This window comes from Argentina anserina, chromosome 5 (genome assembly GCF_933775445.1).
Source record: "Argentina anserina chromosome 5, drPotAnse1.1, whole genome shotgun sequence".
In the NCBI taxonomy this organism is placed as follows: Eukaryota; Viridiplantae; Streptophyta; class Magnoliopsida; order Rosales; family Rosaceae; genus Argentina; species Argentina anserina.
In genome coordinates, this window is record NC_065876.1 from 9,846,522 (window position 1) to 9,918,610 (window position 72,089).

General features: G+C 39.9%; 5 protein-coding genes across 8 annotated transcripts; 3 read left to right on the forward strand and 2 right to left on the reverse strand.

The window, feature by feature from the left end:
• The first annotated feature begins 14,916 nt into the window (after positions 1-14,916).
• LOC126794048 (oxysterol-binding protein-related protein 2A) lies at positions 14,917-22,549 on the forward strand. 3 transcript variants are annotated; one of them, XM_050520691.1, is made up of 11 exons: positions 14,917-15,416; positions 16,353-16,709; positions 17,852-17,948; positions 18,642-19,084; positions 19,423-19,578; positions 19,904-20,071; positions 20,179-20,319; positions 20,659-20,874; positions 20,988-21,101; positions 21,391-21,577; positions 22,261-22,549. In XM_050520691.1, the coding sequence occupies exons 1-10, from the start codon at positions 15,006-15,008 to the stop codon at positions 21,562-21,564; spliced, it is 2,277 nt and encodes a 758-aa protein (XP_050376648.1). In that variant the 5' UTR covers positions 14,917-15,005; the 3' UTR covers positions 21,565-21,577; positions 22,261-22,549. The 3 variants fall into 3 exon arrangements, 2 of the variants coding, with proteins under 2 accessions (XP_050376648.1, XP_050376649.1); XM_050520692.1 differs by lacking the exon at positions 14,917-15,416 and adding an exon at positions 15,961-16,191; XR_007672115.1 differs by lacking the exon at positions 22,261-22,549 and having other exon boundaries at positions 20,952-21,101; positions 21,391-21,426.
• A 1,682-nt stretch (positions 22,550-24,231) lies between these two features.
• Positions 24,232-28,823, reverse strand: LOC126794051 (protein NRT1/ PTR FAMILY 6.3). The gene is made up of 5 exons (XM_050520696.1): positions 28,599-28,823; positions 28,327-28,504; positions 28,166-28,205; positions 27,198-27,769; positions 24,232-25,341 (listed from the first exon to the last, which is right to left on the reverse strand). The coding sequence occupies exons 1-5, from the start codon at positions 28,711-28,713 to the stop codon at positions 24,471-24,473; spliced, it is 1,776 nt and encodes a 591-aa protein (XP_050376653.1). The 5' UTR covers positions 28,714-28,823; the 3' UTR covers positions 24,232-24,470.
• A 14,552-nt stretch (positions 28,824-43,375) lies between these two features.
• Positions 43,376-44,239, forward strand: LOC126794063 (uncharacterized). 2 transcript variants are annotated; one of them, XM_050520710.1, is made up of 2 exons: positions 43,376-44,012; positions 44,114-44,239. In XM_050520710.1, exons 1-2 carry the CDS (start codon positions 43,454-43,456, stop codon positions 44,194-44,196), a joined length of 642 nt encoding a protein of 213 aa, XP_050376667.1. In that variant the 5' UTR covers positions 43,376-43,453; the 3' UTR covers positions 44,197-44,239. The 2 variants fall into 2 exon arrangements, with proteins under 2 accessions (XP_050376667.1, XP_050376666.1); XM_050520709.1 differs by having other exon boundaries at positions 43,376-44,015; positions 44,114-44,221.
• Positions 44,240-47,044: 2,805 nt separating this feature from the next.
• Positions 47,045-51,134, forward strand: LOC126795465 (uncharacterized). Its single transcript, XM_050522301.1, has 2 exons — positions 47,045-50,984; positions 51,082-51,134. The coding sequence occupies exons 1-2, from the start codon at positions 47,045-47,047 to the stop codon at positions 51,132-51,134; spliced, it is 3,993 nt and encodes a 1,330-aa protein (XP_050378258.1).
• An 80-nt stretch (positions 51,135-51,214) lies between these two features.
• On the reverse strand, positions 51,215-54,112 carry LOC126795466 (uncharacterized). Its single transcript, XM_050522302.1, has one exon. It carries the CDS (start codon positions 54,110-54,112, stop codon positions 51,215-51,217), a length of 2,898 nt encoding a protein of 965 aa, XP_050378259.1.
• Positions 54,113-72,089: the final 17,977 nt, after the last annotated feature.

Below are 72,089 nucleotides of genomic sequence, written 5' to 3' on the forward strand. Positions count from 1 at the left end.
GAGAAAGCGAATGCTTCCAAAGGAACATATGTTCATGGGAGAAATAGGCAAGTATCAGCGTTGTACCCAGCTTTGTGCAATCTAAACAACAGAACTCCTACAAGGAAGATGAGTGCAACACTAACGTAGCTGCTCTTGAGTTAAGGGGATAGAATGTCAAGGCCAAGGCGCCAAAACTAGCACGAGAACCTTTCAAGCTTACTACTATGGCTTTCACCAAACCGGAGTTCGATAAGAACACATATAATGCTAACATGGCCGCTGAGATTCTAGATGAGTTGATTGCTTTCAGGGAAAGTTACCACAAACTTTGGTCCATACCCTATGCCAGATAAGCTGAAGGGGAAGAAGTATTGCAAATTCCACAACATGTGGACTCACAACACATTTGAATGCTTGAAGCTTAAGCAGATTCAATAGTGGCTTAATAGTTTAAAAATTGTAGAAGGGAACGAAAGCAAAGTAGCTTTGTGGACGAGAATCCATTTCCTCAGATCAATTTCATTAAGCTAGCTTATGAACCTCAACCTGGTGAGCAAGAATTTGGAGTTCCAGTAGAAGAAGGTTCAAGGCATGCATTTTACTCTTTCAAACCTGCATTGGTATTGGATTTTCTACAAGAGCTGATAGACCATGGAAGGATTAAGGCATCATTCGGTGAATTCCCACCACCAGGAGAAGAACGCGACCATGATTACTGCATGTGCCACAATGTCTGGGATAAACACCATACATCAGCTTATTTGGACCTCAAAGACTCAGTGCAGGATTGGATTTTGGAAGGAAAGCTGACATTCACACCATATCCTAACAAAGAATGTGATTCATCAAGTACCAATTCTAACGATCTCATCTCTATGGTCTATATAAAAAAGGGAAAACGACCTAGTATGAGGCCTACTTTGGAACTCCTTACCTCCAAAGGTGAGGAGGAACGAGACAGCCCACCTCGAAAGAAAGGTAAACAGGTGATGGATATAGTGCAAGTCGTACTCTATTCGCGGTGTCAGGAAGAATGCAGACTAAGACCAAGTTATGAAAATCTAGAGGAAAAGGTGCAGTGAATGGAAGAGATGCAAGCGAGATTGAAGAAAATTGGGCGACGGAGGAGAGCAACTGATGGAACAAGTACAACAAACATTAGCTAATTCTTCACCCTCGACTCCTTAACCAGATATTCTCCCCAAGCCATATATACCCCCTGCATCACGATCCATTATCAAGGAGAATTGTAGGCTAAAAAAGTAGGGATTAATGACTATCGAGTTAAAGCCCGCCAAAATCAGAAACATACAAAGAAAGTATGGCCGAGCAAAGCATAATTTACAAGCTCTAAGGGACGGTGTTATTAGCCCAAAACAATTGGCGAAAACACCGAAGGAGCTACAATATATCATAGAAGCCAACAATATAAGACTTATCATTGGTGGAAATAAGAAAGATTCCGTATGGGGAAGAAAATCGGTCTTCAGATGATTATACATGGATAATGTGCAGGAACATAGAGTCTCAGCTCTCGATTGTCTAGGATCTCCAAAACCAAAATCAATGGAAATAACAGTAGTTACCAACATTGTGGAGCTATCGAAGGAAGATTGGTGGCATAAGACAGATAAGAAGAGTCTATGGAAGAGATACCGTGTAGGTGATCCAACAGTCGGACATCTAAGTGATGAAGTGAAATTTCAGTTCCTGGTAGTGTATGGGGGACCATTGCATCAAGAGGAGTTGCCACTCTATCAGATCAAACCATCTGGATGGGATGTACCTTCTCCTACTACGCTTAATAGAGAAGGCATGAAGCGATATTGGAGTACTAAGAAAGGAAGATATGAATGGCGACCATAGAAATCTCAGGGAGCCACTAACAACAGGGATTTGTCCTAATGGTTCATCATCAAGCTCGCCCGCAAAATCTACATAACCGTTTGCCACCAAGTGAACAATAAAAAATAGCGTATGGGAACCAAAGACTCCTCAGTCCAAAAGAGAGACGATACAACTAGTGGCAACACCTATGAAAGAGGTCCAGGAAGGACATGCACCTACCTTGATGGAACACGAACGAAGCAATGGTGTTAGCACAGCCATGACGAAGGCACTAGAAGCTGCATTTCTTACCCCTAAAATACCAATTACCGGAAGAATAAGTAAAAGAGATGTCAAAGAACTGGAAAACAACCCTAAAGCTCTAGAAACATAGCTAATACTCCTTGGGAAGACACCAGAGGAAGAGTTAACACAAGCAGTTCCTACAACAAAATAAATACTGGGGGGCATGCCTTTCGAGGGCACCTCGGAGGAAGAATCTTTGGTAACATTATTGGCAGGCAGTTTGTGGAGAATGCTGAAGATGACAATCTCTTAGATGAACTAGGGATGGACTTGGAGAATGAACTATTAAACTTGGAAGGCTTGGATTGTAACATGGTGTTCGTTCTGCCAGTAAAATACGCGATGTGAACACCAATGCAGGCTTGCCCAATGATTGAGATCAATGGACATGATGAACATGAGCTAGATTTCAAAAGAGAAGAGGTGGAGGACCCTAGAAAATCAGTTGAGTCGTCATTGGCAAAGATGTTCATGCTCTTCAATAAACCAACGTTGTTTATGACATAATATATGAGACCTTTATACATCACTGCTAAAGTTAGAGGGGTCAACGTCAGCAAAATATTGGTGGATTATGGTGCCGCAATGAATATATTAACCATGAGGACAATTTCTTTAATTGGACTCAACAAAGTGGCCATCCAACCAGCATCCCTTACTGTCAAGAATTTTGCAGGAGCTACCACTCGCACTCTAGGGTTGTTTTTCCCAAAAATCAAGGTAAGACCAACGAACGCCATACATACATTATTTGTCGTAGAATGCACGGTGCCATACATTGGCGTTATTGGCAGGGATTGGACCCATTGAAGTTTGTGTGTCCCATCTTCATTACACCAGGAAATGGTCATGTGGAACCCGAACATAGAGGAACTAGAATTGATCAAGGCCAATCCAAGGCCTTTCTCTGTTTCAGCGAATGCCATAAACGCAAGCTATTACAACGGGAACATGTGCACACTCAAAGTTTGTAGCATTGATAAAAACTGTAGACCTTGTGGGGTTACCGCATCTGAGTTGACACAATGGGAATCCTCCAGGCACAAGAAGACAATGCTCGACCTTTCCACGTTATGCCAGCTTCTAAAAAGAGTCGATGTTAGTACAACCTCCCATCGCGAAGGTGGAGGCTTGCTACTCGCTTCATCAGCGAATGCAGACGTATATGAAAGAAAGGCGAGCCTATGAACTATAGCAACTGTGGAATGTATCAATGAAGATATCTTAGAACACTAGGAAGAAGAGGAACCTACACCTAAGGTTCTTCTTGCTTCAGCATCATTGGATGACACTCCACCAAAGGTCAAATACCTAATTAAGAAGATCAATATGGGTACTGAGGATGAGCCAATGCATGTGGCCATCAGGATTTATTTAGATACAGAATCAAGGGAATAACTTATTAATCTCTCGCATGAATATAAGGATTGCTTTGCAGAGAAATATGAAGACATGCGAGGTTACCCACAGACTTGGTTTGCCACTGTTTGCCCACAATCCCCTAGATGAAGCATGTTCAGCAAACACTGCGGCAACTGCACCCCTCTATTGTGGAGAAGGTTCATGAGGAAGTGAAGAATATGCTGGCATCTGGAGTCATCAAAGTGGCGAAATACACGAAATGGTGCATGAATGTGGTCCCAGTCAGGAAGAAGAATGGCAAGATAAGGGTATGTGTCAATTATGCAGACCTAAACAAGGATATGCCTAAATATGTTGACCCCATGCATATTGCAAACATGCTAATAGATGCAGTGGCTAGGCACGAGGCTCTCTCATTCATGGATGTCACGAATAGTTATCATCAGATTCCAGTTGCAAGGGAAGACATGCATAAGACTGTTTTTCGCACCGATGCATTTGAATATGTAATGATGCCATTTGGGCTCAAGAATGCAAGGGCTACCTATCAGAGAGCAATGAACTTAATCTTCCATGATATTTTAGGGAAAACACTAGAAGTGTATATCGACGATGTCGTAGTCAAGACTAAGAACAAATTTAATTACATCAAGGACCTACAAAAGGTCTTTGCGCGTATGAGAGTCCATAAACTACGAATGAATTCTGCCAAGTAGGTGTTTGGAGTACGTGCATGAGATTTTCTAGGCTTCATGGTACATGAACATGAGATAGAAATACCGAGCGACAAAATGAAGGCAGTGATCGAGGCACCACTTCTACGCAACAAAACTGAGCTACAATGCTTGTTGGGAAATATCAACTTTCTACAAAGGTTTATATCCAACTCAGCAAGAAAATTAGCTTTATTTTCGCCATTACTCACGCTGCAAGGAGCAATAGAGTTTGTGTGGGAACTAGTTCATCAGGAAGCATTTGATAATATCAAAGAGTACTTGGCTAGCCCGCTTATGCTTGTTCCACTTAAGCCGGAGATGTCGCTAAAGCTCTATATCTCTACCTCATATACATCTATGGCAAGTCTTTTAGCTTAGGACGAGATCAAACCGGATAATACAGTGGTAGAGCACGCAGTATTTTACCTCACCAAGATATTACAGCATGTGGAAACAAGGTATTCGCCTATTAAAAGTCTTTGCCTATCTCTTTATTTTGTCGGTTGTAAGTTGCGACTATGTTGGCTTTTACTACAAAGGTCATGGCTTAGACGGATATAATCAAATACATGCTTACATGACCTAATCTTAGAGGACGTATAGGCAAATGGATTTTGGGCCTCTTCGAGTTTTCGTTGCAATATGTTTCACTACGTGCGCAGATTTCCCTAGCTATTATTTAACCTCGATAAATTAATATTCGATAAATTAATATTTTTGATTAAATAATAATTTTCTCCAGTCCCGAGTCGGGACAAGTGAATATACTAGGAACCTCTAAATGTATGAGATAATAATTTTTTTGGATTTGCTTTAAGTCCTAACTATGGTACCTGATGTTTGGCTACTTGGACAATTTGGTACCTGATGTATGAAAGCGGACAATTTAGTACCTAAAGTTCTCAAATTTAGGTCATTTTGGTACTTATGTCAATTTTGACCATATTTTCAGGGTTATTTCCGTCATCTTATCTCAACTTTACTTCATTTTTTTATAATACCTCCAAATTGCCTCTAAGTTATCACTAAAAATTTGATAACTCATCCACTTAGTATCTGTGATGATTTACGTATATAAGTTTTCATAATGTAGCTATCAATCTAAATTAATTTTAATTATAAGTAATTAAAAAAAATTTTGATAAAAATTACAATTGCATAAAGGCAATTTATTTCCTTTGCAGAAAATAATTAGGATACAATAAGTATATTAAGAAAAAATTTTATTTTCGATATATGCGAAGTAGATGCTAAGTGGAGTAGATATATCAATTTAATTATCTCCAAATAGAGGCAATTATAGGAAGAAATGAAGAAAAATGTGAATTTAATAAGTTTAGGACTAGAATGACGGAAATAACCCTGAAAATATGGTCAAAATTGATGGAGGTACCAAAATGGCCTAAATTTGAGAACTTTAGGTACCAAATTGTCCGCTTTCATACATCAGGTACCAAATTGTCTAAGTAGCCAAACATCAGGTACCATAGGAGGAATTTACCCTATATAAAATAATAACTACTTAATTAATACTAAAAAATATCACTAATTAACAATGATTAATAATCGATCAAATACAAAAAATAAATAGTAGATAAAATTCATATTACAAATTAAGAAAAGTAATTATTTAAAGTTTGTTCCGGGAGAATGACTATTCTACCTTATGTGTGTCTTAGTCTTATTAGGTTTTCTGTTAGAGAAAGATTCGCATCTATGTAATAGATTAAGACTCCGAATCCTACGTGATTGTGGTTATGTAATGGCTATATATAGGCCATATTATCAATCAATAAACGATTATGTTCTGTTCCATTACGTTGTTATTATTCTCGTTTCGTTCCTCCTCAAACATGTTATCATGCACTTTGTTCTAAAGTGTCTGAGCGACAAGGCTACCATAAGAAATAATCCCTATCCCTGAAAATCCTATGTCCCGAAAACAGAGATCGACAAGTAGTTGTCAGCAAAGAAAAAAAACCCAAAATCGAACCTGTTCAGGGCACCCTGATATTTGCTCTGGGCACCCAAGCTCTTTCTTCCCCGATGGAATTGCTGGTTTTCATGGCCGCCGGCTCCGACTTGGTTGCATGTCGCTGCCCTCGACCTGCCAGCCCTGCACACCGCCTCTAGTCGTCATACAGTGCTACTCCTGACCTAACTTGCCCTGACGAAGAGGCGTCGCCGCCGCCACGTAGTTTTTGCCTGCCTCCATCACATCTGTGGACATCGACCCATGTTCGGAGTGCTTAACCCGACAACCCGGCATCACTACTCGTCCTCAGCGCCACGCAACTTAGTAGAAAATATTTTGAGGTCAAGGTTGACCGCTTCCAACCCGGTCAATCAAGTTCAGCGTCGGACACACGCTTCCTGGTGTCATCCAGCCGTGCCCCACTTCTGCAGATCCAGAATCCGACCCGGTTCTCTCAACGCTGCCTCAGCAACGGCGCGCGTCCTCCACCTAGCTCCAGCGCTGCTCGGCCCCGACTTTTATTTTGCGCCTCTCAGTTCGGCGACCCGTGGAGGTCTCCTCCATCAATGAGGATCGCGATGCCCGGCTCTGACGACTTGGAACTGTAGGACCTGACCTGCATTCACTAAACTGACCCAACTCCGCTTTGGGCCTCCTACTAGCCCAATAACCCCTTTGGGCCTTCTACTAGCCGAACAACCCTTTTGGGCCTCAGACTGTTTCGTGCCCAATGGCCTATTGGCCCTATAACTCTATTTCCTTTTCTTTTCCTATTCAATTTTAATCATTTATTTGCATGTTTTAGTTTTCTAACTACGTTTCACGTGCTCATATAGGAAAAATGATCAATTGTCGTACCACTGTGATGACATCCATGCCTGAGACGGACGTTACTCACACGCAATTTATGACATCAGTACAATGATTGAAAAAGAATTCATCAAGCATTTTCCTGCATGACGATCAATTTGCAGAGAAATTGAATTATATGCGGTCTATTTGGTAGACCAACAAGTATGTTTTTCTTAAAGTTACTGCTTTTGAACATATATATATATATAAATTATCGGGTGCTATTAGCCTTCTTCATGTCTCTATTCCGGCCTTTCTTATAACGCCGACGAGACCAAAGTGAGATATGATTCCCCCTTGGTCGACGTTTTTCGTGTGACGATCCTGGGAGAGTCATGTTATTATTTAAAGGGAAGAAATTTATTTCGTGTGGTCGCATGAGTGCACCGCTGTTTTTGGTGTGATCATGAGAATCGCCGATATGCATCGATTATTTTGTGACCATATACATCACAACCCTTCTAATTCCGGTTACATACTTAAATAGTTTATTCGAAACCTATACAACCCTCGTTTCTTATGGATGCGTCGCTATCGCGACTGTTATTTGAATGTTTGAGTTTTCTTAAATTCATGTCTATAAACGATAATCCCAAGGTTTACGTACTCAATTATTTGAGTTGAAATTCCTTACTCTGATGCAGACTATTTGCTGACAATAAGATCCCAAAAATAAATAAAAAATTATGGGACACACACACTTAAAGTGATTCAATAAACGTCATAGACGCTGTATTACCAGAGTTAACCTTGATGCATGTTCAACATCCAAGAAACACATGCCATTTTTGGCACCTGTATCTATTTCTTGAGGGAATTTTGGAGATGGAAACGTAACATTCTTCCATTCTCAAGTAAGCAAATTTTTAAGCATCAGGCTAAGGCTCTGCCCGATCCGATATGCGAGTTTTTGTTGCTACGGACTTTTGATTAATCAATCTAATTTGACTATGTTTTCTGCTTACTATTTTTCAAGTAGGATGTTGGCATTGCCATGTTTCTTGCTCGACTTTAGCTTAAGTCGTTAGAATTGGAAGCTTGGTTGTGTTGTATTAAATATTGGCATATTCAATAAAATTTCTCGTATTCCTTGTTTACAAAATGATCTCGTGAGAATTTTATTTGCCTTAAACCTAGCGTGAATAGTCAATGTTTGCAACTCACGTTGTTTTTAAATTGGCCGCTTTCGGGTTACATGGGACTCCAATAGTACTAAATTGTGAATTTGGAACTTAAAATTTAGAAAACGGACCTCGGAATGTCAAAATTGACGTCGCTTTTCCCGGTAATTGTTCCGACGTTTCTGTACCGTTTTCCGGCATTTTGGCCGCCTTCCAGCCACTTGCCGGCGTTTCCAGCGCCACCACCCGGTTCCTTCTGGTGTCCCATGTCGGACATGCAGCTCTGGCCTCCTTGCCGGCCAAATCCGGCTACCGCTGTTTAGTTTTCCGGCAATCGGCGCCGCCGGTTTCCGGCGATTTTTTCATCATTTCTCGTCATGTTTCCGACATATTTTCAGCAGTTTTTACTGCCATGTTTTCCCAGTCCAAATTTCACCTGGTTTTGAGTTATTTTGACATGGTTTTCCGGTTAATTTTCATGTTTTTCTCCAAGTCATTTCATAGCTTAAACTATTTTATTATTATTGGTGACCACCCGCACCAATTGGATGGTTTTTACCACCCTAATTGTTTGGTATTCAACTGCTCCAATATCATATTTTTTCCAACTCATAAGTTGAAAAATGTAGTTCTATTGTCATGTGATTCATTCGATGAGATTGTACTTTGTTTCAATCCACCCTCTTACAATATTTTACTGTGTATTGTCTAGAGAAGTTCACTGCGTCGTTGAATCTCTTAATTTTATTTTGAGAATGTTCCCCCGTGAAATCGAGTGTCTTGCTAATTGCATAACCACTCACACTGTTCTACGGCGCATGTAGTTGTTTTACGGATCTCGTGCGGAGATTGTGTTTTATATCTTCATGTGTTGCTAAGTTTTCTAATGCCTCCCTTGTTTTCTAATGCCTCCATGACAATCTCTGATGCCCATCTCTCATTTTGCAAAGCTTTTCTCTTGATAGATTTCAAGGAAGTCCTTCATTTGCTAAGGCTCTAACTGAGAACATTCTATTCTTACAAAGTATTTGAGTTGACCCTATCCAACCGAATGCGGACATTTTTCAGTGTTTTATGGTATAGGTTAAGAGCATTGATGCGTTGGTCACACGTCGCTTTGCTTTCCACACTGAACGCTGCATTTGTTAAGTTTTTATAGCTATGATCATCATCCTAAGGGCTCCCCACCCTTCACATCCTCTCAAATCTATTCGATTGGATACCGTTGGAGAGTTCACCTTCAAGACCTTTGATGATTTCGTTTTGCATATCTATTGGGATCGTCGTTGAACATATTATTCCTCATGTTCATTCACTGCACGATCTAGCAGAGCTCAGATTTGGTTATGGGTACTAACCTACCGATTTTTGCATAGGGATATGTAATGATGTTGCATGCAGTGACACTTATTTATTTCAAACCCACAACTTGCCAAGTGTTTAGTGCATACCAGATGGTCACTGGATACGGTCCCAACGTTCTTTTCACTAACGCCTATTTGGTTAAGTTTTTTATGTGCCTCTATTGTAGTAATCTCAATGGGTCTACTTGAAACGATTAAGTATTTTGGTTGGTTATGATTTATGAATCACCAAGACTTATCCGCTATTTCCAATCTACAACCGTGAATCTCTATCCTGCGATTTTAGCAGACGGTCACTTTGTTGAGACATACTTTCCGTCGTTAGGGGGAGATATGGAATGCTCTCATTCCGGTTTTAACGCTAGGAATTGACGTGGTGTGGCACTATGTCTCATTAAGATCCCGCACTACTCAAAGTTAGCAAAAGTGCAACACATTATCAACCTCCAGAAAGTCAAATATTCAATGCTCAATGACTTTACCGATATTGCAAAAGTGACGAAATCGCACATAAATGTTGTGATGTGCCGGTAAGGTTTGAACTCTCATAATATGGGACAATTTCATAAGACCTGGTCCTAGGACCGTTAGCACCATCCCTGATAGTGGGAAGGAAGCCGACGATGGCACCATCGTACGCTGTGGTGTTGTCGGCGCCCGTGGTATGCACCACAAAACAAGGGCGGCAAATGCAAAGAAGGACTGGTAAGGGTCATAGCTTCGGTCTTAGCTCCTGCCTAGATGAGGGGGAGACCATTATTCTATGGAATCAAAACCAGAAAGAAGCGAAGTGCGTAGGCACAAGTATTTCGCCCATCATCAAGAGATATTATCTAAACATGTGTATCAACTAAGTTTCTGTGGGACGCTACAGACTCCTTTTGTTAGAGAAGAATAGAAAACTCACGAATTCATCGTATACAATGCGCGCATGTTTAATGGATTGATCTCCCATGATTGATGATGTATTCGCTTATACTCTTATTCCGTTGTAAAGCATCAACGATGAGCAACTTGACCGAAGTGGAAAGAATCAATACAGGCTGAACTAGACTTGTTATGTTGGTCGTTGTTCGTAAGTGTAATGAGAAAGATGAAGTCATGCAATATTTGCAGAACTTATGGCGCAAAGATTGTCTCATTATCCTAGTATTGACTACGATGAGTTATATTCGCTCGTTATGGACATAATTGCTTTTCGCTACTTGATCAGTAGTAGTGTCCATGAAAACTGATTTGCAGCATATGATAGTGGTCATAGAATATCTATAAAGGGATCTTGACGCAGATAGGAGAGTGCCCGAGGGACTTTAAATGCCTCCAGACCACGGGGAGTTTATGTAATCAGATTGCGACGTTCGAGAGAACGTAGTATAATCGGTTCAAGAACTTATACCCATATGTGTTCATATGAAAGCTAATTCTTGATTCTCTATTCCGTCTAAGTAAAGAGGATGAAAAGATTCAATGAGCTATAGATTCATATATGTAAGTGTTGTTGGGACACTATTGATTTCATTATGACGTGATTAACTATACGCCTATGCATCGTCATTGGACTTGCATTGCTCATTTGACATGAGTTCTACACTTAGTGAACCAACACAAATCCTATCCACACCAACGCCGCCAGCAGCTCCAGCAACATCAACGTACGCCTTGGTGTAGCAGTCGACACTGGTAGCGTAGAGGATGTGTACGGTTCTGTCTCAGACCAAAATCAGTCATTCATTGGTCCATTACCCCCATTCCTTTGTGAAAGACACATTGAATGTGACAAATCAGAATTTGTCCAGTTTCGTAGGTCAACTTCAACGAGATCTACAAGACAGCTCGCTCGATGAAATATGGTGAAATTGGTACCACTGGAAAGTTTTATGTGTCTACTTTACAGGGACACCAACCATTTATTCATAGCTATCATATTGAGTGAGTTATGGTCGTTTTAGCAAAGTATGACAGTTCTATCTGAAAATTTGTAAGTCAGTCAAGTTCGACATAACACTGTGAACTGCTTCGGTCGAATTAGGTTTTGAACTTTATGTCATTGGAAAGCCACGTGTATTTTTAGAACATTTTATAGTTTGCTGATACCTATTTTGACGAAGAGGTTATGGCCGTTTTACCGAGGCAACGATGTGTGCACCATGCAACCTAGGCATGCAACACAAGGGAGAGTGTTCCGGGAGAATTATTTTTCTACTCTTGTGTGTGTCTTAGCCTTATTAGGTTTCATGTTAGAGATATATTCGTATCTTTGTAATAGATTAGGACTCCGAGTCATGCGGGATTCAGGTAATGTAATACCTATATATATAGGCCCCCATATCATTCAATAATACACAATTTTCATCCTGCAACAACTATGTCATTGTAAAAATTCATGTTGAATGATTTAGGTTAACATATCTAACTCTTATTGGTATATATAAAGATATAGAATCGCTCAAAAGTTAATCAGTTAATTTGTCATACGACAAACCATTATTTAGATCAGGTTTTTAACCACACAATTGTCTAGAGCACCAATACTAGCTAGATAAGTGTGCTAACATGTGAGAAATGTCATTTGCCTCAACTGTGTCACAATAGGAAATAGGAATAAAGGAGAATAAGTTTTTTTATTTTACTCTTTTTTTGAAGGAAACCACTTGATTTATAAAAAATAATATCAATGTTAGAATAGCCAGTATATATCATTTCACTACCATTTCTGGATATACAAGAAGTTTGTAAGCATACTCATAATAATATATAGTATATGACTACTCATTCTATGGAATTAAGTAGGACTTATTCTTCCTACAACTACCACATCAAAATTGTAGGACAAAGCTAAGCTACTAAAAGAAATTAAAGAAAAAACCAAAGCTGGGTATAGACCTAGGCCTAAAAGCCCAGGCTCATACCCGGCCTTAAGAGTCTCCCCACAACATAACAGCTTCTGCCACACTGCACCTCCTCCGTTGTCCATCATGGCCACAATGCGCCAAACATACCTGCCTCATTGGTATCACCGCTCCCACATGCCTTAAGGTTGGACGCTTAGCCACCCCAGAACCCCTATGGGCTTGAACCTTTGCTACCTTGTAGGCCTAGATTCAACCACCATTAAAACCACCACATGATTACCACAAGGAAGGTCCTGCGGCGCCGCCAAAAGACCAATACAGACGCCACCCTTGAAGGAAGAGTCCCCGCCATGAAACACGATCAACCCGAAGATAACTCCAAAATGCCACCAATCGGACTTGATGGTAGCCTCCACCACCATCCAAAATCTTTCCCTTCGCAAGAAATAGAGGAAAACCCTCTCTTTTTGCCCGGAGATCTGATTCAGCATGGACCGGGCAAAAAAGATCGCCACCGCCACCACTCAAAATCATGATAAGTTTCTCTCTAGGGGAAACCCTACCAAAGAGAAACACCACCATCTGTCTAGTTGAGATCTGTTACTGATTTTTTTATTTTACTCGTTGAGTCACTTTCTAAAATTTATAGTAATTTTGTGTAGTGAAAGTTATTTCATGGTACATTCAATCGTCACTCTCGTGTCTCTTTTCTTATTGTGTAACAAATGAAGTCAACTTTCCAAAGTGGAGGGGTTTGTGAACATGAAATTCGGGAAAATATTATTGATCACTTCATCTATCCTGCTTTGGCATGGGATGTCCTGATGGTGTCCTGATCATGATCATTTGTGATTTGTTTTTTGAAATGGATCATTTGTGATCTTAGTCCGGTTGTAATGCTAGTCTAAAAGAAGGGAACCTAGTTCTTTCTACTTCAATAGTTTTCATTGCTTTCAAACTAGCTATGTGGTCCTATGATACGTTAGACAATCGATGAAATCTTCAATGTTGATTACTTGATTAATTAGCACGCTGTTGTCAATTTGGTGATCCATAATACTCCATCATAGTTAGTTAGAAACTCTGTGATCAATTGAATATGAATTGATAGATTGATGTGTTTTTACTACCATGCAAAGAACATCTACGGTTATACAGCATCACTGTCTTTAGATGATTAGAGGCAAGATTAGAAAAACTCTACAACCAATATCAAAAATTAAAAAATTTCTCATGAGCAAGTAAAAATGAGGGATCTAAAACAATTTCATCGGCATATTCTAATCTCCCCTCTAATCTTTATGGCCCTTTGGCTGCCGGATTGTGTTCCATATGAATATTTTCTTGGCCGAAAATATGTTGAATAAGACGTTGTGCCTCCAAGAGAGGTGAATAGTTATAATTTATCAGTATTCAGTAGATACGAGATGCTAATAAGACCACTAAATGTACTTACGATCCCACATTTACGCAGTACATATTATTAAAGTGATGTGCACATCATATAGTATGATGTGTTTTGCTATGAATGACGATATATAACTAAAGGATCTTTAGGTGTTCCATAGTATTTTGGTTGAATGTCGGTGGTCTCATTGCCTCGACGTTCCGTACCATTCATGTAGTCTAATCACCATCATCGTCGGAGTGGTGATGATGATTGTAGCTTCTCCTCGCCCCGGCGCGCGGTTCCAATGGACTGCCGGAAGCGGTTAAGGGTTGGAACCATCTTTTGCTAAAGTGTAAAATGAGATTGTCATTCCAGCGGATGGAAATGATTAGGTTATTTACTGTCGTCACCAATAAAGAAGAGAAACCTGATTATTTACTGCATTGAATGGTATTAATATCACCCCTCAGTTGCCACTGCATTTCTGCTCCCGACTTCTCTCATCAATATCCCTTCCTCCTCCTCCACCGATCCAAACCAAACCCGGCGATAACTCATTCGCTCCGGCCATCTCGCGAGAACTACTTCGCTCTCTGCCCCATATATCTTCAGTCTTCTCAGCATCAGCTAGCAGAGAGGCCAGGACAGAGGAGGAAGACGAAGTCCCTCTCTAGCTGTAGTTGTAGTAGTAGTACTCCCAGCTTGGAAATCTGTTTCCATTTTCAATGCCGCGACTTAAATACCCTTCTGCCACCCTCACTGCTATAAACCTACACCCAAATGTAGACTACTCCAATTATTTCTACAAATAAATATTTATACTTTGCCGTCAATCCAAGCAAATATATAAACAAACAATGAATTGAAATTTAAACCAAGAACAGCAAGCCCCCTCCATTATAATAATCATCTTCATCCTCTCTACTTTCTCTCCCAACCCACCCACCCACCCCTACTCCCTTCCCCTCTCTCTCTTTCTCAGTTTCAGAGCTCCTCTCAGGTAATTCGCCTTCTCCTTCTCTCTCACTCACAGTTCCCGAGACCCTAGTTTCTGGTGGCGACTTGTGCATGCCAGCTGCATTTCGGTTTCATTGCATTTAGTTTCGTTTCGATTGCGATTGCGATTGCGATTGATGTATAACATTGCTTGTTCTGTGTTGCAGTTACTTCTTCTCCAAATGGAAAACTAGAAATCCCATCAGCCCAATCGCTCCCCTCGTTTAAATTCGGCGTTCAGTTTTCCGACGACCAGCGCAAAATGCGGGTGAAGGAGATGCACCCGCTGTGCTGCATAACGCTGGAGAGCGGCATCGGCGGCCAGTCACCGGAGGCGTCGTCGCTCTCTCGGACGCGGAGCTTGCCGGCAAGCCTGGCGACAGTGTCGGTCGGATCGGACGGCAATGCAGGACGGCCGGCGGGATCTGAAGCCACCGTCGCCGGAGTTCTCCACAAATGGACTAATTACGGCAAGGGATGGAGATCAAGGTGGTTCCTTCTCCGTAACGGCGTCCTCTCCTACGCCAAGATTCGGCTGCCGGAGAATCTCAACCTCCTCAATAAACCAAACGACGGCGTTCGCGTCATCGGCGAGATCTCGTCTCACCGACTCTCGAGAATCGATATCGGTCGCCGGAAGCAACATAAAACAGTTGGAGTCATCCACCTCAAGGTACAGCTTTTGCCCTGAACCAAGTTTTTTTTTTTTTACCGACCGCTGGTCTATGGCGTTGTTGGGTCGCGTTCTGGGATTTGGGGAATTCAACTCGAGACTGGATTTTTTTTTACAGTTTAACTGGCTGTTAGTGTCCAAGTGGGTCACATCAGCAGGTGGTTAAAGGGTGGTATACAACACGGTGTAGAACTAGGTTATTATCCTATGGTTCTTCCTTTCAAATCATTTTCTTCCTCCTAAAGACGTGATCGTACGGCGCGGAACGCGCCACGGTTGCTTTGAGACTGGGATTTTGAGTTATTAGGGGTTGCTTTCAAGGGTTTATTTATTTTTATTTTTTTATGCATTACTTGACGTTGGAGCAATGGGGTCTGATATTTTCGGTGATGTAAAAATAAGCTCCAGTTTTGAGACTATTAGGTGGATGTTTACTATTTTAAGATTTGAGTTTTTGAGCTGATAAGTACTGTTTATAAAACTAGGATAAGGATTATGTATATATTTTTTTTAATTCTGAGAATACTCTTGGTTGTTTTCTACGTCGGGGGTTTTTGATGTTGGTGGATATGACAAAGTCCAAGCTTGAGGAATCTGGGTAGAGTCTCTCATTGGGTTTGGATATCATCGTGGGGGTGCCATTTTGAGATTAAAGATTGTTTCTTTCTCATTCGGGTTTTTGCTCTAGTGGCTTGGAAGGTTGTTATAGTCGAGTTTGAGTTCTGAATTTCTCTTTCTGGGTATCCTCTAGTGTATCTTTTGATTTTGTTCCCCGGTAGAAGCCTTTAAATTTCGTTTTTGACCATATAATATGAGGAAATGTAGTTTTTTGCTATGATCTGTGATCTGAGGAACTGTTAAAGCACTATTTGATGTTTATTTTGCTATGATCTATGATCTGAGGATATTTTTTTTTCATTGAATATATGTTTGCAGATTTCATCTTTCAGAGAGAGCAAGTCGGATGATCGGAAGTTTTACATCTTTACTGCTACAAAGACTCTTCATTTAAGGACGAATTCGAAGAGTGATCGGGCGGCCTGGCTCCAAGCTTTGGCGTCAACCCGGAGTCTGTATCCGCTGAGATCGTTGAATGATCTCTCCCTTGTACAAACGGATTTATCTATATCTACTGAGAGGCTGAAGAGCCGCCTACTTGAAGCAGGAACCAGTGAGAACACTGTAAAGGACTGTGAGCAGATAATGCTCTCAGAATTCTCTCAATTACAAGGACAGCTTAAGGTTCTCTGTGAAGAACGGTCCAATTTGTTCGACACGTTACGACAGTTGGAGGTAACTATTTCTCATACACAATTGCAATCTAGTGAGGGCTACTTCATCTGTATACCAGAGTGTTCCACAGAAGATATCTAATAATGTAGGGCCACGATTCATGCTAACTGATAAACCATCTTTTCTTTTCAAACAGCTCCAAAATATCTTCTTGTTTGGTTTATGAATTTAGTTGTCACATTTTTCTTGCCTGCCTAATGTATTGTCCATATCCGAAAATTATTTTACCATTTTACATGACTATCATATAAGGTCATCCTCCTGCCATTCCTAATATCGCGTAGAATGGATGAATCTCATTGAATGTCCCTCATTGTTCTGTGTTGCTGTTTGTTTATTATAGCCCAGGTAATTGGAAACTGTCATTTGCTCAATTCGTGGTAGGAAGATAGCTACTGTTAGTTGTCCATAAGTTAGGTTGAAGTGGATCCCACAGTGTGGATCCACCAATTAAAGGAAGCATCTTCTTAGTAGATCAAAGACAAAGTGCTTTCTAACTTGAGAACTATACTTACTGGGAGTGCATGTTAATAGTTTCGTCTAATAATTTGCTACGTAAAAGGAAATTGCCAGATAAAATGATCAACTACCATCTGTCAGAACCTGTATTCTTAATTAACAATTGAGAGGACATTACTATATGTATAAAATGTTACATATCTGTGTTGCACATTTATATGCATTAATTTGAAAACTTACCAGGATTGAAGTTTCCTAACAAGCTTGTCTTGCCATGCTTTCTAAGTTGGCAACCATGTCATATAAATGCAAGCAAGCTAAGTTCAACTAATTTTTCATTCAAAAATAAACCACTTCTATCTTTGTCTGAACAATTGGCTTTATACAGCAGCTAATTTTGGTGTCGTATGGTTCCCAGTGTCTGTAACTTCCTGTAAAAGATAGAGTACATATACATTACGATAGTCATTGCTTTGCCAACTGTGGTCAATCAACAGTGTTAGATTATATTTTTGCTTTAAGTGTCAATTGTAAGTGACTTTGTTTATATCTCTGACGTTCTTTCTTTGGATGGCCTATATGGTTTGTTCTATTATGCTTCATTACTTTGTGACCTGCTATCTTTAATTTATAGTATTGATTGCTTTTTGTTATAGCTAAGCATGTTACTTCTGCCTGTGCAGGCAGCTAATTTTGAAGCTGAAGCCTCTGGAATTCAGGATGGTGAATACCAATTGACGAAACATGAGTTTTCCAGTTTGCGGCTGGGAAAATATAGTGGTACACAATTTATATTATCTCTGTCAACTTTCTAATAATTTCTTTCCTTCTTCATTATGCCAAAAATTATTTGATTGTATAATGAACTAAAAACAGTTGTTATTGTAGTGTATAAAATTAAAAAATGGGTAAAAAATAATCATGAAAGAATTCTGTGAATAGAACATGAAGAAGACAATTTGGTAGACTTTTTTTGTGTGTTCGACTAAAGGTCCATTCTTAGTTAAAGGTTGAAAAAATCTCCTCATCATGACAATGGAATCAATATGTTGCATTGTGTCATTAACATTTGTTCTACACTAACACACGCGATGCCATCTCAATTTCTAAAATGGTGATCAACCCTTATTACACCCGTAAGACATGCAAGATGTAATAAATACTGGTGATTACATTGTTAATCCGTGTTAGAGCAGTAAGCTCCTTCCTTTGAATCAATAGGGTTATGTTTGACCTATTCCAACAGTTAGCTTTGTGTTTGTGGTTTTTTAATATAGTGTTCCTATTAATTGAAAGATGGCTAATTTTATGATAAGAACTTGTAATATAGAAACTCATCAGCTTTCTGTTCTCATTTGTATTTCAAAGCTTAAGTGTTTCAAAATTACTCTATCCAAAGAGAAATTTTAGTAGCTTTTGTTTCTGCTCGTTTTTCCCGTTTTTTGCAATATTAACATCTATTTCGGTTTTTAGAATGCAGCACAACTGAATCATCTGATGATATTGAGAAACGAGAGCTCGAGGAAGTGTCAGATGATGATGAAATGTCGTTTTTTGACACAAGAGAGTATTTTACTGAACCCAACATAAGTTGTGGGTCTGTGCAAGTTGTAAATAATACAAATAAGATCAACAAACCTCAAAGTCAATTTAGTAATGTTGAGGAGATGCATACACTGAAGGAAAGTAATGAATTTAGATATCCACACGTTGAAAGGAGAAAAGAGCTTCCTGTTCCAGTTGAGAAGGAGAAAGGAGTCAGCCTTTGGTCTATGATTAAGGACAACGTGGGAAAGGATCTTACCCGAGTTTGTCTCCCTGTGTATTTTAATGAGCCAATATCATCTCTGCAGAAGTGTTGTGAGGACATGGAGTACTCCTATCTTCTGGATCGGGCATATGAGTATGGCAAAATGGTAAGAGCAAAGAGTGCTTCTTAACTAACAGTATGTTATCATGCAATTGCATGTTTACTGTGATATTTTGGTAATAATGTTTTAATGAGCACATTTAGGGTTTTATATTTACATTAAAGATAAAAATTAAAAATTATTTTCAAAATGTTAATGATTAGTAGGAAGTAGTACTGGGTTGATCAATCAAAGGTGTAATAACTGTTAATAGGTTTGCTGCATCTTTGATTTTGTTAAATTTAAGCTTTGCTTTGACTGGAATGAGAAGTGCAGGAGAATATCCTCAATGCATCAAAGACTAATCATTTTTCGAAGCTGACTGTCGTTCTTCTTGGGTCTAGGGAAACAGTCTGCAAAGGATTCTAAATGTTGCTGCATTTGCGGTTTCTGGTTATGCATCATCAGAAGGGCGGCACTGTAAGCCATTCAATCCTTTGTTAGGTGAAACTTATGAAGCAGACTATCCTGACAAAGGAATCCGCTTCTTCTCTGAAAAGGTATTTGAAGCCCAACAAATATAGTGCAAAAATCAAAATAACTAAAATGAATGAGCATTGGGAACTGTTACTAGAAATAAGGTATGATGATTGAAAACTGGTTTGGATACACATCAATTTTCAAAGAGATTAAAGAAAATTGGCCCCCTTGTTGAGACGGCCAACAATCTTATTTGAGCTTTTATTTTTCTTAGTAATTCTAAAAATATTTAAGAGTAAGTACTCAACATTAAAGTGTTGTTTGAGAACTTGATTTATATAAATTTCTGATTCCAAATATGATCCTACTCGATTCAACATGTTGAACAAGGTTTACTTTTAACAGGTCAGTCACCACCCAACACTCATTGCTTGCCACTGTGAAGGTAGAGGGTGGAAGTTCTGGGCAGACAGCAATCTCCGTTCAAAATTTTGGGGGCGATCAATTCAGCTCGACCCTGTTGGAGTTTTAAGCGTGGAGTTTGATGACGGCGAAATTTTCCAGTGGAGCAAGGTGGGATTACCGTGTGTTTCTGTGTCCCTCTATAGCAACTCCTCATTTGAACCTTTATTAGTATCTTTTTCCGGTCATGCCAAAATCGTTTGCATTCCATTTGACAGGTCACAACAAACATATATAATCTCATTCTCGGTAAACTTTATTGTGACCACCATGGTACAATGCACATACGGGGTAATCGTGAGTTTTCGTGCAAACTGAAATTCAAAGAGCAATCCATTCTTGACCGAAATCCTCACCAGGTTAGTGGGTAACTTTTTTTTGGGTACCTATTCTGACATTAATGTGCTATGTGGTAGAAAATGATGAACATGCTGACTGCTTTACTCATCTGTTGAATCTGAAAACCCCACACATTCTTTGGTCTTTATCATGCCCCACTCTTCATGTAAATTGCTGCAATAAATTCACGTATATATTACTTACATAGAATTATATGCCAAGACATAGAAAACTTTGAAACATGCTCAGTGCCGTACTCATCTGATGAGTCTGAAAAACTCACACATCTGTTGTCAATATTGTGCCACACACTTCATGATAATTATTGGATTAATTGCACGTATAAATTATCCACACAGGTCCATGGATTTGTTGAAGACGTCATGGGGAAAAAGGTTGCTACACTATTTGGGAAGTGGGATGACAGCATGTATTATTTTAATGGTGAAGTGGGTGGAAAGCCAAATTTATCAGATGCTTCCTTGTTGTGGAAAGGAAGTAAGCCTCCCAATATCACACGGTATAACTTAACGTCGTTCGCTATCACACTGAACGAGCTAACACCTGGGCTGCAGGTAGACATGATGTAGTACATCAATTGTTCATATGCATTTTCATTTTCCTCTTATGCATATCTAATTGTTTCTTATAGCTTTGTCTGATCCTGGGTATTTGATCACGGATTAAGGAGAAGCTTCCACCCACGGATTCCAGACTCAGGCCAGACCAGCGGCACCTGGAGAATGGAGAATATGAAATGGCGAATGCGGAGAAGCAGCGTTTGGAAAGAAGGCAAAGAATGGTACGTATGCCATATTTGGCACACGCACACACCAATCTAAATACCAGCTTTAGTTGTTTATTTTTTCTATTTGTCATCTAAATGCCAGCTTTACGGTCTTTTTCTTTCCATTTACCAGTACAATAATTAATGCGCCCATTAAATTTCAGTAGACAAATTTTAATGAACACTTATCAGTGTATCATATGCTTCATGAAATACATGTATTAACGGATGGCTTATGATCAGTTAACATGTATCATTAAATTGAACTAATGTTGGTTTGATCCGTTGAATTTTTGCTGGACAGTCGAGGAAATTACAAGAAAATGGGTGGAAACCCAAATGGTTTGAGAGAGATGGTGAAGAAGGACCTTTCCGCTATGTTGGGGGTTATTGGGAATCACGGAAGCAAGGAAAATGGGATGAATGCCCAAATATTTTTGGTGAATTTGATGAAGACCTTGATTCATTAGAAGTGTAATGATTGCATTCAGGTGCGTTCTAAATTCTGCAAAGCTGCTGATACATTCTCAACTTGGTAACATGCACATATTTTTCCAACATTCCATTAGATTTTTAGCGTCTTATACATATCATCTCTCCTGATCTGATACTCCCATCTTAAAGGTGATAGGATCTCAAAGATTTTCGTGTTTGGTCATTCAAGAGGACATGTCTCACAATTATCCTAATATTTGCTGCTTAGATATTTGAATACCATTGTATTGTGCCTACCACTTCTCATAATTTTTCATTATGGGAAGAGTGTAATGTGTTTGAGAGGTGGTGTGGCAGTAATGTTACATCAACTGTAATGTCACATTCCAAAGGCCTTGAAGCTTGAAACATAGTTCCCCACGTCGGTTTGTACACAAGCATGTTTTCTCATTATGTGCCATTCGTAGTTTGACCACTTATACCCCTCTTACTGTTTAGCCTAGAAGAAACTGGGGAAAATCGAAAATTAGAAAATGGTTATGTGACGTATACTCAAATTAATCCCTCAGTGTTGCTCTTTTTCCTTCATTAGGATATGTTTGTTCTCCTGATTGAACTGTGATGCTCATCACGTTGATATTGATTTGTCATGTACCTGTGTGCTACAATTGTGAAGTCTTCTTGAATCAGTACATGTGAATTCATTTTGTCTAATTTGTTTTTTTTTCTCATAATGCAGGAACACAAAACGCCTTAGGGAACATTTTTGGATCTGTTCTATCTGTGATGGAGCTGATCCTACCTGGGCACTCAAATGAAGAATTATATATCCTTTTAACCGTAAGATGGTTAGATTGTAGTTTTATATATCCTTGTAATTCTATCCTTGTCAGTATCCGAACAATCTAATCTCTCTGTGATATGTTGTAGCCTCTCCTCTCTTTGGGTGCTTAACCGTTGGTGCAGCACTTCTATAATTATTTGTACTTTCCTTTTTAGCAATAAAAAGAAAGATGTAATTTCATCCTCATTCAGTTGTAAAACACCTTAAGAAGAGGAGCAAACAACGTCATGTACATATGTGACATTAGCAGAGTATAAATGGTCGTTTAGTGATATCTACATTTAAGTTATTAAGAAAAAGAAAAGAGAAGAGAAGAGAAGAGAAGATTGAAATGAGATGTAAGAGGTAAATGAGGACGCTTGAACCTGTGTTCAACTTTGGGGTTCCTAACTGGTTGGATAGTCCCTTTCTCCCGTTTATAGAAAGGGCAACAAAGCTAATAATTAGGAAAGAATGCAGACGCAAAGTGGTGATCCTCTATTATTGGATTGTGGATATTGAGTGCATGTAAAATTTGAATGTTGGCTCGGCGCGAAGAGGTCGTCAATGAATTTATATAATTTACTGATCACACTAATAATGCATTATATCATTAAGATTCAACAATAATGTCATATGACATTTGCTACAAAACAAAGAGATTACTCAGTACTGCAGGTGATTCGATTATTGATATGATATTTACTACGATCCAAAGAGATTAATGTAATCATTTATTATTGGAGTTGTTGCATTATTGTGAGAGTGATCTTGGCCATTTGCACGAGCGATGGTTCCTTGTGTTGAATTCTCTCCACATGACAAGAATGCTTTCCAGTCTTGGTACAAGAATGCAAAACCATTGGAATATAACGTGAAGTTTCCACTTGACAGGTATGCTGCCCGGCCAGTCTTCATTATCTTTAGTCATATGTTTATGGAAACTGCACATATTTTTAGTTTTACTCAATACCATTGGTTATGGAAAATGTTATGTCCTAAAGCTTTTAACCCCACCAACCCCGGTTTAATTTATACTCATAATAGAAAGTAACACGAAACTAGTATTTCGATGCATAATTAAGTTCACAAGTTCTGTTAATTGACATTTGTTTTAGAAGATCCCCTTCTTTGTAATTCTAAATATTGATATGATTATGCAAATAAACCTATCCCATTCAATCACTGCAAAAGAAAGAATGTAGCCAATGTTTATGATCATCACTTCTTAAGTTCTTTGGTTTCTCAACCTCATATCTGATCTGAAGATTCTTATTCAACGTGACTTTAAAATTCTATGTATATTAATCTTTTGGATCCTAATCTTGGGAGCCCCTAATCTTTTTCGAATCAAATAGTATATGAGATACTCCTTTATTGAAGTGACATGATAACTCTATTAGTTTAAGCACTGATTAAGGAGTTGAGATTCTGTAATCTCATCTTTTCGGACTTTGTAATCTATTCGGTCCACACAAACAAATGTTATTTCAGCCTCGTTTGGTTCACGAAATTAGTACCCTGAGAAAAGACATTCAATTTTTTTATATTGTATTTGAGATGCAAAGGAAAATGAGATAATTCTATGAAGGGAGAAAAAATGTAGGAAACTTATCACTCTTATACCCCTTGAATGAATCACTTTCTCTTTCTTTCCATGTACAACTATGCGATAGATGTGGAACCCCAATGCACAGGTCGAATTCCGTCAACGCTGAGTGAAGTTAAATGATAATCTATTTTTAGTGACAAGGAGGAAGGAAATAATCTGACATGATCCCCGGTACCGAATTGCATGATTCCAACCCGTCTCAAAGTTATTCAGAATGAAAAGCGATCAAGCTAATGACTCTTCTTTTTTCTTTTTGTCCAAAAAAAGTTGCAGGCTTATGTGAGAATAGAAATTAATTATAAAAAAAAACGAACTAAACCAGATACACAAACAACTGGAAAACTATATAGTACAACTGATATTACATTAGTGATCCAACCTATCTTAAAGTTTCAGAATGAAAAGTGATCAAGCTAATGATTCTTCATTTCTTTCTTTTTGTACATAAAATCTTACATGCTTATGTGAGAAAACCAAACCAAACCAGATACACAAGCAACTGGAAAGTATTACATTAATGGGCACAAATCTCTACTTCCTCCAATTCGATCCCCTCCTCAGCAAGCCTCTTGTCCTTGTACACATACCATTTGGCACAAGCCAAATAAATCAGCAGATTCAGAGCACTCAAAATTGCCAAAAGCCAGTAAAAATCATAAAGCTTTCCCTGATTAAGATTATCTGCAAGCCATGGCTTCCTATCCCCAGTCACCTTATGCACTAAGGTCACCAAAAGTGAGCTGAAGAAAAATCCTAGTGAAAGGGTGCTCAAAAACAGTCCTGTGCTCATAGTCTTCATCCCCTTGGGACACTCCCTCAGAAAAAAGTCAAGTTGGCCAATGTAAGTGAAGGCCTCTCCTGATCCCACTAGGAAAAATTGTGGGACTAGCCAGAAGACGCTTAACGGGATCTCGGCTGCCGGATTATCCGTCAGCCCATTAGATCGTGCGGCACTCAAGCGCTTTAGCTCTGTGAGTGCTGCTGCCACCATGGCAAAGATTGAGAGCACTAGACCAACCCCAATTCTCTGCAATGGGGTTAGTCCTTGGGGGTTTTTAAGTACCTTTCTTGCCACTGGAACTATGATTTTATCATAAACTGGGACCGTCAAGAGAATGCTGCCTACAAAGAAAACAGTGAGAGAGGCAGGTGGGATTTGAAATGAACCAATTTTACGGTCCATGGAGGTTGCTTGTGAAACTGAGAACGTAGTCATTTGAGCATAGACTGTCCAAAATAAAATTGTGGTGGCCCAAATCGGTAGCATTCGGATTATCATTTTGACTTCTTCAACATCAGTTAGGGTTGATAAACTCCACTTGTTTGAGATCACTGTAGTGCTGCTGGCACTTTCCGGAATCTTGATTGCTGCCTTATCCAAGAAACTGTACGAGAAATTAAGAGATTCATTACTAACATAGCACTGCTTATTAACAAACAATTGATTCCAAAAATGAGTCAACAATTGATAACAATCACCAGTTCACCATAATTAATTCATCACTATAATTTATCCCTATTATTTGGGAAAATGTCTTGATTTGACTACTAAGTAATAACAAAACGTAGTATTTGAGAATCAAAGCAAAACATTTTTTAAGTTGCATAGAGATTCTGTTTACAAACATGGTTGGTCATGTGAAGATGCACAAAGTGGTATCTGGTGAAGCTAAATCACATGCAGAATCAGAAATAATGATTTTTTTGTTGGGATTTATTCTCTGTTGCCAGTTTTGGGTGACAAACTAACCTGGCCAAAGAGTAGAATATATATATATATATATATATATATATATATATATATAATATGCAGAAATTTATTTGAAAGATATTGCAAGAGTATCAATTAGAGTATGTATGTAATGTAATGAAAGGGAACAGAGCCAGCATGCAGTGGAATATTCAAGCTAAGCTAACATATATGTCCGTGACTGATTCGATCAAAGCTCCACAGCTTGGGGGAAGTAAGAACTGGGAGGATGCTGTCCAAGTCCAAGCCAAGAAGCGTGATGACCGATTTATAGGACAAACCGACCCCTGGCTCTCGTGATATATATGATGATATTTTGAGTCGAGATCTTGTTATGAATTATAGCACCACTTGAAACCAATGAAACGTACCACTGGCACCAAACAACTTACATCCCCCCACTCCCTACAATACAAGTTTTTCTTTTCTCTTCCTCGATCTGGAAAGACATGCAGTTTATATATATATCGGACATGTTTTACTAAATGTTGTGTCGACCATCATGGTATGTTATTAGATTAAACTACATCATTATTGAGTATACTCGTCTAGTCCTACTCCAACCCTAAATTCTTAATTAATCATATGTTTTACTAGACCTAGCTAGCTGCGTTCTTCTGCTTGCATATATGACATAGCTAGCTAGCTTCAAGTAGCATTTGCATGTGAATTGGATTTTTGGATGAAATCATATAGTGATATCAAATAGCAACATATCTGTGATGCAGACATGATCAAGATTAAATGCATATGATTTTTTTTTCTAAAAAATACAGAGCGCGTTTTCTATGATAAGGGATATCACAATCGAGTTAGCTGCATATATGAGAATTGCAGAAATGATTGGGGTTAGAGCATTATGAACGTAGTCAAACAAAATCAGTCATCTGTCTAGATACTCTCTCTGATGATGCCTCGGCTTGTCACGTCTAAATTCGACAATAGTTGGATTTGGAAAAATATATGAAAACCATCATGAATACTCTCTAATAATTCTCCATCATCTTTGATATAAACGTGAGGTTATCTAAAGGTTGCCTTCATTCTTGTTTTGATTTACATATTCAGTAGACAGCTATGGATAACCTGGCCAGACTAATTTTAAAAGTGCATGAGCTGCAGATAAGTTGAAAATCTGTATTCATTTATTATCATAGGTCTAAGCAAGTTGAATTCGGACTCATTCACAGATACCTATCAAAAAATTTTAACAACATAGAGGAAAATGTACATAATTAATATTTCACAAATGCTATCAAGTGTTATGTTGCATGGTATCAACCGTAGCTGATATTAAAACATTTCAGGTTATTTAGCTGACAAGAAAAATCCGCTTCCAACTAAAATAAAAAGTAAATAAAACAAATCAAAAGCTCAAGAAAACCAAGATTAAAACATATATAAATATAATTACCAAAAAAAAACAGTTGATACAGTTAAATAGTTAGTTGAGATATGTAAAAAAGGTATGATGATCGAAGAAACGCTAACCAGAACTGTTTGGAATGGGGCAATTTCTGCTTCTTCTTCTTCTTCAGTCCATAATCAGTGTCATCAACGTTATACAGCAACGACAAGTCCGACGGCACTTCCATGTTCCTCTTCTTCCACGCCGCCACGAACACCGTCGCAATCTGTGTCAAAGGGCTTCCCACCAGTTTCTTGAAACGGTATCGTCTCGTGCCGGCCAAGAACACAACGAGGCCTAAGACAATTGCACAGGCACAGATTCCGTACCCCCATTGTCTTCCCAAGTTGTCTTGGATGTATACAAGAATGGTGACAGCAGCTAGTGAGCCTATGCTTATGAAGAAGAAGAACCAGTTAAAGAAGTTTGTCATTTGTTTTCTTTCTACTTTGTTCGAGTCATCAAACTGGTCCGAGCCAAAGCCAGAAACACTCGATTTAAGGCCACCGGTGCCGAGGGCGGTGAGGTACAGTGCCAGGTAAAGAACCGTTAGCTGCTTGCCGCTTGCAGGAATGCAAGATGTGTCGGAGAAGGCTGTGCATTTGGGTGGTCGGAGGCTAGGGATTACGGTGGAGATTGTCAATATTGTCACCCCCTATTAACCAAAACAAAAAAAATTAGTGACAAAAAAAAGTTAAAAAAGTTTACTTCACTTTTGATTTTATATTTCCCTTTTTAATTCATTATTGTTCAATTTATAACATATAAAACTTGACCATATCGGAAAAAAATTGACAATTGTCAAAGTAATGTTATCTTGTCAATTGTCATAAATTAGAATTTATTATGCGTTGTTGAACCTCAATCAAAACCAACATGAATCTAGGTAACCGGTGGTTCTGATTGATTCACCAGACAACGTGAATGCCATGTATGGCTAAGACAACATTTCTGATACACTAATTAAGTAGGTCGGTAATTATGTGGGTGAGGGTACTCTTGAAGGAAGAGTTATTGATGGATAGGAGTGGTAGGTTGGACTTTTGCTTACACTTGCTTGAACGGTGGCAAAGATGGCAATGGTGAGGTACCTATCAAGCCAGAAAAACCATCAATCATTTGAGGAGATTCGAGCCAGACACCCAATAGGGTGAGAATAACGTACGCGCAATAATTCATTACAATTAACCAAGTGAACCAAACACTAATTACCTTCCGAGAAAGGTGTCGGCGATAAAGCCTCCGAGCAAGCAGAGCATAAAAGAAGTACCGAGAAAGTTGGTGACGGTATTTGCAGAGGTAGCATTGCCCAGGTGCATGGTACCGGTCAGATACGTCACTAAGTTCACCGCGATTCCCAGCGTCGTTAACCTCTCACAAGCTTCTCCACCTGTGAATCAAACAGAAACCAACTCCCGATCAGACACTTGGAAATTAAAAGGAGAATGGTGTTATATCCAAACTCAAAGTAATTTCATATATACCTAGAATCATGGAGGCAGAAGTCCAGCCGCCGGTGGTAGACCGGTCGGCAGGCTGGCCCTGGTAGTCCCAGGCATCTGGGAGGGTTTTCCCTTCAGTTTCCGGGAGGGTAGTCATGGCCCTATATAGTTTTGATCGAGCTCCAGTACTCAAACTAAGCTGTTTTAACTTGCTTGCTGCTGCAGCCTCAGGTCAAATGTTCTTTGTCACTTGTATTGACAATGGCAAAATCGATGAAGGGCTTGTGGCCTTTTTATAGTGAGAGCTCATAGCACACACCTAGCTTGCATAGATGGAAATGGAATGGGGTTAACCCTAAATTAATATTTTTCTTGTTTTGAATAATGTGGGATTATATTTTAAATATAAAACATTGGATTAGGTATGTGTTATATCATACTTTACACCATAGACACATACCGAAATAAGTTTATGAACCCATTTAAAAAATAAAAACAAATTATGAACCAACCCCTGTAGCTTGATGTGATCTCACACATGTAGGAGTAGGACAAGATGATCATTCCATGAAATTGTGATCCAATGGCTGATAAGCGTGGTATAAAAGATATGTATCTTGTATTTGAATATATACTCTACTGAATATACAGGTATGATGACGGACATGTCGAGTCAAATATTATTCACCACATGGAATTTGAGCATGATATATACCATTACAAACCAACATGCCAACATAACAAGGCACACTGTACTGATTAGATTAATGAGAGCCTATTCCACGCACCGCTAGAGTAGGGGCACCATCATAAACTAAAAGCGCGTTCCAACCACGCGCCCCTTCAAATCGTTATCCAAAGAAGACCACGTGCAGTGTTCTTCTTATCCCATATGTGTTCTTTCTTTGCTCCTTAGCTTCCTCTTCTCAATTCTTTATATTTTCCAGAAACTTACAGCCAAAAAAATGAATGATCATTCAAAACCCAGTAACAAAATTCAAAAGTTCTAAAAAAAAAAAACCAGTAAACATCAAAAATTGATATATTCTAATTTCTGCGTTATTCCGAGTTGCAACACTGAATTTCAGTTCTGAATTTCTACCCATCTCATGTTTTCTCCTCTTCCTCTGTTTAATCTGTTATCAGATCAATCAATACCCAATTACCATAAAGAAAGCTAATTTCTAGTTTTACATGATCAAGCATGGACAAATTTAGGGGTGTTAATTGAAAACCGAAAACCGAAAAATAACTGAACCATAACCGAAAAAAACCGGAAAAAAAAACCGCACCAAACCGCAAAAAAACCGCACCAAATCAAAAAATTTGGTGTGGTTTTGGTTTCGGATGTTTGGAAACCGAAACCGAACCGAAAAACCGAATATATATATATATATATATTATAAAAAAATTATATTATTTATAGATATATTTAATATACATAATTAAATATGTTATCGATAGAGACCCAAACTTTATCAAAATTCGGTGAATTTTTTTTACCATATCTGTATTTATATATGCTGATCACATCCGACGGTCGAAATTTAATAATTTGAATTTTAGATATTGGAACCACAACATGTCTAGTAATGTGGTATAACTTGTTTAGTGGTTTTTTTTGCAAATGTATGCATTTGTGAAGCAATTATATCTTATAAATAGAATTTTGCAAATCTGTCCGCATGATGCGTTACGTATAGTGAAATATGGTTATGGTAAAAAAATCACATATTTTCGATAACGTTTATGTTCCGATCGAGGCGGTCAACCCTTTTTACGCCTATTATCCCCTATGGGCCTATGGGTAGCCTTATCCCTGGAAGGTAAAATTTTTGAAAATTTTACACGAGCTGCTACATCACATATATGTGAGAGTGTGTGCATGAAAAAATCCACCAAAACTAGTCAAGAAGGAGGGGGAAAGAACAAATTCACTTAATTAGATGAAATTAAGTTAATGTTAATCACATCGATCAAGACCCAAATATTATCAAAATTAGATGAATTTTTTACCATATCCGTATTTAAATATGATGATCACATATGACGGTCAAAATTTAATATTTTGAATTTTAGACATTGGAACCACAACATGTCTACTAATGTGGTATAACTTGTTTAGTGGCTTTTTGCAAATGTATGCATTTGTGAAGCAACTATATATTATAAATAGAATTTTGCAAATATGTCCGCATGATGCGTTACGTATAGTGAAATATGGTTATGGTAAAAAAATCACATATTTTCGATAACGTTTGTGTCCCGATCAAGGCGGTCAACCCTTTTTACGCTTATTATCCCCTATGAGCCTATGGGTAGCCCTATCCCTGGAAGGTAAAATTTTTGAAACTTTTACACGAGTTGCTACATCACATATATATGAGAGTGTGTGCGTGAAAGAATCCACCAAAACTAGTGAAGAAGGAGGGGGTAAGAACGAATTCACACTTAATTAGATGAAATTAAGTTAATGTTGACCACATCGATCGAGACCCAAATTTTATCAAAATTAGATGAATTTTTTACCATATCCGTATTTAAATATGCTGATCACATCTGACGGTCAAAATTTAATATTTTGAATTTTAGACATTGGAACCACAACATGCCTACTAATGTGGTATAACTTGTTTAGTGGCCTTTTGAAATGTATGCATTTGTGAAGCAACTATATATTATAAAAATAATTTTGCAAATCTGTCCGCATGATGCGTTACGTATAGTGAAATATGGTTATGGTAAAAAAATCACATATTTTTCGATAACGTTTGTGTCCCGATCAAGGCGGTCAACCCTTTTTACGCTTATTATCCCCTATGAGCCTATGGGTAGCCCTATCCCTGGAAGGTAAAATTTTTGAAAATTTTATACGAGCTGCTACATCACATATATGTGAGAGTGTGTGCGTGAAAGAATCCACAAAAAATAGTCAAGGAGAGGGTAAGAACGAATTCACACTTAATTAGATGAAATTAAGTTAATGTTGACCACATCGATCGAGACCCAAATTTTATCAAAATTAGATGAATTTTTTATCATATCCATATTTAAATATGCTGATCACATCTGACGGTCAAAATTTAATATTTTGAATTTTAGATATTGGAACCACAACATGCCTACTAATGTAGTATAACTTGTTTAGTGGCTTTTTGCAATTGTATGCATTTGTGAAGCAACTATATCTTGTAAATAGAATTTTGCAAATTTGTCTGCATGAAAAGGAACGTTAAGAATCAAGTAGATAGACAAGGAAAGAAACTCCGATTTTTTTTACAAAATAACCGAAAGAAAAACCGATATAAACCAGAGCAAAACTAAACTAAACCGAACCGAACACAATTGGTTTTTGAAAAAAAAAAGTGAAAAACCAAACCGAACCAAACCGAATAAATAGAACGGTTTGGTGTTCGGTATCATCTATAAACCGCACCATTCACACCGATTAACACCCCTAGACAAATTAACTCATAACCAAATTTGGGATTCAAACCAAAAGATCAAATATGGAGGAATTGACTCCAACATGCATCAATAGTGGTAATCGGATAACCAAATCTTCTTCTTTTAGAATCTAAAATCGATGAGCAATCTTTCAATCCAAAACACGCAAGGAAAGCCGAACCGTTTTCATCTACATGTCTATCAATTCCGACTTCAGCAAGGATGGAGGCATGGGCAAAAACATATAGATGGGTTCAAGAAATGAAATTTGGAGAGAAAGGGATGAAATTGGGAGAGAACACGAGAGCAAGTTCAGCAAACCACTTTAGCAAATTTGGGGATTGAACTGTTTCAACTCTATTTTTTCCCCTTCTCTTTCTCGATCCTCACTCGCCAAACTAACAAAGCAATTAACGCCCAACTAATTGATAAAGCCAAGTGTTAAAATGGGCGGTTCAGATCTGCTGTTGTGGATGCTCGTGGGTGCATAGCATCCGTTTCCTTAGATTAAGAGGATAGTGATGTATGTTATATTTGCTAAAGGTTCTCTCATAAATTGGGAAGACCAATGTAACTAATTGAGAAGAACACTAAGCAACATGGACTGAATAGCATGCATGCGTAGTGATTTCAAAATTGATGATTTGTAAGATAAAGTAATATGGCTTCATAGCTCATAGGAGGAAGTGATCCAGATTCTTATAAACTCATAGATAATTCAAGCTCATATTGTGTACAAGTGGAATATATATACTAAATTATTAGATTTAGGCCTATTAAATAACTTTATAAGTCTAAATTGATAAAAAAAAAGTGAAAGTATGAATGAATAATTTTAAAACAATTTAACTAACTACCGCTAGTAGCTACTTCTGTACCGATAAATGTACATTAATAACTCGAGGACTCATTTGACAACTTAACTATAAATGTATTCCTGTTAATTTTGCATTAACACATGGTAGATGTTTCTAATATTTGGTTAAATTTTACAATGTAGAACCAAAATAAATAACTTATCCGACCCGGTCATGATATAATACCATGCATACATTATGTGGCAATGACTAGCTAGACGTAGTTGTTACGTTTGATATTTGGCCTGTTAAGACCTAAAAATTGATGAATTATTAAGGTATGGACTTGAGCAGAGTTTAGAACTTAATTTTCATATTGAAGTGAGGTTGTATTCCAACTACACTTTTAAGTCCACAAAGGATGCCATTACTGCTCCGAGTACCTCTATTAGTTGGTCGGCTGATTGAGAATTGAGAGGCTACAGTCTTCCACTGCCACAGATTCCAAATTTCCAATAGTCATGGGATTTCTGACAACATATGGTTCTACTTACTTGAATATTTAAATAGTCGGGGTTTATATACATCATAATTTTCATATATGATTTGAGAGAAGTGGATTGGTTGTGGAATTGACAATTTGGAATAAAATCGGAAATAGAGGATTATGCCGGCCGTTTTGGGGTGTCATGCAAGAGGGCGGGGGTGTCATCCAAATCATAGAATGGAACCCATCGATCTCCAACTACCAAATTTAGGGTTTTGATACTTTTTGAGAATAACGTGGCAATATCAAGTGATACTTTTCACCTGTTACATATTGATACATGAATTTATTATATTAAAATTATAATTTTACATATTTTTATTATTTGTGAAATGACATTCATGGGTATTGATGATTTTGAACTTGAATTTCGGGTTTATGTTTAGAGTTTAGAATTTAGGATATAGAGTTTTAGAATATAAGATTTAGGATTTAGGGTATAGAGTTTAAAGTTTAGGGTATTAGAGTGTAGCGTGTATGGTTTTAGAAAAAAAAAACTAAAATAATCTTTGATAAAATAGCTTATATATATTTTTAAATTAAATTTGGAGTGTCAAATGGTAATTGGAAGAAAGTACCACTGAATATTGCCACGTGGTTTTCCAGAAGGACTGAAAATTTCTCCCAAATTACAATAAATTATGGAAGATGGGCTTTGACATAAATGAAACGTACGCCAATGCTTGATATATTTACATCAATCATTGAGCTTCTATATGATCGGTCACACTTTCTTGTTTCTATTGAATTATATGACTTAATTTCGTCATTTTACTTAAAATTATGTTCTCCATATTTGTTTTGGGATTCAAATTTCCTCACCCCCACTCTAGGGGTCATATTACCGCCCAATAAGATATTGTCATTCTTATTAGCTCTATGTCCCCCTCATGTAATTTTTTATTTGAATCAGTCTTGATGGGATACTCCCCTTCAAAAACAAATATTGTCATTCATATAAAGAAGCATAAACTATGGTTAACCCATGTTCAACCAAATTAAAAAAAATGATAATTAGTGCAACCATTAATGCAATTATCAATAAATGAAAAAAAATAGTATGATTTCTAAACCATTATTTCATGGATATAGAGTCTCATCTTAGGAATCGGATGGACCTATTTGACAACCCAATTTGATCCCTACTCTTCAAAAAAAAAAAACTCATTAGTACTACCATTTTTTCCCCTCTTTGTATGAATGACTACAAAACAATAGAAGCTTAGTATAAGCATTTAGTTTATGCAAAAAGAAAAGAAGGAAAAAGTAGAGAACAACTAGAATAACTAACATTATATTTGACAATATAGGTTATGTAAAACATTAAAAAAAAGAAGAAGAAGAGATGGAGATCATACAAATATGCAGAGCACTCTCTAAATAAAGAAGAGAAGAAAGATGGAGGGAGGGAGGGAAGAACAAGACGATTGGAAAAAATGAGGTTGTTTTAATACTGATTAATGAGACGTTGTTTAAGTTTTATTACTCATAAATGTTGACATTAATATTAATATTAATATATTATTATTTTACTTTTCTGATAATTGTTATTTTCAATTAGGTTAAACATGAGTACACTATGGTTTATGCTTTATATAAGGTCTCATTTAGTTCACAGATTTAAAGGGAATGGAAATAAAATCATTCCTCTTTCATGGGAAATTTGAATTCCCATCAAATTTATTTTCTTGTGTTTAAAAAGACTAATAAATGTAAAGAAAAATCTTATAAATTTTCTCATAATACCCTCATATTAATATAAAACTCAAGGTTAGTTTGGTCTAATAAGTTTAAAATTTGGATGGAAAAGTGATTTCCAGAGTGGGTGGAGGGAATCACTTTCCCACTAATTTTTCAATACTATGAGAATTATTTTTCATTCCCTCTTTTTTCTTTTGGTTCCCAAACAAGTGAAATGAATAATTTTCCTTTCTCAAGGCAATGATTTTATAAAACAAACATGGTCTAAATGACAACATCCTATTGGGTGGTAATATAACCCTTTTAGAGTGGGGGTGAGTAAATTTGAATCCCCTTGTTTTGAGACGAGAAGAACATAATATTACTCAAAACTTATTGTAAAATAGCAACAGTCAACAAACAGATCAGCTAAACACCCTTTAATTCCTCATTCATTTACGATTACACTCTTCTCATCGATAATCCTCACCTAAAATGATATTCTCTCTTGCTAGTTGTTATATTTGTTAGTCCCCTACAAAAGGTCGAGCCAATTTGATTGAATGCATTTAAATTTCTAGAAATACATTGTCCAAAAACGGGATTGCTCATCATATCTATCGGGCCTAGCCTCAGAAGTATGGTTTAATTGAAGTCATTTTCTATTCATTAGAAATCACTACTAATATAACTATCATGCACAGTAATTAGCGAGGGCTAATCAATACTGTGAATCTCACAGTTAGTATCAAAGCGTTGTACTGCCTGTACATGATAAGTCATCATTTATCATTTATATATAATTTAATAAGCTAATTATTAATGTATCAAATATGGAAAACTACTAACTAATTACATCAAAATGTGAAAAATTATGTTTGATTTCGATTGTAATCACACATTCACACCAACAAGGCAACAACACATCTCTTTTATTTGGTTGACCTTTCTTACTACGTACTGATTGATGTTCAACTATAATAATGATGTAGAAATGAAGAATCATGATCAGCTACATATGTGATTAAGGGATCCCATTGTGATTATTGTCCCATAAACCTGGTATCTTTTCATGTTCTCCAAAAGCCAATCAACGAGACAGGGTATTACAAGTGGCTGAATTATAGAGGTTTAATATGCCAGATAGAAGGTTATTCATGCATTGATTGGCGATTGATTACAATATCTAACACTCAATCATTCATAACAAAAATATAAAACTACAAATTCTATACAAGTTCACTGGATGAAATCGAACGAATTAATATACATGATCAAAGGAAATCCCCAATATCATATTATTTGCTAATGACATTGAACTTGGGATATAAATCTATTGAGCTTGATCAGTTGTTTTATTTAGAAATCTCAGCCAAGAGGAAACCCCAAGGTTTGGTCACAAGAGCTTCAGTAGTAGAACAAAGTTGCGACAAAAAAATAGAGACATCAATCCTAACAATTTAGTAGAAAAAGGTTTATAGTTGTGATTGCGTAATATGAAGTTCTAAACAACACAAAAAGAAATTGCATGGCAAGACAGAAAGAGTGGACTTTCCCACGTGTCGGATAGCTATGAGTTAGTGGGAAACATTTATGTAAAAATTTAAATTCATCATCCCATGTTTTTGTTTAATGGTACATGTATGATGATATGGTATTTTAAAACACTACTGTAATGCTGGATGTAGAATCAAAACTGCGCATGTTTGGAGAGGTCTTGCTAGCTATCTTTCATTTGTCAAGCTAATATGATAATCAAATAAAAAACGAGAGGAGAAAGTAGTGTTTATGTGGATTCAGTTTTGCTCACCCACACTCTTTGGTGTCATGTTACCATCCTATGAAATCTTGCCACATCAACACAAAATTAACCATGGTTAATTGTAATTAAAAAGCTTATTAATTAAATCTTATCGACGGTGGCTTTGTCGACGCGGAGACTGAGGACAGTGAAGGCAGGTGTGATGATGTTGAGGAGGCCGATGCGGTTGAAAGCGGGGATCACAAAGAGAGTGGTGGGTGTGGAGGACGCGATAGAGGGTTCAGAGTCGTCGTTGGAGTTGAAGTTTTCCACAGTGACGGAGGAGGTGGTGGCGCAAAGAGGTTTGGAGGCATTGGTTAGGGTGTAGGAGACGGGGGAGGACAATGGTCGGCGGAGGGAGTGGAGTGGAGGAGAGGAGGTTTGGTTGTTCGGGGAGAGTGGGGAAGCACGGTGAGGGTAGAATCGACATTGTGGAAATGTGAGAGAGGGATGGGCGAGAATAGGGGGGGGGGGGAAGGAGGGTGAGGTTTGCAACTATAGGAGTGAGTCTGCAACTATAGGAGTGATAGAGCGTGGGAGTAGGAAAAAGACCAACGACTTTTTACGGATTTCATAGGGTTGTAATATGACCCTAGAGTGGGGGTGAGCAAAACTGAATCATGTTTATGTGCTAGAGTATATATGGGTAATATGGTCATCATGCAACTTTTATTAATCAATCAATAAGGATTTGAGACTCCTAACATTACATTATATGAAAAATGGCTATCCCGCTCGTCTACAGATATGGTTGTAAATGAGCTGAGTTGAGCCAAATACTAGGTTATTAATATTTGACTTGTTTTCATTCGATCGAGCTTGAGTCGACCCAAAATTTAATTTTTGTGCTTCATGTTCAAGCTCGGCTCGGCTTGAAAAAACTCGAACTGAGGTCGGACTGACTCATTTTATTAGATGAGGCCGAACGCGAATTGAGCGACCTTAAATCATATGAAATTAAAATTTTAAAATTTAGATATTAAAACGAAAAATTTAAAATTTAATGTCATAGTATCACACAAAATCCCCTTTATTTGTAATAAATTAAAAATAATAAATCAAACTCGTTATTAAACTTAAAGTTTTTAGCTAATTATTTTAAAACAAAGTCTTTCAGTTCTTTCGAATTAATATTATATTTTTAATATTATTTCTTATATAAAAATTATACTTTATATATACTATAAAAGTTAATAAGTTAAGTTTTATTTATTAACGAGCCGAGCTTTTAACAAGCTCAACTAGCTCGCGAGCTAAACGAGTCGAAGAAGCCGAATACTTATTATTCAAGCTCGGCTTATTTTTAAGGTCGGACTTAATATTAAGCTTAAACTCGACTCATTTAACTTTACAAGCTTGTGCCGAATTAGCTATGTAACAACCCAAAAATTTCGAGTATAAAAACTCAAAATTTCAAAGTCGTGAAACACCAAACAATCTCAACGAATCGAAATCATTTAAAATGTCACATCGGATCATCTCTGAGTTCAAAATATAACTCAGTCAAACCGATTATTACAAACCAAATTATAATTCAACATTATAATAAATGGAAATGTATAATCCTCACAACAACCTCACAAGATAGTCACACAAAATCCCCACACAAGCTGGAGATAAATAACTTCAAGTCCTCTAAGCGGTCCGTCAATTCCCGCTAATCCACACCTGCGGAGTTATCCACTACACCATCAAATTGGTGCACCGGGATTATAAACACAAACCCGGTAAGCTTTACAGCTCGTATGAGTAAAATGAAAATATAACTCGCATATCAATATATATGAAAATTCACAAATCAAACAAATATAAATGCACTCATGAGTCAATGGACGGCCCATCTGGTTGTCCCAAAGAAATATGAAATGAAGCGCTCACGAGAAATTAAGTAACCCTTCTGGTTACCCAAATGCATTTATAATACGGGTACTAAAGAACGCTGGTACACATCTGTTACCCCTCTCGTAGTACACCGCCGATATTGGGCAACCACCCGCTACCCAACATCTAAAAATATGAGTACTCATGAGCAGATAACCACCCGTTACCTCACATGCAGTACTCCGGCAGACAGACTAGAGCTCTAACTGTATCGTAACTTTCGCCCGGCCAAAGGCTAGGTTCCGACTTGCCAAACACGTACAATAATCTCACATCATATTGTACAAAATCAAGTCCGAAGACAAATCAACATTTTTACAATCTCCATGTTAAAATCACGTACAATAATCTCACATCATATTGTACAAAAATCAAGTCCGAAGACAAATCAACATTTTAACAATCTCCATGTTAAAATCACGTACAATAATCTCACATCATATTGTACCAAAAATCAAGTCCGAAGATAAATCAACATTTTAACAATCTCCATGTTAAAATCACGTACAATAATCTCACATCATATTGTACAAATCAAAATCACATGCTCAATATATAAATCTCGTCATCAAAATGACATAATCACGATAAAGTCATAACAGTATATTATATAGCAAACTATATATATATGTACATATTTACCATTTAAACAATATATATATAATCCACTATATCATATACATGTCTTATTCCATAAACACATCCGAAGACAAAAACTCATTTGAAGACAAAACTCATCCGAAGACAAAACTCATTCGAAAACAAAACTCGTCCGAAGACAAAACGTTTTAACAAACTCCATGTTAAAATCACGTACAATAATCACACCTCATATTTTACAAATTAAATCACATGCTCGTCATATAATTCTCGTTATCGAAATGACCAATTCCAATGAATTCATAACAGTATATAATATAGCAAACTATATATATATATATATGTACTTATTACCATTTATACAATATATAGGTAATCCACTATATCGTATACATGTCGTATTTCAATATTTAAAACTATTGCAAAAATCTTGAAATCACCGCAATGGTAGATTCGTAAATATGTGAGATTTTACTCACCTTATTTCCTGCGTGCAACTTCCACGACCCTGAAAGTAATTTCTTCACTCGTTTCGTCAGTCACCTAATAGCACGATAAATGCTTAGAAAATGATACTTAAAATATCATGTGACGATTTCAGCACAGCTAAATGTTGTTCATAAAACATTGTTCACAGAACACTGTTCATGTATACTAATCAATGTTTTTACTAAACCACTGTTCACATAAATTCGGCACTATTCACAAATCCTTGAAATTGAAATTCTTGATTCAGGTACTTACACTTCGATTTGGCTCGATTCCTTTTGTGGGAATGTTGCTGAGACTGAGACAAGCAAAACCCCCCAAGAATCTCGAGCTATGGTGGCCGAAGGAGGCGGCGCCGACACTGCAGCAACTTCCGGCGGTTGCTGCACCGTGTGTGGTTGTCGACGGAGTGCAAGGTGTAGCCCAAAAGATGGAGATCGTTGAGCCCGTCATTTTGATAGGTGGCACGACACGAGGCGACGTCGGATGGTGGAGAAATCGGCCCGAGAAGATTTTTGGGTCGGCTGAACAGTACCCGAGTTGATTTTTTTAGAAAAAAACTAATTTTTTTGATTTCTAATCTCCTTTCATTCCTTTTATACTATTTCTAAAATCGGAAACGAACTTCCGACGTTAATAACTTTTACGTCCGATGTCCGATTTGAACGCGTCACACGTCCACGCACTCGTATCGACGAGCTCTACGACTTTCGTGAAGAAAGTTTTCACAAACGATCGACGGAGTAAAGTCGATGTTCACGTCTCGGAAACGTAATGTTTTTCTAAATAAACGTTCCGTTAACGTTTCCGATTTCAATTTCCGACTTCGCAAGGCGGCACAAACACGTTTAATGAATTTCACATACTTTATAAATTCAAAAGTGATCCAAAAATCATTCCGAAAAATCGGGTTATTACAAGCTAAAAACAAGCCGAATACGAGCAGTTCGAGCCTACTTACAGCCCTACATGCGGAACTATTTTAACGGGACAAAAAGGGACAAAATGATATCAGCCCTATGATTTCCTCAATTTAGATCCAAAGGCTATAAATTATTACCTTTATAAAATGAAGAAAACATATATAATTGTACTTCTGTTCATCGTTCCTAACCCAGATCTCTAACTCATGATACTCATCTCATCTTCTCCTCCTTCATTTAAACATATTGAAATTTGGATATATGTAATGAACCCATGAAGCAAAATTATTCCCCAGAAACACAAGGTTACAAACACCAGTAAAATCTACTGTCAGAGTTTATAAAAGAGAATTTAACCACCACCCCTAAAACTTGCCGCTGCAACCCCCATTGTCGGCTTACCCCTCGCAGAAAAAAATATGCACCGATAATGAAATAATGGAAGAGATCATGAGATCATCTTTTTGGATCTGCTCCAAATCTGAAGCATCGAGTCATGACCTCAATGAATCAGACCAAAATTTGAACATTATCAACTGGGAAATTTGTAGATTAGAAAAGAATGAATTGAGTTTTGGGTCTTTCCGGCAGATATGTGGGTTTTGGGTCCATTTGATCTTTAGATGATTATTTTCCGGCAAGGTGGGGTGTTTGTATGGGCGGTGCGGATGGGTTTTCGCCGTTAACTGGGCTTGGTGTTCTTCATGTTCTTCGTGTTCTTCGTGTTCTTCATATTCTTCAAACTTGTTCTTGCGAGGTTCGTAGGATAGATCTGACTTTACTTTTTGACTTCTAGTTTTAGGTTGTTCGCCTTTGACTTCGGTGTTGCTTGCTGCGGCGTAATGTCTAGGATAATTATACTAACTGATAGCGATTCCGCGTCTGCAGAAGGAAGTTGGTCCGCGTCGTCATCCGCTTGGTCGTGGACAAGTGAATTAGAGACCAACTACTTGGACTTGGTGCGGCGTAGTGGTGGAAACGATTTGCATCGCGAAGATCGTTCTACTGTCTTTGCTAGGGTGTTAGCGAACTGGGATACGAGTGAGTCGTCAAGCACCATGGAGTCGCAACGTGAAGAGACTGGAGAAAGTGAAGGAGTATCTGAGCGTATTATAAGTGCTTCGGGGACTAGCACTTCAGGCCCAACGCTGAGCCCAGCGCCTGTAAGGCGCTGGTTAGATGGTGGTGTGCAGAGGTCGGAAGTGGAGGAGGCATATGGAGCCGACTCTGCCGCAGTGAGTGGTTATGTCGAGGAATTTAAGTTACCTGGGACTATCCTCGCCCGTGCGATTCGGCGTGATGAATTTGGTTCAATGTTGCCAAACGGGCATGCGTTGGTGAGCCCCTCCGTATTACGACTTGGGGTGGAGTTGCCGTTAGACCCTCGTCTGCAATGTCTTGTGGCGGAGTTCGGCTTGGCCTTTGGCCAGGTGAGTTATAACATGTGGCGGGTTCTTCTCGGTCTCTGTTCATTATTCTACCTGTCGGGGTGTTCGGCTCCTACTGCGGCGGAGGTTCTCCATTTCTTCAAAGTGGATTACAACCAGCGTAATGGTAATGGGGGGACCGCGCGGTTTGTGAGGCGGGATGAGCGCAGTGAGTACCAGGTTTTAGAGAACTGGCCCACCTCGGAGGCGAACTGGAGAAAGAACAGCTTCGTGGTGGAGGACGGGTGGGAGTATGGGCGCATTAACGGGGTGGAGTACATCCCAAGAAAACGTATTCCCTCGCGGTTCCGGGCTATTAACTGTAGGTTTCAATGCTTTACTAACTTTTGTTACTACGGAATGATTGTTTGCTGATGCTACCTTCGCTCTGTTTTTGTTTATGTAGCTGGAAGGAGATTGGTTTTGTCCGAGCGAGAGGTTGAACGGGTGAATCGTGTAACTTATCTTTGGAGGTGTCAAGGTGAAGACTTGGTTCACGATTTAAAGGTATTGACGAACCCGTACCTCCTGTTCGAGCAAGGATTACTCCGCCGTCATCGTAAGTAGAAGTGCTCTGTTTTTTTTTTTTTTTTTTTTTTTTTTGTGGCGTATTAATCTGTTGTTATATGTGCAGCTACTACACTCTCGGTGAACAGGAATTTCGAAAAGTCAGAGCGCGTCTGCTACGCCCGGTTTCTGCAGCAGGAAGATCCTGACGTTACGCCGGATACTGAAGGGCTAGCTATCACGATGTTGCGACGCGTCATGTCTAAGAAGGCGGCAGCCTCTACAAAGAAAGTAAACGTCGCAGCGCAGCGAGTCGAGGATTCGTCCGCGGTTGTGGACCTGTCCATTCCCCTGCACGCGAACCTGCCGAATGAGCAGGGATTACCACGCCGCAGTGATGCGGAAGGAGTTGGCCGTATCGATGCCGATCCGCATCTGGCTGATCCGGCGGTGTCGCTTGAGACTGGTAGGAAGAAGAAGCCGCAGAAGGCGAGCGCGTCTTCGAAAAGAGCAAAGTCATCTGCTGCCCCCGAGGATGTGGAGGATGCGGCAGTGGAGGCTCCGCCTCCTAAAAGACAGAGGACTACGCAGCTGGCGCCACTCACCTTCACGGAGTCTCGGGTTTTCGAGGATCTGTCCGCCTTGGACCGCAGTCCTCTGAGCCAGCTAGGAACTCCGGAACTGGAGAAGCTGGTGTTGTTAAGCCAGCGCGCCGGGCTCGGGGGTTTGAGGCGACCTGAAGGATCTGGTCTGGACCTGCGGAGTCCCCTCGGTCTTGCTGCCACGAGGGCAGCGAAGATGGTTTTTAATTTGCTTGATGCGGAGCGGGATGCTCTGGAGGCACAGCGCCACCTCGCCGAAGTGGTTGAACGAGACAGCACCCGTGAGACAAGGGTGTTGCTGCTGGAAAATGACTTGGCCAATGCTAGGGCCAAGTTGGAAAATGCGGCGAACCTCCAGGAGGACCTTCGGCAGGAGGTTGCCCGTCGAGAGGTAGCGGAGTCACTTGCCCGAGAAGCGGCGGCGGAGAGGGATGCGGCGCAGTCTGCCCTTGCGGATGCAGAGGAGCTTGTTAGGAGGATGAGCGAGGAGGCAGAAGCTGAGAAGGCCCGCGTAGCAGAGGAGGCTGCGTCTAGCGCCGTGACTGCCTTCAAATCATCTATGGAGATGACTAAGTACTTGGAAGGGTACTATGTCACGGCTGTGGGTGACATGATAGCGCAGTTCCAGGAGCTGGAGATGCTGGATCCTGCGGACTACGAGGTCCGTCTGTCGGAGAAGGGTTTGGAACCGCCGCCCATGCCACATGAAGTGACTCCGCCCTTTTCGCAGCCTACTTCTACTGCGGAGGCTGAAGGTGGTAAGGAAATTTCTAACTCTTCTTCGTCTGGTTTTTCTTGTGATAATGACAGGTCTGATTCTAATCCGGAGACTCCCTCTCCTACTCCTCCTTGTCAGAGCATCAGGATGCACAACCGCCGCAAGGCGAATCGGGGGAAGCGGCGGGGCTAGAAGCTGCGAGTACCGACGATGCGGTCTGAGCAATGCTGGCGTACTAAGTTGCGGGGGAGGAGTAGGATAGGGTGATAAGATCGTTGTAATGCGTCCCCTGTCGCCGTAGTCTTTATGTTTCTGTAATTTTTGTAACGGCCTTTGTGCCGAACTTGCTATCTTTTGATGAATAGAAGTTCTTTTGACCCGTGTTTTTTTTATATTATTGCCGTAGTAATATTGTGATTGTTGTTTTGTGCTTTTGGCTGTATGCTTAATTCTATCTTCGTTGTGCGCACAATGAAATTGTCTGTCGAAGGAATTTAATTGCCATAGTACGCTAGCGTAGTAAGGATCAATGGTTTGAAAAATTCCTCATTTCATTGATAGCCTGGCCGTAGCCATTTTGTACAAAGATAGCTAAAGCAGCGCGCCAAAAGCACTCAAACAGTTGGTCCTTGTGCTACGGATGGACTCTTACTTGTAATAGTACTTGAGTTGTTCCATGTTCCAAGGATGGGCTAATTTTTCTCCGTACTTGTCTTCTAGGCAGTACGTGTTTGGGGCTATGATTTGGACGACTTTATATGGTCCATCCCATTTCGGGCGTAGTCCAGTGACCTTTGTTTGGATCTTCTTTAGAACCCAGTCGCCTACTTGTAGTGTCCTGCTTTTGACCCTCGAGTTATAGAAGCGTGCCACGCGCTGTTTGTTCTGGATGTTATGGCGATGCGCTGTGATGCGTTTCTCTTCCAAGAGATCTTTATCAAGGTGTATACTGTCCGAATTGGTTTCGGGGTCAAATAGTGAAACCCGTTGTGTTGGCTGAATTACTTCGATGGGTAGAACTGCTTCCGTGCCATACATTAAGCAAAAAGGAGTTTCGCCTGTGGCTTCTGTTGGTGTGGTACGGATTGCCCATACTACCTCGTCAAGTTTTTCTGGCCAAAGTCCTTTAGCTTCACCCAGCTTTTTCCGAAGAAGGCTTTTAATCAATTTGTTGGCGGCTTCTACTTGCCCATTGGTTTTTGGATGTGCTACGGATGCGAATTTGAGCTTAGTTCCTCTTGCCTTGCACCAGGTGATGAGGTACTCGTTGTTGAACTGCGTGCCGTTATCTGTGATGATAGACTCCGGCGTACCGTGGCGGTAGAAGATGTTGCGTTGCAGGAAGTTTTGAACCTTCTCGGTTGTTATGGCCGTCAGGGGCGCAGCTTCAATCCATTTGGAATGATAATCGATACATACAATGACCCATTTGAATTGACATTTCCCGACGGGTAATGGGCCAATCAGATCCATTCCCCAAAGGCAGTTGATCCACGGGCTGACTATGTAGGATAGTGGTTCGGAGGGTAGGCGTGGTATGGGTCCATGGATTTGACATTTGTGGCAAGACCTGGCGAGCTCCTGTGCATCGGAGGCTAATGTGGGCCAATAATATCCTGTGCGGAGTGTTTTTGCGGCCAATGCGCGGCTGCCGTAATGGTTGCCACAATCACCGCTGTGGATTTCGTTCAAGATCTGCTTGCCTTCTTTGGTTGTGACGCACTTGAGGTCAGCATTCAGCAGACCTTGGCGATAGAGTGTGTTGTTCCGCAGGTAATATCTTACCGCCCGTCTCCTTAGTTGTTTTGCCATGGTCTCGTCCTCTGGTAGTTTGCCGTTGCACTTGAATGCTACTATCTCATCCATCCATGAGGCTTGGTCGCGCTCTATCTGGTGTTGGCATAGGCTTATGCCCGCCATAATCAGCACAACTACCAGCGCATTAAAGCTAACGTATAGCACAATCCTACAACACTAACAGCAAGTCAGCCGCGCTAACTACACAACGGGCCTCCCCACGGCCCAAACCGACTACGGACGTGCCCTCACGCGCATCTCAAAGAAGGCTCCAGAGAGCACCTTAATCGGACGTCGTCCCACATCGAATGGCAAGTAAACGATCCACTTCAACTCAACAATAAAAGGTCAAACTCTTGACCTTACAAGGTAAGTACACTGAACTTCCTACCATCACTCTGCACAAATTATCATTACCCTGACTTGAGCGTCGGAGAGTCGAAGACCACGCCGCCGTGGTCTCTGCTCTAACGACGTGTGTTACCTGTGACAGAGAAGTGACCAGGAGTACGGCGTACTACATACGCGGGAAGCACGGCGTACTGAATCAAGTATAATCACAGCATCAACATTGGCGCCGTCTGTGGGAAACCGCAACAAAAAGTCAAACAAAAAAAAAAACATCCCATGCAACACCTAGCCAAACAACTACACTTCGACATGAGCACTACGAATCCGTCCCCCTCTACTCCGGCAGGTGGTCACATCGGAGACGTCACAGACCTTAGCCTCAACCACCCTCTACCCTCCGCCAACGACCCTTTCATCCTCACACCCACACCCGGAACAGTCGTTAGTACCAATGCGACTACAGATCCGGCAACCGCCGCAAGAATGGAAAGCATGGCTCGCGACCTAGCCGAGTGCCAGCAGCGCGAGGTACTGGAACGTGAGAAAGCAGCAGCTCTCCAGAGCGAACTTGACAGGATACGGACACAGCTTGAACGGGCTGAGCGCAGTCATTTACATGAGGAGTCAAATCGCGAGGGCAGCGCGCAAACAAGAGGACGAGAACAAGTTCGCTTAAGTATCAGCTTGACCCCCTCCGAACTCGCCAAGAAACGGCCACCATCACCACGGCGTATCCATAACCGTGAGGAAGGAAGCACAAGCGTCACCTCTCGCTCCAGACCCCCCACAGCTGCTCACAACAGCGAGTCTGCCACGCTAGCCCTGATCTTGCAGCGGCTAACAGCGATAGAATAACGGGATGCCAATCCACGGTGCCAACCAGTGTTCGCCGCCAGGCCAGGCCCATTCACTACGAGGATAATGAACACCGTGCGTCCTTCTCAATCCAAGAGCCCAAAAATCACGCCGTACACAGGTGAAGGCGATCCATTCCGGCACATTGATAACTTCAAAAAAGTCACTGCCAGTAGAGAATTCGACGACGCCACCTTATGCCACCTATTCAGCGAAACCTTAGATGGGGATGCCATGAATTGGTTCTTTGAACAACCAGCGAACTCCATGGATTCCTTCGCGCAGTTAACCACAGCATTTCTGAATCGGTTTATACTCATGGCCGGGGCCGCCCACACAACTGACGGCCTATTTCAAGTAAAACAAGAGAGCAGGGAAACATTGGGCACCTTCGTCATGCGATGGCAGACGGCAGCATCCAGATGCCGGAACCTGAACAAAACGCTCGCCCTGGCTGCTTTTAAGGAAGGACTACGGTCAGAGAACTTCTTGTTCCACATTAATGTGGACCCTCGAATGCGCGGCGCCACATACGATGACATCATGACTGAAGCAGTACGATACGCTCAGGCAGAATACGTCACATACGGAGAGAAGCGAACCCCAGTACCATCAGACAAAACTACTACGCCGCAGACATCTGTACACACAGTCCCCCTCCAGCGCGAGCTCTTCCCAAACATAGCAGACCATAGCAAAGGCAGGAAGAGAGAGTGGCATCAAGCCAATCACCGTGATGCGCGTAACAACGATCGGCACAGGGGCCGGGACAGGAACAGAAGACTTGACCAGGAACGTCGCGACAACAGAGACCCCCGCCAAGTTAACGCGATGGGACGCCGTAGTGACCACACACTGCCTAGGGAAGAGACCCTGGAGGACTTTTTTCACGCACATCAGGACACGTTGAGGAAACCAGCAAGACCGCTACGCCCCCAAACCGAAGCGGAAACTGGTAAATGGTGCAGATTCCACGAAAATGGAAGTCATAACACGAACGATTGCCGCACCCTCCGCATATTAAGAACCAATGGCGACACGGGAATTCGCCCGGCGCAACAGAGGGTACAACAGAATGTGGTTGCCGCAGTCGAGACCCTACGCCGCATCAACGTTATAGAGGGAGGAGCCCCGAAGACCAACTTGTCCAACCGAGCAAAAAAGCGCCTCGACCGCAATAATCACCCAAGACAGGTGTATGCCATCACAGGAGGAAACGTTAAACGACAGAAAGAAGGATGGAAACCGATCACCTTCACTGAGGACGAGGAAATTGGCATCTCCTTACCCAATGACGACGCTTTCCTCATAGACGCAATCCTGGGCGGACAATGGGATGTAGGGAAGATGATGATCGACACGGGATCTGCAGTCAACGTCCTATTTAAGGGCTGCTACGAAAAAATGGAGCGTAGCGGCAAGAAATTGGTACAAGACCACGAACCGCTAGTCAGCTTCTCTGGTGACATAACCCAACCCCTAGGTTCGGATTATATGACGGTGTGTATTGGGACTGCACCATGCACAGTTTGCGTCGAAGCTGAATTCATCATAGTCGATGCCTACAGCTCATACAACGGGATCATCGGCCGACCTACACTTAACCGGATGAGAACCTTTATCGCAGGACACATGATGATCATAAAATTCCCAACTCCGCACGGAACAGGACAGGTCCGGGGTTCACAGTCCGTGGCAAAAGATTGCCAGACACGTGCAATTCGACAAACGCGCAACCGACACGAAATCCTGGCAGTACACGCCACAGTAAACTTAACTGACAAAGTTGTCGACGCACGAGATGACGAAACGTCGAAGGGAAAGAGCAAGCAGAAAGCTACGCCATACGAGACAAAAATCCCGGCAAACCCCGAATCCTCATTGAAAAGCATTACGCCATTCGCAAGTCATCCGGAGCGCAGGATCAAAATCGGGGCAACTCTCAATCCCACTGTTGAGAGAGATTTAACAAGTTTCTTGGGCGACAACATGGAAGTCTTCGCATGGTCTTATGAAGACATGCCTGGCATCTCGCCCGACATCATCATGCATGAATTGCACATCAAACCTTCCGCACACCCAATTAAGCAAAAGCGCCGAAGCTTCGACGACGAAAAAAGCACGGCAATACGCCAGGAAGTTGACAAATTAAGAGGCATGAAGTTCGTCCGGGAGGTACAGTACCCTGAGTGGATCTCAAACTGTGTTATGGTACGCAAAGCCAACGGTAAATGGCGTATGTGTGTGGATTACAAGAACGTAAACAAAGCATGCCCAAAAGACAGTTTCCCCCTACCCAGAATTGACCAGCTCATCGATGCCACGGCAGGTCACGAGTTGCTCAGTATGATGGACGCCTACTCCGGGTACAATCAGATACGCATGAACCCGGCGGATCAAGAAGCTACGACCTTCGTCACTGATAGGGGACTGTACTGCTACAACGTAATGCCCTTCGGATTAAAAAATGCGGGTGCTACGTATGTGCGGTGCGTCACACAAATGTTTGACCAACACATCGGTCGGGAAATCGAGGTGTACGTCGATGACATGCTTGCCAAAAGCATAAAAGCAGAAGACCATGTAACCAACCTCCGAACCATCTTCAATGTGCTCAAAAAGTACAAGATGAGATTAAACCCGGAGAAATGTTTTTTCGGCGTAACAACAAGCAAGTTCCTGGGCTACATCGTCAGTCAACGCGGCATAGAGGCGAATCCCGAAAAGATACAGGCCATCCTAGATATGGCGCAGCCAACACTCAAGAAGGATGTAGAAGCCCTCCAAGGCAGGCTCGTGGCATTATCTAGATTCATATCAAGACTGACTGACAAGTGTGAGCCGTTCTTCAGATTGTTGAGACGTTCTAAGAGTAAACTGATCGAATGGACACCAGACTGCCAAGTGGCCTTTCAGGGATTAAAAGATTACCTCGCCGCAGTACCATTACTGTCAACCCCGCAGCCGGGTGAACCCCTGTACCTTTACCTCGCAGTATCCACAACTGCGGTCAGCAGTGCCTTAGTTCGCCGTGATGGAACTAAAGAACTACCAGTTTTTTACGCAGGACGAGCTATGAACGGCCCAGAGACAAGATACCCAACATTGGAGCAATTAGCCCTCGCGCTCATCGTAGCAGCCAGACGACTGCGCCACTATTTCCAAGCTCACAGCATCCACGTACTCACAAATCAACCTCTCAAACAAGTACTACAGAATCCAGAACACTCCGGGCGACTCAGCAAATGGGCTATCGAGCTGACAGAATTCGACATCGAATACAGGCCACGACCCGCCATAAAAGGACAGGCTGTAGCCGATTTCATAGCAGAAATGATTCCCCGAGATACGGCGGAAGTGGAACCAGATAATGTCATCAACCCCGTCAGTATTTCACCATGGAATTTGCACGTAGATGGCTCTAGCTGCGCAAAATCTAGCGGAGCGGGGATCATCTTGAGCGGACCGGGGGGACTCGAACTCGAGTATGCTTTAAAATTCAACTTTGCTGCCTCCAACAATGTAGCGGAGTACGAAGCACTGATTGCAGGACTACAATTAGCCCTAAGCACGGGCGCCACTAGCATTAATGTGTTCAGTGATTCTCAGCTCGTAGTCAATCAAATCACCGGGTCCTTCACTGCTAAGGATGAGCAACTAGCAGCCTACCTGGCGTATGCCACAACATTATTAAAGCGGTTCGAATTCTACCACATCAATCAAATACCGAGGGCCAACAACGCAAGAGCGGACTCCTTAGCACGACTCGCCACGGCGCAACCCCACCAATGCCACAAGGATACCAGGGTCGAAATTCTCCACCATCCCTCCATTCACCAGACCTTGCAACAGATATGCCAGATAGAGCGCGACCAAGCCTCATGGATGGATGAGATAGTAGCATTCAAGTGCAACGGCAAACTACCAGAGGACGAGACCATGGCAAAACAACTAAGGAGACGGGCGGTAAGATATTACCTGCGGAACAACACACTCTATCGCCAAGGTCTGCTGAATGCTGACCTCAAGTGCGTCACAACCAAAGAAGGCAAGCAGATCTTGAACGAAATCCACAGCGGTGATTGTGGCAACCATTACGGCAGCCGCGCATTGGCCGCAAAAACACTCCGCACAGGATATTATTGGCCCACATTAGCCTCCGATGCACAGGAGCTCGCCAGGTCTTGCCACAAATGTCAAATCCATGGACCCATACCACGCCTACCCTCCGAACCACTATCCTACATAGTCAGCCCGTGGATCAACTGCCTCGATGAGCTGGTCAATTCTGGGTAGGGGGAAACTGTCTTTTGGGCATGCTTTGTTTACGTTCTTGTAATCCACACACATACGCCATTTACCGTTGGCTTTGCGTACCATAACACAGTTTGAGATCCACTCAGGGTACTGTACCTCCCGGACGAACTTCATGCCTCTTAATTTGTCAACTTCCTGGCGTATTGCCGTGCTTTTTTCGTCGTCGAAGCTTCGGCGCTTTTGCTTAATTGGGTGTGCGGAAGGTTTGATGTGCAATTCATGCATGATGATGTCGGGCGAGATGCCAGGCATGTCTTCATAAGACCATGCGAAGACTTCCATGTTGTCGCCCAAGAAACTTGTTAAATCTCTCTCAACAGTGGGATTGAGAGTTGCCCCGATTTTGATCCTGCGCTCCGGATGACTTGCGAATGGCGTAATGCTTTTCAATGAGGATTCGGGGTTTGCCGGGATTTTTGTCTCGTATGGCGTAGCTTTCTGCTTGCTCTTTCCCTTCGACGTTTCGTCATCTCGTGCGTCGACAACTTTGTCAGTTAAGTTTACTGTGGCGTGTACTGCCAGGATTTCGTGTCGGTTGCGCGTTTGTCGAATTGCACGTGTCTGGCAATCTTTTGCCACGGACTGTGAACCCCGGACCTGTCCTGTTCCGTGCGGAGTTGGGAATTTTATGATCATCATGTGTCCTGCGATAAAGGTTCTCATCCGGTTAAGTGTAGGTCGGCCGATGATCCCGTTGTATGAGCTGTAGGCATCGACTATGATGAATTCAGCTTCGACGCAAACTGTGCATGGTGCAGTCCCAATACACACCGTCATATAATCCGAACCTAGGGGTTGGGTTATGTCACCAGAGAAGCTGACTAGCGGTTCGTGGTCTTGTACCAATTTCTTGCCGCTACGCTCCATTTTTTCGTAGCAGCCCTTAAATAGGACGTTGACTGCAGATCCCGTGTCGATCATCATCTTCCCTACATCCCATTGTCCGCCCAGGATTGCGTCTATGAGGAAAGCGTCGTCATTGGGTAAGGAGATGCCAATTTCCTCGTCCTCAGTGAAGGTGATCGGTTTCCATCCTTCTTTCTGTCGTTTAACGTTTCCTCCTGTGATGGCATACACCTGTCTTGGGTGATTATTGCGGTCGAGGCGCTTTTTTGCTCGGTTGGACAAGTTGGTCTTCGGGGCTCCTCCCTCTATAACGTTGATGCGGCGTAGGGTCTCGACTGCGGCAACCACATTCTGTTGTACCCTCTGTTGCGCCGGGCGAATTCCCGTGTCGCCATTGGTTCTTAATATGCGGAGGGTGCGGCAATCGTTCGTGTTATGACTTCCATTTTCGTGGAATCTGCACCATTTACCAGTTTCCGCTTCGGTTTGGGGGCGTAGCGGTCTTGCTGGTTTCCTCAACGTGTCCTGATGTGCGTGAAAAAAGTCCTCCAGGGTCTCTTCCCTAGGCAGTGTGTGGTCACTACGGCGTCCCATCGCGTTAACTTGGCGGGGGTCTCTGTTGTCGCGACGTTCCTGGTCAAGTCTTCTGTTCCTGTCCCGGCCCCTGTGCCGATCGTTGTTACGCGCATCACGGTGATTGGCTTGATGCCACTCTCTCTTCCTGCCTTTGCTATGGTCTGCTATGTTTGGGAAGAGCTCGCGCTGGAGGGGGACTGTGTGTACAGATGTCTGCGGCGTAGTAGTTTTGTCTGATGGTACTGGGGTTCGCTTCTCTCCGTATGTGACGTATTCTGCCTGAGCGTATCGTACTGCTTCAGTCATGATGTCATCGTATGTGGCGCCGCGCATTCGAGGGTCCACATTAATGTGGAACAAGAAGTTCTCTGACCGTAGTCCTTCCTTAAAAGCAGCCAGGGCGAGCGTTTTGTTCAGGTTCCGGCATCTGGATGCTGCCGTCTGCCATCGCATGACGAAGGTGCCCAATGTTTCCCTGCTCTCTTGTTTTACTTGAAATAGGCCGTCAGTTGTGTGGGCGGCCCCGGCCATGAGTATAAACCGATTCAGAAATGCTGTGGTTAACTGCGCGAAGGAATCCATGGAGTTCGCTGGTTGTTCAAAGAACCAATTCATGGCATCCCCATCTAAGGTTTCGCTGAATAGGTGGCATAAGGTGGCGTCGTCGAATTCTCTACTGGCAGTGACTTTTTTGAAGTTATCAATGTGCCGGAATGGATCGCCTTCACCTGTGTACGGCGTGATTTTTGGGCTCTTGGATTGAGAAGGACGCACGGTGTTCATTATCCTCGTAGTGAATGGGCCTGGCCTGGCGGCGAACACTGGTTGGCACCGTGGATTGGCATCCCGTTGTTCTATCGCTGTTAGCCGCTGCAAGATCAGGGCTAGCGTGGCAGACTCGCTGTTGTGAGCAGCTGTGGGGGGTCTGGAGCGAGAGGTGACGCTTGTGCTTCCTTCCTCACGGTTATGGATACGCCGTGGTGATGGTGGCCGTTTCTTGGCGAGTTCGGAGGGGGTCAAGCTGATACTTAAGCGAACTTGTTCTCGTCCTCTTGTTTGCGCGCTGCCCTCGCGATTTGACTCCTCATGTAAATGACTGCGCTCAGCCCGTTCAAGCTGTGTCCGTATCCTGTCAAGTTCGCTCTGGAGAGCTGCTGCTTTCTCACGTTCCAGTACCTCGCGCTGCTGGCACTCGGCTAGGTCGCGAGCCATGCTTTCCATTCTTGCGGCGGTTGCCGGATCTGTAGTCGCATTGGTACTAACGACTGTTCCGGGTGTGGGTGTGAGGATGAAAGGGTCGTTGGCGGAGGGTAGAGGGTGGTTGAGGCTAAGGTCTGTGACGTCTCCGATGTGACCACCTGCCGGAGTAGAGGGGGACGGATTCGTAGTGCTCATGTCGAAGTGTAGTTGTTTGGCTAGGTGTTGCATGGGATGTTTTTTTTTTTGTTTGACTTTTTGTTGCGGTTTCCCACAGACGGCGCCAATGTTGATGCTGTGATTATACTTGATTCAGTACGCCGTGCTTCCCGCGTATGTAGTACGCCGTACTCCTGGTCACTTCTCTGTCACAGGTAACACACGTCGTTAGAGCAGAGACCACGGCGGCGTGGTCTTCGACTCTCCGACGCTCAAGTCAGGGTAATGATAATTTGTGCAGAGTGATGGTAGGAAGTTCAGTGTACTTACCTTGTAAGGTCAAGAGTTTGACCTTTTATTGTTGAGTTGAAGTGGATCGTTTACTTGCCATTCGATGTGGGACGACGTCCGATTAAGGTGCTCTCTGGAGCCTTCTTTGAGATGCGCGTGAGGGCACGTCCGTAGTCGGTTTGGGCCGTGGGGAGGCCCGTTGTGTAGTTAGCGCGGCTGACTTGCTGTTAGTGTTGTAGGATTGTGCTATACGTTAGCTTTAATGCGCTGGTAGTTGTGCTGATTATGGCGGGCATAAGCCTATGCCAACAGGCTTAATCCAGAAAACAAAAGGTTATAGTAGATGGTGGGAGCGAAATGGGTGCGGGTTCACAAAGTTTTGTGATATGCCTTTTAGCCGAGGGATCTTCGTCATTTAAATCTAACGGCCATAAGCCACCTATCCCTTTCTATCCCGTAAAAGTAGTCCCGCAGGTGAGCGGGACTGTGAAAAACTGATGTTTTTATACCTTGCCATCTGTAATATGAGGCTACCCGGAGAAGGCATTCCATCTGTATTATGAGGCTAGCTACCCGGAAAAGGATCGAGATTATTGCTAGGTTGAAATTTAAACATCATGATGGTGAATAACTCAATATTTATATAAATATAGTCGGTGTCATGGGTGTGATATATATAACAAAACAATATTTGAAATGTGTTCCGCAATTGATATTATAAATTGGAGAATTCACTTCTAGTGATAATGTTGCATGTGTTAGTGCTTGTTAGTGCTATTTAGTGCTAGTTAGTGTGTGTTAGTGCTAGTTAGTGCAATTCACTTTAGCATGATTAACTCCACTTGTAATTAGCTTATATATAGATCATCAAATGTATGTAATATGCAATCAATCAAGTAAGAACACTTACCTTTTAACTTGGTATCAGAGCCTTCGTGCTCTTCTTTTTCTGAGTATTTGTCCCGTCTTTTTCCGGCCGGTTACACCGCTGCCTCTTTCCCTCCATTGCAAGTAAGCCCTTTTAAGACTGCCGTCACCCAGACACAGCTCCAATATCTTTCAGTCTCCATCCTGATCATGTCCATTCTGTATGCTTTATTTCAACCTGAGTAGAACATAAATGGTACAAGCAGGAAGAAAGTGAGCATTACAGCCAGCGTGACTTGAACAGAACGACCATATTTTCTCCACATCTTCTCCAAAAGACAAGTTTGGACCCTTTCTCTTTGGGCGTGGGATTAACTGAGTTCTCTGCTCAGCTTCATCAGGTTTTTTCTCAGAGCTGTACCCATCGAAGAGTTCATCCAAATCCTCCGGCGCTCCCTCACCGCTGCCTTCCAGCTCTCCTCGACGCCCGACGTCGTCGAACTGCCGCTGCTGCTCTCTCCGCCGCCACTGCTGCTGCTGCTGCTGTCTCTCCCCGCCCCGACGCAGCTCGACCCGACGTCGTTGTTGCTCTCTCCGCCATTGCTGCTGCCGCTGCTGTCTCCCCGCCCCAAATCGCCCCTCTCCGCTCCTCAAATCGTCGCTCCTCAAATCGCAAGCTCCCAATCTTCCTCAAATCCCACATAATCCGCTCAAATCGCACAAATCAGCCCTAATTTAGCCCCTGGATCCGACCCGGTCTCCTCCACCTGGATCTAGATGACGCTAAGTGTTATGTGACATTTTTTCCTATGTATGTGATATTTCAGGATCTTCTCACCGGAGAGTTAATTGGTCGGGGGTATTTGAGGGGCCGGTTGTTTCATCTAGATCAGACATATGCGGGGGAAAAACCAGGGGCACAATCTCGGATCGCTTTAATGTCCACTTCTGATAAGCTAAGTGAAATTTGGTTATGGCACCGTCGCTTAGGGCATCTATCTTTTAGTGTTATGAAAAAATCTATGCCTACTTTGTTTTTCAGTGTGGATGAGTCTTCTTTACATTGTGAAACATGTGTTTTGGGCAAGAGTCATCGGTCTACCTCTTCCCCTAGTAAATCTAATAAAAGTACTCTTCCTTTTGAATTAATTCATTCTGATGTTTGGGGACCTTCCAAAGAGTCTACTGTGTCAGGAATGCGGTACTATGTGTCATTTATTGATGATTGCACCCGTCTTTCGTGGATTGTTCTTCTTAAAACTAAAAACCGAGGTTTTCCCGGCTTTTCAAGCCTTCTATACCACTGTGCAAACACAATATAATGCCACAATTAGAGTTCTTCGTTCTGATAATGGGGGGGGGGGAATATGTGAATCATGTCTTTCAGGAGTTCTTTAACTCACACGGAATTGTTCATCAAACAACGTGTCCTTACACACCCGAGCAGAATGGCGTTTCTGAAAGGAAAAATCGTCATTTACTTGAAATGGCTCGGTGTATTCTTTTTAGTGCCCATATGCCTAAGTATCTTTGGGGTGATGCTGTCATCACTTCCGCCCACCTCATTAATCGTCTTCCTTCTCGTGTCCTTCAGGGTAAAGTTCCATATGAGGTACTTGCATCCCATGTCTCCTTACCCTCTTTTCATAATCTTCCTGCCCGTGTTTTCGGTTGTGTTGCTTTTGTCCATCTTCCAAAACATCAGCGGTCTAAATTGGATGCCCGGGCGGTTAAATGTGTGTTTGTTGGGTATGGAGGCCATCAAAAAGGGTACCGGTGCTATCATCCACCTACCAAGCAGTACTATGTCACTATGAATGTTACTTTCTTTGAAGACATGAGTTATTTTGCCCCTTCTGATACTGCTCTTCAGGGGGAGAATTCCTATTTTGAAGAGCTGTATCATGGAGAGGGGGAGACAAGTAAGCCAGTAGATATGGTGACAGGTTCAGTTGAGATTACCAATGTAGCAGCTCCACAGGCGCCACCGGATGGTTCCGGCGGTGTAGTCACTCCAGAGATTCAGGAACCAGCAGATGAAAACACAACTGCCCCTCATATCTCCCATACTACTGTTTCTACACTTGACCAAAGCTCTCCTGGTACAGAAGATCACTCACCTGAGGTTAGTCATTCTATTAGAGCTACTAGTAGACAATATGTTTTGCCAAATAGGTCTACTCGGGGTCAACCAACAAAAAGATATGAACCTACCCTTCAGACTACAGCCAAGTATCCGGTAGCGAATTTTATATCTACCAAAAGATTATCTAAGTCATATGAGTCATTTGTGAATCAAATATCTACTGTATCAGTACCTAACAAAGTGCAAGATGCATTGCGAGATCCAAAATGGAGGAAAGCAATGGAGGAAGAGATGGAAGCATTACAAAAGAACAATACTTGGGAGCTTGTACCTCCACCATATGGCAATAAGACAGTAGGATGCCGTTGGGTGTTTACAGTGAAGCATAATCCAGATGGGTCAGTAAGCCGGTATAAAGCACGCTTAGTAGCGAAGGGGTTCACCCAGACATATGGCATAGATTATGATGAGACATTTGCACCTGTTGTAAAGATAAACACTATCCGGGTATTGCTTTCTGTCGCTGCTAACTTGAACTGGCCACTTAGGCAGTTTGATGTTAAGAATACATTCCTTCATGGAGAACTAACGGAGGAAGTATACATGGATCTTCCGCCTGGATATATGGCTGCTTCTCCAAGTAACTCCGTATGCAGATTGATAAAGTCTTTGTATGGTCTTAAACAATCACCTCGTGCTTGGTTTGGAAGATTCTCACAATTCATGAGGAAGATTGGCTACAAACAGAGTAATTCAGACCACACGTTATTTCTCAAACATCAACAAGGGAAGCTAACAACACTAATTATATATGTTGATGATATGGTGGTTACTGGGAATGATTCTGTTGAGGTGGATAAATTACAGAAATAGCTTGTCACAGAGTTTGAGATGAAGGACCTAGGTACACTCAAGTACTTCTTAGGCATTGAAGTAGCCCGGGGAAGAGATGATATCTATCTGTGTCAGAGGAAGTACATTCTTGATCTACTAACAGAGACAGGTATGTTGGACTGCACTCCCATTGATACTCCTATTGAGCAGAACCATCGGTTAGCAGAGTATCCAGATCAAGTCCCTACTGACAAACCTCGTTATCAGAGGCTAGTTGGACGTCTGATTTATCTATCACATACCAGACCAGATGTTGCATATGCAGTAAGTGTAGTAAGTCAGTTCATGCATAATCCCAGCGAGGATCACATGGATGCTGTTGTAAGGATCTTGAGGTACTTGAAGTCAGCTCCGGGGAGAGGAGTAATGTTCTCTAATCACAATAAAATCCTTGAAATTTGTGGCTTTACAGATGCAGACTGGGCTGGAAATATTACAGATCGGAGATCCACATCAGGGTACTTTACCTTTGTTGGGGGTAATCTTGTTACATGGAAGAGTAAGAAACAAAAAGTGGTAGCCCGATCTAGTGCTGAGGCAGAATACAGAGGTATGGCTCAGGGAGTGTGCGAATTGTTATGGCTGAGAAATTTGCTACAAGATCTGGGCATTGAGCCTGAGGGTGCTATGCAGCTGTACTGTGACAACAAAGCGGCTATTGATATTTCACATAACCCTGTGCAACATGATTGTACAAAACATGTGGAAGTCGATCGTCACTTTATAAAGGAGAAGCTAGACACAAAGATCATTAATTTTCCTTTTGTTCCTACAGAAGAGCAACTTGCCGATATGCTCACAAAAGGAGTGTCTAAAAAGGCTTTTTATGACGCACTTAGCAAGTTGGGCATGATTGATGTATATGCGCCAACTTGAGGGGGAGTGTTAGTGCTTGTTAGTGCTACTTAGTGCTAGTTAGTGTGTGTTAGTGCTAGTTAGTGCAATTCACTTTAGCATGATTAACTCCACGTGTAATTAACTTATATATAGATCATCAAATGTATGTAATATGCAATCAATCAAGTAAGAACACTTACCTTTTAACTGCATGTCGAGGTTCTTTCCCTCGCTAGTATGGCGAAACTTAATGGTTTTACTTAAGTTCTAACAAAAGATTAGTAGGTTACCCATTAGGATCAGTGCGTGATTCATCAAATTAAGTATAATACAAGAAGTAATTACTGCAAAACACTATAGAAAATGTAGGCATTTAAATAATTTAATCTGTAAATCAAAATGCTATACTGCTAACTATATAGGCAGCTATATATGTACATATATAATATGTGTGTGTATCAGTATAATGCATCTCTCATCAGATGCAGACATATTATGTTAATATATATTTGTTCGATCAGAACTTGGAATATACAACTGCATGCAAGAAGGGTGAAGAAGCTAGCTAGCCAGAATATACAAAATATTAATCTTAGTTCTCTATCATAGCTGCAGCAATAAGATGAATGAATATATTTAATGAGGCATGCTTGCATATGTAAGACACTATATAGCTACATACATAAATCAAATCTCTCTGGATAAAGGTCCTGATATAGTGCTTAATTTTGAAGATCCGATCGATCATCGATGCATCTTCCTTCTTATATATGGATAGTCCGTAACTGCAGACTTTGTTAGTCAACTCTATATGATAATCGGTATACAATAACAACAGAAAGGCAGGGTAGGGTCGGCATGCATCTACTTTAGTTAAGGGCCCTCTACTGAATTTCTATTAGTCATTGTCATCACAAGTTAGTAAACATTGATTTGAAAATCGTTAAAATTAGGTTTTAGGGCACTAAAAATGACATGCATGCATGATCGGATCGGATTAGATCGAGCAGAAGATAGATATTTTTTTTTCTTTCCTTTTGATGTGATGTAGAGAATCACTATGATGCTGTAAATGAGTCTGATCAGTACTTTGATTCTTGTCTTGCTTTACAGTTTTTTGTTTGTGATTGAGTGAGGAGAGTGAAATTTACACTCCCCTTTTTACAAGGGTAATATTGGGAGTGAAATACTCCCCTAAAAGAAAATATGAAGAAGTTCAAATTATTGCTGCTTAAAATTTATAAATTTTAAATTAAAAGAATAATGGAGAAAAAAATTATGCGGAGTCTTGTAGCTATCAAAAACGCTTAAAATTTTCCAAAAGTGCTATTACCATTTACCAATATAAAAGAATCCCAAACATGACTTGTATAGAAAAATGTAATGATGTTGAGAGCGAAACTGTTTCTACCATATACTCCTCATGGCCGGTGACCAAAATATATATCCATCAACGGGGCCTGAAAAGAAAGAAAAAAAACTTCTTGGATAATGTAGACGTGTTAGCACCTTTGAATATAAGTTCAATGAAACCTCGTGAGCAATGAAATGGATTGTGTGTACGTGTTGAAGTCCATGATCATGCTTGCATATATAAGCATTTGCATGTATAACCAAACATTATACAATTAATGAATTAATGGTTATGTGGTTCAGAGTTCAGACTTACGAGTTTACACTAAAATTCATTCCGCAACAGATGAGTGGCCTATATCCTTAATTATAAACTCACACTAAAATTAATTATTAGCTCTGTACTTTCTCATCTAAAAGTGACATGCATAAAAAACGATGTATAATTCACATGTCAAATTGTCAATTGCTAATTTTGTACTTAAAACATGCGTGTACGTACAACGAACCAATGTAAATCGGTACAACAACTATTCATGAAACCCATGCATGCTGTAGTACTAATTTCGAATTGGTTGCTCATCCTGGTCATGCGGTTTCATCATTGTTTCAATTGTGTGCCTGTGCAATTAAATTACATCTTTGCACTGTTATAATCAATGGTCTAAATAGCGGTTATCAGCATCGTATCGGTTTTATAAAATAAAGATATAACGAGGATATATCGAGATGTATCGGATTATATCGGATTATATCGGATTTATCATTTTTACTAAATTTTAATTTTAATTTAATATATTTATAAACATATACTTCAAAATATACCAATAAAATTGAAAAATTAAAACTTATATTTCAAAATGTACCAAATAAACTTCATAAACAAAAAATATTTGATTTTTTTTGACAATTAAAATACATAAATAGTATTAATTAATAAAAATAGAGGTAATTATTTATCATAAACTCTCTCATCATCGAATGCTATCGACGAATCTTTCATTTTATTTAAATTATATTTTCAAAACAACGTGGTTTTAAAAAAAATTAAAAAAAAACACCGATATATCGGGTCGGTTTGACCCGATATGAGTTTGACCCGATATATCGCCCTTTGACTTAATTTTTTGGGTTGACCGATATAATTGACCGATAAGCAACTTATCGTATCGTTTTCTTAATATCAGAGATATATCGGGTTATTTAGAACATTGATTGGTGTAGTGGAGTTGTGGAGTTTAAGGTTTCACAATCTGATCGACGTATATAATGGTCATATTCTCTCTCCCCCCCGTATAATCCAAGCGCATGAAGAGTATCTTTGGTGTTTATTCACATATGATAACATATATATAGGGAGTATTAATTGATATATGTCACTTTGTTGTAAAAGATTTTGAATCATGAGTTGCATGCGCCAAATTTCATAGTCACCCCATGGGTGTATCATATGTTGTATGCACACTTGTGAATTGAGGGCTAAGACGTTCTTTTCTAACGTATGATTCTCACAACAGGGTGTCTGTAGTCTCCATCTTTTAAGCTGCGTGGGAGGCTCAATAGGGGCTTGTATCTTCTAGATGTTATGTTTTCTTGTGTAGATCTGTTTTTATACCAAGTGGAGGAACTTGGGCACTTGTTATGAAATCTGTTGTTGTTGTTTTAACAAGGTATAACCGTATAACAGTTGTCTTCCTTTGCATACTTGAGTTAATGTATATGTACCTTCTTGTTAGTTCTAATCTCTCTATACAAGGATTCAAAATTTAGTATAGTAACTATAGTTGGTTTGGAGAGAGAATACAATAGTTTTTAGAATCTATTTTAATTTGTTGGATATTTGAATTAAGAGTTTAATGGAAAATATATAATGAAATTTTATGATTATTATTCTCTATTATTTACTGAATTGATTTTTTTTTTACAAAATTATTTACTGAATTGATTTCATATGGCCTGGTTTGCAATTATTGTTCATTGAACGGGCAAGTAGCAAAAAGAAATGAAATTTCTACCTATTGGGGAAATATAGCTTAAGTGTCCCCATAGGAGTAGTATTGTATTTGTACAAGAATATGGTATTTGTATACTTTGTAGGTTGAGAAACCATAGGCCCCATTGTGTTTATTTGGGGACACATGAATTAAGTGTCTAAGTTAGCAATATGAACACCTTCAAAAGACACATTTGCACTAATTGTCCCATTTGGCCAATAGAGACATATATACACTACAAGAGATTATAGCAAAAGCAAGGAATTTTTTTTGTGACAACACAAAATCTGTTGCAAAAACATGACAAATGCGAGGAAACTTCATTTGTCCCGCACAATCTCATTAGTGACAACCAATTTGTCGCAAAAAGTAAGCATTTGCGACCAATTTATAGTTGTCGCTTATATACTATTTTCTGACAACCGAATTCGTCACAAAATATCAATTATGCGACAACCTTTACCAGTTGTCGGCTACTGTTTTTGTGACAACTCTAACTTCCTCGCAAAATATTAATTAGGCAACAAATTAAAGAGATTGTTGTTTATTATGTATGTGACAATTAGCTTTTTGTCACTGAAGACATTTTCGGCGACATATTCTGCAAGTTGTCGGGTACCGTATTTGTGACAAATTCTACTTCCTCACCGAAAACTAATTGGGTGACAACTTTAGCAAGGTGTCGTGTGATGTTTATGTGACAACTTGATGTTCCTCGCTAAAAGGTATTTCAGCAACGAATACCATTGGTCGTCGGTTAATGTTTTTGTGACAATTGCAATTCTCTTGCATAAAGTAGGTATTTGTAACAAATTAATAGTTGTCGCTTATATGACATTTTGCGACAGCTAAATTCTCTTGCAAAATGTTAATTATGTGACAACTTTTTCAATTGTTGGTCAATGTTTATACGATAACTTTAATTCTCTCACAAAAAATTAATTATGTGACAAAATTTATTTACTCGCTAAAAACCATTGTCAAAAATTAAAATTTCTCACTAATTAAAAAGTACTTTATCGACAGTTTTTGCTCATGGTTGTATGTGTGTGAAATCAAATCAACGTGAACTGAAAATCTCCTCAAAGCGAGCCTTGATGAGATAAAACCCACATGGTGTATATATCTTATAAAAAAATAAGCATATGCTCGAAGTGAGGTTAAAATTCTATCAAGTGACTTGTATGAGAAGTGATCTTATCAAATCCAATATGGGTTAGAGAGAATCCACTAGAATTGAGGCCAACTATCAAGTGACTTTGTATGAGAAGAGATCCTATCAAATTTAAATATGGGTTAGAGAGAATCCGCTCGAAGTGTGGCAAAATTCTATCGAGTGTCTTTGTATGAGAAGATCCTATCAAATTCAAATATGGGTTAGAGAGAATCCACTCGAAATGAGGGCAATTCTATCAAGTGTCTTTGTATGGCAAGATATCCTATCAAATTCAAATATGGGTTACAGAGAATCCACTCGAAGTGTGGCAAAATTCTATTAAGTGTCTTTGTATGAGAATAGATCCTATCTTCAAATATGGGTTAGAGAAATCCACTCGAAATGAGGGCAATTCTATCAAGTGTCTTTGTATGGCAAGACATCCTATCAAATTCAAATATGGGTTACAGAGAATCGGCTCGAAGTGTGGCAAAATTCTATCAAGTGTCTTTGTATGAGAATAGATCCTATCAAATTCAAATATGGGTTAGAGAAATCCACTCGAAATGAGGGCAATTCTATCAAGTGTCTTTGTATGGCAAGACATCCTATCAAATTCAAATATGGGTTACAGAGAATCCGCTCGAAGTGTGGCAAAATTCTATCAAGTGTCTTTGTATGAGAATAGATCCTATCAAATTCAAATATGGGTTAGAGAAATCCACTCGAAGTGAGGGCAATTCTATCAAGTGTCTTTGTATGGCAAGACATCCTATTAAATTCAAATATGGGTTACAGAGAATCCGCTCGAAGTGAGGACAAAAATAATTTTATCTCCTTGGGGAAGATAAAAAAAATATAAACTACTTGATTAAATTTAAATTTAAATATGAAAAAAAATTCCCCAAAATGAAAAAGAACAATGATCTCATTTGGCCATGTATGGGATTTTGTGGATTTTCCATTAATTTTACTTTCATTTTTGTTTTAAAACAATTGGTCATTGATCTGTTTATGGAAAGACTCTAAGACTCTGGGTTTGGGTTTAATCCTTCTTATATAGGGTAATCAACAATATTTTTTTTAAAATGGTCTGGGTGTGGCAAGGTAATCAAGCTTCTCTAGGGTTTCAAAGTCAAGATATATGCTCATATAAAAACCCCGGCTTTGTTTTTTTAGAAACCCCCGTAACGAGTTATGTAATAACTCGAATTTTTAGAAACTAAATGTCGAGTATTTTCAGAGTGTTAAACTTGTGAAATTAATTCAAGACGACAATTGGAGGTTTGCGACATTTCGAAACGAAAACGGAAACGTTCTCGGATCGTTTAATTAGAAAACGTAACGTTACCGCAACGTATAGATCGACTTTTATTCCGTCGCTCGATTGCGAAAACTTCCTTCATGAAAGTCGTAGAGCTCATCGATACGAATTCGTGGACATGTCATGCGTTCGAATCGGACGTCGGACGCGAACGTTATTAACGTCGGAAGTTCGTTTCTGATTTTGGAAATAGTATAAAAGGAAAGAGATGAGATTAAAAATCAGAAAATCAGATTTTTCTAAAAATCAGCTCGGGTACTGTTCACCCGAGCTCGGGCACTGTTCACCCGACCCAAAAACCTTCTCCGGCCGATTTCTCCACCATCCGACGTCGCCTCGTGTCGTGCCACCTATCAAACTGACGGGCTCGACGAGCTCCATCTTTTGGGCTACGCCTTGCACTCCGGCGACAACCACACACGGTGTAGCAACCGCCGGAAGTTACTGCTGTGGCGGCGCCGCCTCCTCCGGCCACCATGACTCGAGATTCTTGAGGGGGGGGGTTTTGCTTGTCTCAGTCCGAGAAACATTCCCACAAAAGAAATCGAGCCAAATCGAAGTGTAAGTACCCGAATCAAAATTTCAATTTCTAGGGTTTGTGAATAGTGCCGATTTTCATGTTCTTCGTTGTTTGGACTGTTTAGACTCGGATTTAGACCTTGGTGTCAACTAGGAAGTTGTTGGAAATGTTGTTTAGGTTGTGGTGGTGAAATTTGGTGATGATTGGTGGCGGTCGGTGAACAGTAACGCCGAATGAATAGTAACTGTGAATAGTAAATCCGCATGAATAGTGATTTGTAACAGTACTGTGAATAGTGATCTGTAACAGTAAATGTGAACAGTTGCATGGTAAAAACAGTAACTTGAACAGTGTTTTTGGTAAAACAGTAACCGTGAACAGTGGTTTAGTAAAAACAGTGATTAGTAAACATGAACAGTGTTCCGTGAACAATGTTTTATGAACAACATTTAGCTGTGCTGAACTCGTCACCTGATATTTTAAGTATCATTTTCTAATCATTTATCGTGCTATTATGTGACTGACGAAACGAGTGAGGAAATTACTTTCAGGGTCGTGGAAGTTGCACGCAGGAAAGAAGGTGAGTAAAATCTCACTTATTTACGAATCTACCCTTGCGGTGATTCAAGATTTTGCAAGAGTTTTTAATATTGAATTACGACACGTATACAATATAGTGGATTACATATATATCGTATAAATGGTAATAAGTACATATATATATAGTTTGCTATATTATATACTGTTATGAATTCATTGGAATTGGTCATTTCGAATGACGAGAATTAAATATTGAGCATGTGATTTGATTTTTATACAATATGAGGTGTGATTATTGTACGTGGTTTTAACATGAGTTTGTTAAAATGTTTTGTCTTCGGACGAGTTTTTTGTCTTCGGACGTGTTTATGAAATATGACATGTATATGATATAATGGATTATATATATATATATTGTATAAATGGTAAATATGTACATATATATATATATAGTTTGCTATATAATATACTGTTATGATTTTATCGTGATTTATGTCATTTCGATGACGAGATTTATATATCGAGCATGTGATTTTGATTTGTACAATATGATGTGAGATTATTGTACGTGATTTTAACATTGAGATTGTTAAAATGTTGATTTGTCTTCGGACATGATTTTTGGTACAATATGATGTGAGATTATTGTACGTGATTTTAACATTGAGATTGTTAAAATGTTGATTTGTCTTCGGACATGATTTTTGGTACAATATGATGTGAGATTATTGTACGTGATTTTAACATTGAGATTGTTAAAATGTTGATTTGTCTTCGGACGTGATTTGGTACAATATGATGTGAGATTATTGTACGTGTTTGGCAAGTCGGAACCTAGCCTTTGGCCGGGCGAAAGTTACGATACAGTTAGAGCTCTAGTCTGTCTGCCGTAGTACTGCATGTGAGGTAACGGGTGGTTATCTGCTCATGGGTACTCAGATTGTTTTGGATGTTGGGTAGCGGGTGGCTATCCAATATCGGCGGTGTATTACGAGAGGGGTAACAGATGTGTACCAGCGTTCTTGGTACCCGTAATATAAATGCATTTGGGTAACTAGAAAGGTTACTTAATTTCTCATGAGCGTTTTATTTCATATTTCTTTGGGACGACCAGATGGGTCGTCCATTGACTCATGAGTGCATTTATATTTGTTTGATTTCTGGATTTTCGTATATATTGATATGCGAGTTATATATTTTCATTTTACTCATACGAGCTGTAAAGTTTACCGGGTTTGTGTTTACAATCCCGGTGCACCAATTCGATGGTGTAGTGGATAACTCTGCAGGTGTGGATTAGTGGGAATTGAGTACCGCTCAGTGGACTTGAAGTTATTTATCTCCAGCTGGTGTGAGGATTTTGTGTGACTATCTTGTGAGTTTGTTGTGAGGATTACGCAATTCCATTGTTATAATATTGAATTATAATTTGGGTTGTAATAATCGGTTTGACTGAGTTGTATTTTGAACTCAGAGATGATCCGCTGTGGCATTTTAAATGATTTCGATTCGTTGAGATTGTTTGGTGTTTAACGATTTTGAAATTTTGAGTTTTTAAGCTTGAAATTTTGGGGTCGTTACAAGTTAGTATCCAAATATAGTTGGATTTTTCTAACTAATAAACAAAATACTTTATTTAAAATAACTAATAGATAAAATAACATAAATTTACCTATCTACCCTTATTAATATACAATGAAAATTTGTTACTTATTAAGGATAGAAAAGTAAATAAACAAATAATAACTTGAATGTGCTAGTGATTTATTTTGTTCCCAAATCATATATACGTTTCCTAGCCTACAGGGATATGATCAGCAGTTGAGGAGTGTCCTATATGTTTCATGATAATGTTAGAAAATCCTATTTCACAAAGGAAAATGTATGACAATAGAAATCCTTAAGCCTTGTGGAAAAAGGATAAATATGTGTATATATATAGGAAGATCAATTCATGAATCAACCGTCCACAAGCGGGAACATTGAGCGGGAATTGTGAGTGGGAACAGAAAAGTTTGGAGCCCACCTAATTAAGATCTATCTCAATTGAATAGGATGGAGAACAATATAAAAAAGAAATAGAGTGTATATCTTCACAATCACCTCTACTATTCGAGATATCTCCTCAAAGGTATGTACCAAGAGCAATTACCTGCTATATTTTGGTTGGATATAAGTCCTGATAGAAACTTTTGGTTAAGTTTTTTCTTGTTTATGAGTAATTGACAGTGTAATTTATGATCTAGTATCATGGCCGTAGTAAACCATAAACTCTTATGTGATGTGTTTTGCTTGTTTTGACTTTCGATCTGTTGCTTGTTTAATCTCCTCATGGCCTCATATATGCCAATATATATTAATCCAATTGTATATATTAATCACCCTATGTCCTGAATTAGGTTCAAAACGATTAAGGAAATAATGAGTGTTTTTAATTAGAGTTTGGTCTAAGATTTGTCATGAATGCCGCCCCCCTCTATTAGTTACTAGGAAGATTTTGCAATAATCTCTTCCCACATTCACGTCTTCTCTTAATTATCTTTCCAAATTTTATTTTTTTCCAATCTCCTATATCAGCTATCTTCACGTCTCCTCTCTTCCTTAAACTACTCCTCTCAGAGTGATAAACACTCTTTATATCTCCTCCATCTCTATCACTCTATCTCTACCTTTCCCGATCTCATATCTTAACGTACGTCTATATATTGATGCTTTTTCTCATTTAGTTTTAAAAAAATCAAGACTGTATGAGTAGGTTGAAAATTGTCTATATATTGTTTGTCATGTGTTGCAGATGTCTTCTCAAGCTCAACAACTTGGCCAAAGGAAACTGATCAGGAGGCCTACACATGGAAATACAATTGGAAAAGATAATTGAGGGAAATGTTGATGGTAAGTTTAGGTCAAATTGATTAAATCTACATATATATGTGTATTGTATGTACCTAGATTATTCTTAACATATTTAATTTTAATCATGTACACTTTATCGTGGACATTGAACATCCAAAGATAATTGAGTTCGTGGATGATAAGATGTGTTCGACGTATACTAACTTTAAGTGGAAGTTGCCTGACCACTTTCAAAAGGTGGGATACATGCTCAGGGACGTGCTACTCTTTCTCAAGTAAATCTATGGGGCACTGAGAGACCGATAGAGGATTGGCATTGGTTGTGTGATACAATTTACACATATCCAAATATCGTACATAATTGAAGAATGTGCCAATGACAATGAAGATGATCTAGAGATAGATGACTATTTATTTATGAGCAAGTAATTTAGCATATACTGTAGCTGGTCTTGGCTAGTAGATATTTGATTTTATTTGGTTGTTTTAATTTCAAACAAGAAACAAATTAGTTATTATTTAATAAATTGTATTAATTACTGGAACAATTCTTTTCATTGGTAATATTCTACATTATTTTTAATTTAATAAATATGAATTGCGACATTTAAATATATTGGTTATTATTATCTGTGACATAACACGCGACCCCCATATTATTATATTCGACAAGTATTTTGTCAGGTATAACATATTTTCTGACAACTATGTTGGTGTTGCAATTAAATATGCGACGAATTTGAGTTGTCAGAACTGGTTGTCACTTAAAGTGTTTTGCTGATTGTCAAGCGCGACAGACTTATAGAGTTGTCACATTTACAACATGCAAAACAGTTGCATCCTCGATGAAAGAATACGCGACAAAAATAAAGTCTCGCCAATGAAATATGTGACGTAAAATAAGCCTTGAAAACTGAAAAATTGTAACCAAAATAAAGTCTCGCCAATTAAATATGCGACGTAAATAAAGCATCAGAAATTGAAATTGTGACAACAAAAAAGTCTCGCCAAATAAATATGTGACGTAAATTAAGTCTTGGAAATTGAAAATTGTAACAAATATAAAGTCTCGCCAATGAAATATGTGACGTAAATAAAACCTTGTTTATACAATTGTAACAAAAATAACCTCTCGCCAATTAAATATGCAACGTAAATTATGACTCAGAAATTGAAAATTATAACAAATTTAAAGTCTCACATATGGTTTTTGCAATAAACTTACGTTTCTCGTTGTATGTCAAATGTGAGGAATCAATTGTCTCACATATTGCAAAAGCGATAAATGTGTATTTTCGTCACTTTTGACAATCAGTGAAACACTTTAAGCGACAACCGGTTGCGACAATTTTTGGTTGTCACTTTTCCAATTATGCAAGAAATATAGACTTTATGTGACAACTTTGGGTTGTCGCCAAAGTCATTATGTGTTGTAGTGATATGTCCTTATAGCTAGCAATATACACACATAATATATGTCCCCTCAAGCCTAATTTCTAGTAGTGCCATCTTAGACTCAAACTCGATGCTAGTCGATCATACACTAAATTAGTCCATGGTTCCGTGCTTTGCATGTTAAATTTAACTTGTAGAGAGTAACTAATGATCATAATCATCAATTTAATAAAACTTGTTTTGATCTACTAACTCGATTCCAGTCAATCGAGTACCTTAAACATCCGATCGATTCAAAACCAATTAACAATTAATTTGGGAAGCATCAGCATTTTTAAGGCACTACAATATGACGTCAGATTCTGCGTCATAATCTTATGTGGCATGCTGTAATATCTTGGTTATTTAAAGAAACACCAGAACCAGTGGTCGGGATCGCGTTCTCGGTGGAGCTCGAGCACTTTTCCCTTATTATGTCTTTTCCCGATGTCGTAGCGGTTGCGATTGGGGAAGGTTTGGTATCATCAATTAGACACCTCTATAGTCATGATTTTCCAGTACAGGTCTAGGTAAGGAGAATCAAAGCTAGGAAGCATCTGTAATATCAGTCATGTTTGTGTGGTTATTGGGGATCTCGATTCTTGAACTCAATGATCAAGATGATTATCTTTGTGAGCTCTACATGTCTAAATTTTTAAATAAATTTAGGTTATAGTCTAAGTTCTTAAATAAATTTAAGGGATTTGGTATTCTGGGTTTTCTGCTGGTTACTATGCTTGATGGTTGAAAAGGAGGAACCGACCTCTTTCTTCTCCCTCTTGGCAATCGTCATTTCTGGAATTGGATTAGCAGTCAGTTCAATTCGACAACTAAATTTGTCATCTTCTAGTTCTCAAATTATCATCAGTTCTTCAGGAGATGTGTTCGAAATTGGGTCTATTAGTTGGTGACCAAATTTCAGAAAGATCTAACGGTTTGATCTTCCCGATTTAAAGTAAAGTTTATGACTACTCTTGCTAAGAAAAATCTGTTTTGAGTTAAAGAGTGAAGGTTTCAATTTATGTTTACTCATCCTTGTCTCTGTAATTTGGCTTTTATGGTTGGGATGTGACGAATGGTATTGTGAGAAAGTGAGGATATTAGTACCTTTGAACACCTTGATTCCAATTAATCTCTATTAATCCGGTCAGGGTGTCACAAATGGTATCAGAGCGGGTTCAACGCTCAGGACCATGATTCTTGTTGCATCTATTGATTGCAAGTTAATCAGTTTTGAGACCACCTCTGCGAGCAACATATTTGAGGGTTTTGTCATTCTAGAACTGCAGGCTTGATTATTATTATTATTATTTTCGTGAGAAGCTTGTTGCTCTGTGTTTGATTTATTCTCGCTCTATAACATATATGTTTGAATTTATTAGTATTTAGTCATTCGATCAACCTGGAATTTTGTTGTTTTGGATTTCTGTGTGAGTACTTTTGATCTGAATCTATTGACTGATTGATTGCGTCTTGCTCAATTTTTTCTTTTAACCAGCCTTGACCAAAAAAAAAACTGAGACTAGTGACTTGAAAGGTTTTTTTGAATTATACTATGTTTTGGCACCGCATGGGAGGGTTTTGTGTTTGTGTTCCAAATTAGAACTTCTTGTCATGTAAATACCGATGAGGAGGCTTGACATTGGTGAACCATGATGCCCTCAGATATAATTATATATATTGTTAGATGTTTAACTGAGTTGTTACCATACATGATGGTGTGATGTGTGTACTACTGACTTTCTTGTTTGAGTTGTTTGCAAGGGTAGTTGTTTTCTGGAAGACTATCATACAATTTCTAACAACTGGGTTGCTCTGGTTTCTTTTAGTAAATTTATCAAACATGTATAGAAAGTGTTTCCTTGCT

Bases quoted from the DNA above. Each gene is read 5' to 3' on its own strand.
- LOC126795465 (XM_050522301.1), top strand. From the start codon at position 47,045: ATGAACACCGTGCGTCCTTCTCAATCCAAGAGCCCAAAAATCACGCCG. The intron at 50,985-51,081 runs GTCTGCTGAATG...CCATTACGGCAG, and splicing joins CAACACACTCTATCGCCAAG to CCGCGCATTGGCCGCAAAAA.
- LOC126794063 (XM_050520709.1), top strand. From the start codon at position 43,454: ATGGTTTTTAATTTGCTTGATGCGGAGCGGGATGCTCTGGAGGCACAG. The intron at 44,016-44,113 runs GTAAGGAAATTT...CCTCCTTGTCAG, and splicing joins TACTGCGGAGGCTGAAGGTG to AGCATCAGGATGCACAACCG.
- LOC126794048 (XM_050520691.1), top strand. From the start codon at position 15,006: ATGCGGGTGAAGGAGATGCACCCGCTGTGCTGCATAACGCTGGAGAGC. The intron at 19,085-19,422 runs GTAAGAGCAAAG...TCTTGGGTCTAG, and splicing joins CATATGAGTATGGCAAAATG to GGAAACAGTCTGCAAAGGAT. The intron at 20,072-20,178 runs GTGGGATTACCG...TCCATTTGACAG, and splicing joins AAATTTTCCAGTGGAGCAAG to GTCACAACAAACATATATAA.
- LOC126794051 (XM_050520696.1), bottom strand. From the start codon at position 28,713: ATGACTACCCTCCCGGAAACTGAAGGGAAAACCCTCCCAGATGCCTGG. The intron at 28,505-28,598 runs GTATATATGAAA...TTTGATTCACAG, and splicing joins TTCTGCCTCCATGATTCTAG to GTGGAGAAGCTTGTGAGAGG. The intron at 28,206-28,326 runs GTAATTAGTGTT...CTGGCTTGATAG, and splicing joins GCCGACACCTTTCTCGGAAG to GTACCTCACCATTGCCATCT.
- LOC126795466 (XM_050522302.1), bottom strand. From the start codon at position 54,112: ATGAGCACTACGAATCCGTCCCCCTCTACTCCGGCAGGTGGTCACATC.